Source organism: Lactuca saligna, chromosome 6, assembly GCF_052625555.1.
Source record: "Lactuca saligna cultivar CGN05327 chromosome 6, ASM5262555v1, whole genome shotgun sequence".
Classification (NCBI taxonomy): domain Eukaryota; kingdom Viridiplantae; phylum Streptophyta; class Magnoliopsida; order Asterales; family Asteraceae; genus Lactuca; species Lactuca saligna.
Genome location: NC_136422.1, coordinates 129,651,260 through 129,723,348, shown reverse-complemented (window position 1 = coordinate 129,723,348; position 72,089 = coordinate 129,651,260). Strand labels below are relative to the sequence as shown.

The window sequence follows — 72,089 nt, the reverse complement described above, 5'->3', positions numbered from 1 at the left end:
TATATCACTTATATGTTTATGCACAAGGATGATATGTGGTAGAAATAGGCGGTGAAAAAGTCTTCGGTATTGGACAAAAGGATAGAAGGGATAGGCCATCACCCTAATATGCTAGGCGAGGTACTGGTCGATAGGACCAAACGGGTAGGCCAGCACCTTGATATGCTAGGCAAGTTACTGGTTGAAAGAGACCGAAGGGGTTGCTATTACTCGAATATGTTAGACAGTATGTGTTATGTATGGTATGTGGTATGATGGGGGAACTCACTAATCTTTGTGCTTACGGTTTTCAATTTTGGTTTCAGGTACTTTTTCCGCGAAGGGAAGGGAGTCGGCACGGTAGCAGCGCATCGCACACACGATTTCCGCGTATGAGATTCTTGGGAATTGTACTTCGAAATTGTTACTATTTTATGACATGATTTAGAGATATATGAGTTATGGTTTTTATGATATGAAATAACTTGATGATGTTTTCATAATTTTTTTTATGAATCGTCATATCAAAAATGAAAATTTTGGTCCGTATTTTTTGGATGTTACAAGTTGGTAGCAGAGCCTTGATTTGAGGGATTCACGCACACCTTTGGGGGTGTCTTGGACTCAAATCGAGGGTTTGAAAGGATTTTTCTACAAGAAAATAGTTTTTCTAAAAATTTAAAATGAAGAGTTTTGAGAAAGAACAAGGTGTGTGGTGCGTGTAATCGGCCGAGCTCAAGTAAGTTTTCCTCAAGATACTCATATGTTATTATATGATATGATTATGAGAATTTCATGCTAGATTAGGGCTAAGGATCTACGAAGGATACCTTATATGACTATTGTATGTGTATGAGAACTACATGTTAGATTAGGGCTAAGGATCTAGGAAGATGCCTGATATGCTTGTTGTATGTACTTATTGAGCTACATGATGGTACTAATTAGTCAGTGACATGATAGCATGGATAGGATATGCTTGGTTATAGTTACTCAATGCATGAATGTTGCTTGCTTTGTGCTATTAAGAGTCTTAGTTATCTTTAGTTAATTAGTAAACGAATATGTTAAGTTATATATTATGAGGACTAAATAATTTCAGAAGGTTAGGTCTAACCCTATTTCACAGCTCTTGTTTGAGTCCAACCGTTATAGGGTAGGACCTCTTATACTAAGAATTATCTGGTCTTAGTGATATGTAATGGTATTCACGAGCTAGTTAGGTAAAGATAGCAGTAGGTTAGAGAGTTACCCTAGGGTAGGCCTAGGATGAGATTAGTGCAACAAGCAGTAGCAGTAAAAAGGGACTTGGTGAAGTCAAAGCAATCCTTAAGGAAAGTACGGATAGATGTGGAAGGTAGTATGGGCCCGTACTACTGAAAGCACAGGATCCGTACTCGAGTCAACGAGGGTTGTGATAGAACCAGGGAACTTGTAGAGTGTGTGAGACCTCTCGAGATTATGTATGACCCTGATGATTATATGTATTGTTTCAAATGGTGGTGACACGACACGGAGTGGGAGGTTCAGGGTCTGGATCAGGATCAAGTTTAGGTTCGGGTGCAGGATCCGAGCCGGTTGATGAAGAAATGCGCGAGTTCATCGCATTAAAGATCACGAGAGGTATCCTTGAGGCGACCCCGATAATTTCGGGTCGATCAAGGGAGGGATCATCGAGCTAATGCAGGAGCGTCTCACGGCATTCAAGAGCGACATGGCATCTATCCATACAGGGACACACACTCTCCTTCAAGGACCTCAGGGGATGTTGTACGCCAGACTTCCACGCGGTGAAGGACCCCATTGTTACCAAGAGGTGGATTGCAGACATTAAATATGCACAGTTGACGAGCTTCTACCCTGAGGGGTCGAAGGTCGTTGCAGGGCGTTTGAGACTGAGCTAGAGATTGGTGGGAGGTCGTTAGTGATTCTTAGGGAGCCTCAGCCATTGAGGCTTTGAATTGGTTGGATATTGTGACCAGGTTTAGGGTTGAGTTTGCACCAGCTGTGGAGATTGAGCAGCTGGACAAGGAGTTTCTTGACATGAGATAGACGACTGAGTCAGTGGTGGAGATTACCACCAAGTTCAAGGAGAGGGCCTTACTGGTGCCTCGGTACGTGGGGGATGAGAAGATGCGGAAGTACTGGTAGTATGACATGTTGAGAGCTGACATCAGGAAAGATTTCAGCTACTTAGCTTGCCCATCTTTGGAGGACATGATGGCCATGGCGAGAGAGAGGAAGATTGATATAGAGAAAATCCAGAAGAGAAAGGCGGAGGCTAGACAGCTTACTGGGGTTTCAAGGAAGAAACCTAAGGGGTCTAGCACTAGGTCGAAGCACCAGCCCACTATGGGAAATGCGATAAGACTCATGAGGGAGTTTGTAGACTGAGATCATCGCGCTGCTATAAGTTCGGCAAGCTTGGGCACTTTGATAGGGATTATACGGCCCCTACCCCCACCCTTCAGACATCAGACCTGATTTGCATCCATTACAATCAGAAGGGCCATAAAAAGGCCAATTGCCCGAGATTGACATCAGGAGTGCCAGTGGCGGCGCTAGCTCCAGCGACCCTGCGGATCAAGGATGGCCAACAGGGCAAGATGGATGCTCCAGAGGTCAGGAGCTAAGCCTTTAAGTAGACCGCTGAGGAGGCGCGTGCCGCATCAGATATGGTGATAGGATCGTTCCATATGAACGACATTCTAGTACACATGTTATTTAACTCGGGGGCTACCCGATCATTTTCTCTCTTTCTCTTAGCAAGGGGTTTTCTGAGTCATCAGGGATGTTGGATTGTCCTCTGAAGGTCGAGATTGCTGACGACCGATCTATCTGGGCATCAGAGGTTTTCAGAGACTGTGTTTTGAGGTTGTATGGCGCACACTACCTAGTGGATTTGGTTCCCATTACATTGCGTGGGAACAAGGTTATCATCGGCATGGATTGACTTAGCCCTAATGGGGGTGGTGATCGACTGTGCGCAACAGGTGGTACATGTCAGGACCCCAAGTGGGGGAGAGTTAGTAATTCAAGACGAGAGGCCGTAATGCAGACCGGATTTGTGTTCAACACCTAGGGCTAGGCGCTACCTTCAGCAGGGTTGCATAGGGTATGTCGCATACATTATGGATACCCCGGAGGCGGGTAAGGAGAATATGAGTGATGTATTAGTGGTCCGAGAGTACATGGACGTATTTACAAAGGAGTACCTGGGATACCTCCGAAGAAACAGGTGGAGTTCCGGATCGACCTAGTCCCTAGCGCGACTCCGATAGCTAAGGCACTATATCGTTTGGCTCCTCCTGAAATGCAAGAGTTGTCTACATAGTTGCAGGAGCTGTTAGACAAAGGATTCATTAGACCGATCAGTTCGCCTTGGGGAGTCCCGAGTCTATTTGTGAAGAAGAAGGAAGGGTCGCATCGGATGTATATAGATTACCGGGAGTTGAACAAGGTAACGGTGAAGAATCGTTACCCACTCCCAAGGATTAATGACCTCTTCGACCAACTATAGGGGGCACCTTGGTTTTCTAAGATATATTTACGTTCGGGCTACCATTAGATGAGGATCAGAGACGAGGATATACAGAAGTCTGCTTTTCGGACTCGCTATGGCGACTACGAGTTTGTGGTGATGCATTTTGGGGTCACCAATGTCCCTAACATGTTCATGGACCTCATGAACCGCATGTGCAGACCGTTGGATCAGTCTGTGATAGTCTTTATTGATGACATCTTGGTTTAATCCAAGACGCAAGAGCAGCATGAGGAGCACTTGCGAGAGGTGTTGGATACCCTGATAAGGGAGAGCTTGTATGACAAGTTCTCCAAGTGTGAGTTCTGGTTGTGCGAGGTGCAGTTTCTTGGGCACATTGTCAACCAGAATGGTATTTTGGTTAACCCGATCAAAGTGGAGGGCGTGATGAGATGGGAGGTTCCAAAGTCTCCATCTGAGATTTGGAGTTTCCTTGGGTTAGTAGGATATTACCAGAGATTCATTAAGGACTTCTCAAAGATAGCAGTACCCTTGACCTGCCCGACGAAGAAGGTCGTTGTCTTTCGTTGGGGGCCTGAGTAGCAGGCAGCGTTTGAGATACTGAGACGGAGGTTGTGCGAGGTGCCTATATTAGCTGTGCCAGAGGGCTTGGAGGATTTTGTAGTATACTGTGATGCGCCCACCTCGGGTTTGGGCGTGGTATGGATGCAGAAGGGGCACATCATCACTTAATCCTCGAGGCAGCTGAAGCCTTATGAGGCGAACTACCTGACACATGATCTGGAGTTGGGGTGATTGTCTTCGCCCTCAAGATTTGGCGGCATTACCTCTATGGGGTCTGTTGTACCATATACACGGACCACAAGAGCTTGAGGTACCTTATGGATCAACTAAATCTGAAAATGAGGCAGCGTCGGTGGCTAGATGTGGTGAAGGATTACGACTGTGAAATCCTCTACCACCCGAGGAAGGCCAACATGGTGGCCGATGTGCTTAGCCGCAAAGTGGCCCCGATCAGAGACATTTGCTTGAGGATGACTGGGGAGACTCCACTTTTGGAGCAGATCCGAGAGGTGCAGGTTGAGGGTGTGAAGGAGGAACGCCAGAAGTGCGAGCGGATCATAGGCTAGGTGGCCTCGTTTGACTATGACAGTCGTAGGCTGCTGATCCTGCATGGGAGGGTTTGAGTTCCGTATTGGGGCGGAGTACGGCAAATTTTGATAGATGAATCCCACAAGTCTAGATTTTCCATCCATCTCGGGGTGACGAAGATGTATAGAGATCTTCGCCCTGACTACTGGTGGCCCTGCATGAAGCGGGATGTAGCCTGCTACGTCGAGAGATGCCTGACCTGCAGGAAGGTCAAGGCAGAGCACTGGAGGCCTCATGGTAAGACGCAACCGTTGGATATCCCTGTGTAGAAGTGGGCGGATATAACTATGTATTTTATTATGAACCTTCACAGGACCGCGTGCGGAGTGGATTCGATTTGCGTCATCGTAGATCGGTTGAACAAGAGTGCCCATTTCATCCCAATCCAAGATAGCATTTCGATTGAGAAGATGGCCGACATCTATATTAGAGAGGTAGTAGCTCGACACGGAGTGCCAGTTTCCGTGATTTCTTACCGAGACGTGCGATTTACTTCCAGATTCTGGAATAAATTTCATGACAAGTTGGATACTTGTCTGCACTTTAGCGTGACTTTTCACCCGCAGACGGATGGTCAGAGCAAGTGGACCATCTATACTCTGGAGGATATGTTGCGGGCATGTATCTTGGACTTCGGTGGTAGCTGGGATACCTACCTTCCCTTGGCAGATTTTTCCTATAATCATAGCTACCATGCGAGTATTGACTATCCTCCTTTGAGATGTTATACAGGAGGAAGTGTAGAACCCCGATATACCGGGGTGAGGTTGGACAGAGGGTCATGGGGAGTACCGAAGTGGTACTCAAGACGACGGAGAGGATACAACAGGTCAGGAGCAGGCTTCAGACTGCTCAGAGTCGGTAGAAGAGCTACGCCAACAGGAGGCAATCAGATCTGGAGTTCTAGGTCGAGGATAGGGTTCTACTGAAGGTGTCACCTTGGAAAGGTGTCATCTGGTTCAGGAAGCGGGGCAAGTTAGGCCCCAGGTACATTGGCCCTTTTAGGGTTGCAGCCCGGGTGGTGTCACTAGAGGATTTTACAGGTGGATGAGCTTAGTCAGATCCACAGTACCTTTCATGTCTCAAAGCTGCAGAAGTGCCTGGTAGATGACTTCGCGGTGATACCTCTAGAGGGTTTTTCAGATGGACGACAGGCTAAACTACATCGAGCTGCCGGTAGCCATCCTCGATACGAAGATGAAGGACCCGATGAATAAGAAGGTTGAGTTGGTGAAGGTGTAATAGCAGCACTGCAAGGGCTCAGAATGGACTTGGGATCCAGAGAACGAGATGTGGGAGTATTACTCCGAGTTATTTCCGGCAGCAACGACAGACTTCGAGGACGAAATCTAATTCAAGACGGGGAGATTTTTAACATTCAGAATTTATAAGGTAGCATTTTATCTATTTATATAAGGTTAATAGTTTTAAAAAGGTTTGGGATTAGACATTTGGGCCCTTGTAATTGGGCTGAGGAAGCACCGTACGCAGAGCGTACCTTGCCATGTATGCTCATCGTACTCAAGAGACTGGAACGCGGAAGCCATGAGCGTACACCCAAAATACTAGGAGTACGCACAACGTGCATATGCAGATTCTAAAACCCTAAAATTTAGGTTTTGATCCCTATATAAAGGACCTTATGCCTTTTGTTTAGCCTCCCTTTCACCCTTATACAGCCACCACGAAAACTCTAAATCATCTTTGTGTGTCCTTATGATTTGGAAGCCACTTGAGAGCAATATAGTGTTGTTTTAGTGTTTAGAGGAGAAAGAAGTTTGAAGAAAGAGCAAGGATTCAAAGGGAGCTTGTAGATCTAGGAGGTTAGCACCATTTCTGACTCATTTGAGGTGCAAGCTTCAAACATGATTATTGCATGTTTAGATTTGATTTTGGAGTGTTTTACGTCACTTTTGGACTCCATTGTTAGGGTTGCTTGAATCTTGATAGTTTCAGAACATAAGACCTGTCCTTTTAGGTTCTTAGAAGCACATAGATTAATAAAAATTAGACCTTGATGGTTAAGCCACAACCATGCAAGTGTTTGAAGGTGACAAAGTTGGGTTAAGGACCAAAATCATGTTTTGACCCCAAGCATGCATGCAAGCACATAAAGTTTGTAACTTTATGGACTAGGATGCCTTAAAGGACCTGAATCTACATTCTGAATGTGAGGACTTAAGGGATTAAGTCGCAAATGAAGCCCCAAGGAAGTTGGCCGGTATACCGTGCGTATACCCCATTACGCAACGAGTACTGGGTCAACTTCCCGTTTTGGTCAAGGTCAACGTACGAGCCAGGTACACTACACGTACGTATGCAGAGTAGAGGACTTGGGATCTTGGTCCATAGAAGTTTGGGCCTGGATAGTTAGGCCTGAAGGCCCACTGTGGAGCAAAGTTTCTGGGCCTAGAACTGAGACTTAGAGTATTGGGCCTTTTGGGCCATATTGGGCCACTCAAATTATTTATTTTGAGCTAAGGATTTATTGGGCTTGTGAAAAGGCCCATTTGAAGAGGTTGGCCTAATTTAGAAAATTGGGCCATTAGTGGGCCTTTAATTGGCCAATAGTGGGTTAGGAAATATAAGATTGAATTGGGCCTTAGGTATGGTCCAAAATTAGACTAAGGGGTTAAATGGTCATTTTACCCTAAGAAGTATTATGGATTTTGACTAAGTGCTGTTATGATAATGATAGTTGGGGATTCATCAGAGTAGCTGTTAGAGATTCCTTCCAGTGATTTTTGACAATTAGCTTTACGAGGTAAGTTACCTTCCAGTAGAATTGGTCGATGTGACAACCCGAAATTTCTTTTGCACGAACCATTTAAAATAAATCAATTTGGATTTATTTTTGTTCTCGTTAGTATTATTTTGTGCCTAACTGAATATTCTAAGTTTAGTTAAATCAAGGTTTGGGTCCAGGAACGAGTTTTTCCGAGTCATATCGTAGCATTCAGGCCGAGCACCCCTTCAAGAGGAGTGTATGACCGCAAACTCGAGTTTACGGCCATACACCCCACCCCACCCCCTTGGCCGAAAACTCACCCCTATATAAGGGATGAGTGGCCTTCATTTCACTCTTTACACACTCCTAGGGCTACCTCTCTGTACTCTCTCTCTAGCTTCATCGAAAACTCTTCATGATCTTCAAGATGTAAGTGTTTTCCCACGATTGATTGTTGCTACATTCCTTATTCTAGTGATGAATCCATGTTTCATCTCATGAACTTCATATTTTTGTAGATTTTCTCTCTCACCAAGAACACCAAGAATACACACTAGTTCTTGGTCGTGAAAAACCCCATTTCAAGCTTCCTAATAGTAAGTAGCTACTCCTTATACTTGATATCTACTAGAAAACTTTGATTATCACCTAGAAATCGGCCTAAAATGCATGAACACAGAGGGTTTACGACCGTAAACCATGTGTACGGCCATACACTCTTCATTGGCTGAGAACTCCAGTTTTGGTCAATTATTGGTCTTAAACCCTTCCTTAAGCCATGCATGGGACTTAGAACACTTCTAAGAGGCTAGAAACGCCCTGAATCACACTTTTCCTCGAGTGTTTACGACCGTAAACTCATGGGCTAAAAACCCATAGGCTGTAAACTCATGGGCCGAAAACCCATAGGCCGTAAACCCATGGGCCATAAACCCATGGACCATAAACCTTGTTAGGCTGCAAACCCCTGATCGTACACTCCTTTTATGGCCGCAAACTCCCCATTTTCAAATCATATGCAATTCTAACACTTACTTTTAAGTATTTCCTGGACCCTAAGGTGATTTCTTTCCGTAACTAATAAGTGTTATACCCTCACCTAATACATGTATATGCTACTATATGTTAAATAGGATCCGTTTGTGCCGGAGGTTTCTTTTGGCACTCAGCATTCCTACCGACTTACCTTCGAATCCCACGCCAAACTATGAGTTCATAACCCTATGTTTTTTCTGAGTTTTTCATGTTTTTCAAGGGGGAATACAAGCAAAAGTACAAGGATACTTGTGCACAAAATATAATATTTTGCTTAAGATAGTTATATTTTCAGAATTCTTTTAACATGGAAAACAGTTTTACCAAACGATAACCAAGTCAACTCGTAGAAGCAATTTCTAAAACTAGAGTAATGAACTTATGAATCATGTAGAAAAATGTATTTTTTTTATAAAGGATTCATGTTAATCACAAAAGGGTTTTCTATACTATTACTTGTAAATTTTCTAGTTTATGTTGGAGACACGTCCTTGGTAACACTCCCACTGTATTTTGAGAGTGTAGGATCACCTCTTCTAACCAGAATCTCTTGGAGGGAAGGCTTGACTGTTGTGTATAGATCTATACGGGACTGACTATCCCGACCTGAACTGCTAGCTACAGTTAGAGAGACATACATGGGGTGACAAAAGTCATAAGATAATGGCCCCGTTACTTGCCATTTCAAGTTATTGTATGGTTATAATACTCACAACCTAGATAGCAGAGATTTACTTTTGTAATAATGAATCAAGTGAACTAACCTCAAAGTAATAAACGATTTTATTACTAGAGGGTATTAATAGTACCTTCAGGATTTAGCTCAATACATTTTCTTTTATTAGTTTTATCTATATAATAAGGCTAACATACCTCACTGGGGGTAACCAGGGTTTTTAAAAGAAAACTACGTTTATCGATATAAGTATGGGAGATACTTGTACACCTCGATTTAGAACGGATAACCAACCATAAACTTTTAGGGAAAATATAGGATTTTCTCGGGATAAATCGGTTTTTCATAAACAGATTGTTTTTACATGTAACTAACAAACTTTCATTATTGATCGCATTATTCCTTAGTTTATACATTTGAGTCATGTATGAAGAATACCTGATAGACCGTGGAATGCATGGTTTCTGCCTTATTCCCTATTCCTTGTTGGCTTGTGGGTAAAAGGGCAGATCCACACAGTTACCTGTCTATCCGACATTGGTTTATACATAACTAGTATAAACCAAGAAATCATGGAGTGAATGGGTTTTTCAAACACACTTTTCATAAGAAAATATAGGATTTTATTGAGGAACACTTTTCAAAGGATCAAAGAAACATTTTTCCACCAAAACTATATGCTTATGAACTCACCATCTTTATGCTGATATTCTTTCAAAACTTCTTGTATTCTCAGGGAATTAGTAGACAGGGACTTCCAGGTCTTTTGGAGAAGTCGGCGCGTAGAGTCACGTCTTTCTATTTTACTTTTACTAAGAAACAAAACATTATACTAAGATAATGTAAATATTTTTCATATATGTATTCAATGTTTGGTTATGTTTACTATGATTACTATGATACAACTGTTGTGATACTACACATGACATCAACCACCCCCGAACGTTTCCACTATTTCGGTTTGGGGGTGTGACAGTCGAAGGCACCAATGTCGACCCACTAGTAAGAGCTATAGTAGAGATGAATGTCTTTTTGATAATTATCTGATATGTCGCTATCTATTATGCTTATGTGCTAGTATGTTATGATGTTATGTGATAGTGGTAGGAGGGGTAGGATAGACCCCAATACTGGTCGATAGGGAAGAGGGGGTATGCTAGCAACCAGATAAGCTAGGTAGTATATCACTAATATGTTTATGCACTAGGATGCTATGTGACAGAAATACGGGGTGCAAAAGTTCTCGATACCGGTCGAAAGAACCAAATGGGTAGGGAAGCACCCTGATATGCTAGGCAAAGTACCGTTCGACAGGACCGAAGGGGTAGGCCAGCACCCTGATATGCTAGGCAAGTTATCGGTTGAAAGAGACCAAATGGGTAGCTAGTACTCGAATATGTTAGACAATATGCATTATGTATGGTATGTGGTATGATGGGGTAACTCACTAAACTTTGTGCTTACGGTTTTCAATTTTGGTTTCAGGTACTTCTTCCGCGAAGGGAAAGAGCTGGCATGGTAGCAGCGCATCGCACACACGATTTCCACATATGAGATTCTTGGAATATTTACTCTGACATTGTTACAATTTTATGACATGATTTAGAGACATATGAGTTATAGTTTTTATGATATGAAATAACTTGATGATGTTTTCTTAAATATTATTTTATGAATCGTCATATCAAAAATGAAATTTTTGGTCCGTATTTTTGGGATGTTACATCTTATAAGAGTTGAAGTGTCACCCTTGCTCCTATTACAATACAAATAAAAAGTTTTTCAAATTATACAATGCCAAAGGTGACAATTCCATAACCTAAATACATAAATTAACTATCAAACGAAATTCCCAATTTTAGACCTAAAACAACAAGTTGCTTAGGGTTGTTTTAGCATTACTGAGACTTGTAGAGTTTACAATTTTATTTAATATTCAAATAGATTAGAATTTTATATTTTCAGAAAGTTCTTGCACATTTCCATGTGATATTTTTAGAATTATATATGATTTTTACAAAACTGTACATCTGTGCAGCTAATTTATGACCAGTCGGTGAAAAAGACGATTTTCACCTTGGTTAGAGACAATATCAGGTCCTGGAAAAAAATCATGGACAAACTAGACTTAGAACTAAAACTTTAAGAGTTTACAGAACCCGATCTTTCTCATGATGATTTTTCTAGATTTTTTCAAAATAGGGACAAAATGGGAGTTTTCTAGAATTTCCCAGCATTGAATTTTAAGGGTTAATTGACAACTAAACCCATTAAGATATAACCAAATCTAAATATGAAGATGGAAATTGAGTTCTTATACGTAGAAACATGTCATGAAGTTAAAATAACAATTTCAACCTCAAACCATGAATCAAAGTACACGGCTTTTGTGGGAAAAACAAAGTTCATCGCTAAAAAAGAAACACCACTAGGACTTGAGTTTCCTCCCCCATTAAGCTGTTGGGTTTTAGTATACTACAACTTCCTATGGTGCAAATGCAACACTAAAAGCTTTGGATCTATGTTTTCGCTAATTATACATGCAATATTGTTTCCAAACCTTTAAGCTTACAACTAACATACAATTGATATAAACAACATAGAATTGAGTTATAGAGTTAGCTATTTGTTGTAGCTAGTAGTTTTTTTGATTTCTAAGAACATAGTGCCCCAAATGTTGCACCTCAAACGGTTCACAATACATCTAGGACAAAGGAGAACTTGAGAGAGAGGATACTTGCACACAAAAACGGCTACCACTCTTCTTGGAATGCATGGGGGCCGATTTTTGTGACTAATGGGTTCCTTTTAAAGTGTGGGAAGGTCTAGGGTTACATTCATGCAAACCCTAATGCCCATGACCTTTCATATTACTTAGGTTCCATGGGTTAAACCTCCATTGATTACCATATTGGTTTAGCCCATCCTAAAAAACCATTAGCCCACACTATAAGAATCATTGATTTACCAAATCAATCCCCATATATTTAATTAGTCTCTTTTGATCACAAAATTAATTCCAAATTAATTCTTGATCAATACTAATTAAATAATATTATTTCATATTATTAGAACTTATAATATATTAAAAAAAATCATAAGTAACCTCTTATTCAAGTATCCATCCTATAAAATTGTACTGATGATATGCACCCCGAATGGACCATGCTACTCTCGGGTTAAGTACATACCAATTATAGTTATGGTATTAGACACCTAATCCAATATAAGCCTCATATTAAGACCTTAAGGACTGTTTTGTAGACCTTTTCGATGAATGAAAACATTGTATTTTTACAGAAAATTATCATCTTGAATCAAGATGGCAACAACATCAATTTTAACAATCAACAAAGAAGACAATGTCCCCAAAACTTGGAGTAATTCAAGGACATAAAGAATAAAAGTATTGAGGGTATTTACAAAATTTTTTGACATAAATTAGACATAAAAATACACCCAATAAGCTATAAATTAACCATATGAACATTGAGGGTTTTTTAGGGGAAAGAAGATATTAAAATCAACACCCAATAAGAGGAAATTTGACACAACTCACATAATTGACAAACAATTAAGATGTAAACTTGACAAGAAAAAGAAGTCGAGAATTTTACCAACAACTAATTTTCATAGCTTCTAAACCTTGTAGGATCAACAAGAGCAGTGTCTTCTTTCCCCCCTTTACTTCTCAGTTTGATGGCTTCCTTCTTCGGTCCAATCGATCGCCTTTTTTTTATTTTAAGCCTTTGATCAAGCGACGCTCAAGGAACAAATAAGAAATCAATTTCCTTTTTTTCTCCACATTGATCGACACAAATAGTAGCATCCCAAGGGATCAAATTCAGCAGCCTCTTGATGTGTACATTCTAGCCAAGTAAGAAACAGACTAAAGTAAGATCGTTCCATATTGCCATGTAGGTTATAATCCGTTTTCCACTAATTGATACCTCTAATTTCGACTTTAAAACCTTTCCATCCTAACCCTAGATAACTTGAAAATTTAAGCTTATTTTTAATGACAATTTAACCCCTACATGTCATCTTAAACTTTTTACTGAATTATAATTACAATATTTGCCTCAAATTAATTTAATTAAATTTTATGCCCCTCAACTATGATTATTTTTTAATTAATGTAACAACCCAAATTTTCAAAAGAAAATTTCATTTTAACTAATCAAACTACATTTCCATAACAATCTAGATACAACTATTTTCAAACCCATATCAATAATAACTTTATTTTAAAATATCAGAGTGTCCCATGAAATATCCGAGAGAGTGCACGCCGCATCATCAAGCCTTGACCTAGCTCTTGGGCTCCGATGTACCTAAAACAAAACAACAAACTGTAAGCTAATGCTTAGTGAGTTCCCCAAAGCATACCATACACATAATCAAAATACACACATACCATATCAACTATAAAGCCACGTATACCATATAAGTCATACATGTAACATATAAGGATGTCATGGGCTTGTTCCTAGGGTATTATCACAGGATGCCATGGGCTCCCCACATGGTCTTACACCTAAGTTCCTTTGGCTCTCCCATGGTCTTTTATAGGAAAGCCATGGGCTCTCCACATGGTCTTACATCCTATTGCCATGGGCTCTCTACATGGTCTTTATTAGGAATGTCATGGGCTCTCCACATGGTCTTACATGTAGGTGCCACGGGCTCTCCCATGGTCTTCCATATAAACGTAAAACTAGCATAAAACCCTAGCATCCAACCAACTATCATGTTTCATAATATGACTTCAGCCAAAGTGTTACATAACATAAATGGGACGGCCTTGGTGCCTTCGACCCATTGGTATGGTGAGGACACTCACCTCTCACAAATGCTGAACATACAAGCTAGAATCAGATATGTGCCACGTTTCGCTCCAACTCAACTACCACATTCTACAAAGTGGTGAAGTTCAAGAATGAAGGCTTGGTTTGTTGGATCTTCTCTTCTTCTCACTATCTCCTTCTTCTTAAACTTCACAAGACACTCTGAAACAGATGTTACAAATCTCCCCTACTTGAACTAGAATTCGTCCTCGAAGTCTGCTTGCCCAAATAAATCTGGGTAGTGCTCCCGCATCTCATCCTTTGATTCGCAAGTCCACTCCGAGCCTTTGCGGTGCTTGCATTGTACCTTCACCAACTTCACTTCTTTGTTCTGAAGAACTTTGCTCCTCCTATCTAGGATCGCAACAAGACTATCCATGTAATTCAAGCTCTCATTCACATGAATGTCGACTAGCGAAACGACTGCAGACTCATCAGTGACACACTTCTGAAGCTGTGATCTATGGAAGGTGTTATAAATCTGGCTAAGCTCATCTGGTAGGTCTAATAGATATGTTACTTTTCCCACCTGGGCTGAAATCCTGAACGGACCAATATATCGGTGTCCCAACTTGCCCCTCTTATGCAATCTGATGACCCCCTTCCATGGTGACACTTTCAGTAGTACAAAGTCCTCCTCCTGGAATTCGAGATTCGATCGCCATCGGTCTGCATAACTCTTCTGTTGGCTCTGTGCGACCCCAAGTCGGTCGTGCAGCTGCTGAATCAGTCTGGTGGTCTTGAGCTCTACTTCGGTGCTCCCATTACCCGGTGTCCAACCTCACCCCAACAGACCGGGTTTTGTACCTACGTCCATCTAACATCTCAAATACAGACCGATCGATACTGGCATAATAACTGTTATCATATGAAAACTCTGCCAGCGGGAGGTATGTATCCCAACTACCCCCGAAGTCCAATACACAAGCTCGTAGCATATCCTCCGGTGTCTAGATTGTCCTCTCGCTTTGGCCATCTATCTAGGGGTGGTATGCCGTACTAAAATACAACCGAGTTCCCAGTTCTTCATCGAACTTCTTCTAGAACCTAGATGTAAACCGAATGTCTACCGATACTGGCACTCCATGTCTAGTCACCACCTCTCGCACAAAAATGTCCACCGACTTTTCAATGGATATACTCTCTGAGATTGGAATAAAGTGGGCACTCTTCATTAGTCTGTCTACGATCACCCATATGTTATCCACACCCTTCGCCGTCCTTGGTAACTTGATAATGAAGTCCATAGTAATCTCTTCCCACTTCTACATGGGAATGGGTAACGGCTGAACCTTGCCATGAGCCGTTGATGCTCATCCTTGACCTTCCTATAGGTCAAGCACCACCTCACCAACCAGGCAATCTCCCGCTTCATGCAGGGTCACCAGTAACTCAGCCTCAAATCTCTATACATATTTGTAGCCCCTGGATTTATAGAGAATTTGGACTTATGTGCTTTCTCTAATAGTTTCTACCTCACTCCCCCAATCACTGGTACCCATTCCCGGCCACACTGTATCAAAAGGCCACGACTATCCCTAACAAATAAAGGATACTGCCCCCGAATCCATTCTATCTTCCAATTTTCCTTTTTCACTCCCTTGACCTAAGCCTCCTTGATCATATCCAATAATGGAGAGATCACAGTCATCCTCAAATAAACATTCCCAATTAGGGAACCCGACGCCTTACGGCTCAAAGCATCGACCAACACGTTGGCTTTCCCGGTATGGTATAAAATCTCACAATCATAGTCCTTTAGTACATCCAACCACCTCCTCTGCCGTATATTGAGGTTTTGCTGATCCATCAAATACTTCAAACTTTTGTGATCAGTATAGATGGTACACCGCACCCCATACAAGTAGTGCCTCCAAATCTTGAGGGCATATACCACTGCCCCAAATTCTAGGTTATGGGTAGGGTAATTTGCCTCGTGAAGCTTCAAATGCCTCGAGGTGTACGCTATCACATGCCCCGTCTGCATCAGTACCGCACCCAACCCCGATATCGATGCGTCACAATACACTACCAGATCATCTAACCCCTCGAGTAGTACTAGAATCGGAGCCTTGTATAACCTTCGTCTCAGGGTCTCAAAAGCCAATTGTTGATCCGTACCCCATCGAAAATGTCACGTTCTTCTTGGTCAAGTGGGTCAAGGCACATCATTCGTGGAGAAATCCTGGATGAATCACTGATAGTAGCCAGCTAGACCCAAGAAGCTACGGATCTCGGAAGCATTCTTCGGTATTTCCTTCTGCATCATTGCCTCAACCTTGGCTGGATCCACCGAAATACCCTCCTGGTTGATGATGTGCCCCAAAAACTGTACTTCTCGTAGCCAAAAATCACACTTGGAGAACTTAGCATAAAACCACTCCTCCCTTAGAGTCTCCAATACTTCCCTCAGGTGCTGCTCATGGTTCTCCTCGGTCTTAGAATAGACCAAGATATCATTAATAAAAACTATCACCGACCCATCCGACGATAGTCTATACACTCTGTTCATGAGGACCATGAATGTTGTTGGGGCATTGGTGAGCCCAAATGGCATCACCATTAACTCATAGTGTCCATACCGAGTCCTGAAGGCTGTCTTTGGTATATCCTCTTCTGGAATCCTCATCTGGTGGTACCCCGACCGAAGATCAATCTTGGAAAACCAAGATGCACCTTGTACCTGATCGAGTAAGTCCTTTATCCTCGACAACGGATAACGGTTCTTTACCGTCAGTTTGTTCAGCTCACAGTAATTAATACACATTCTATGTGACCCATCCTTCTTTTTCACAAACATGATCAATGCCCCCCACGTGGAACTACTTGGGCGAATGAGCCCTCGGTCCAGTAGTTCTTGAAGCTACATAGATAGCTCTTGCGTTTCAAGTGGAGCTAGACGGTATGGTGCCTTGGCTATCGGGGTGGCACCCAGAACCAAATCAATACGAAACTCCACCTGCCTCTTCGGAGGCACCCCAGGTAACTCTTCAGGAAATACATCTCGGAACTCCTGTACAATCAGGATGCTACCCGCGTCGCTTGTAGTATCAATGCTCATGTCGGAGATGTAAGCCATAAATACCAAACAACATTGATGAAGTAATCTCCTAGATCGTGCGACTGAACATAGGGTCGGCCCCTGCAAGGCCCTCTCCCCATGAATACCTAGTTCTCCCCCACTTAGGGTTCGAACCCTCACCAGCTGGCACTCACAGTCGATCATGGCCCCATAGGCCCCGCAACAAGTCCATCCCAACAATAACCTTCAGTCCTCGTAGCGGTATCAGGACTAGATCCACATGAAACCTCTCCCCACGAACGTTTAGGGTACAATCCCTATATACCCTCATAGGACTTATAGTGTGGTCATCTGTGATCTCTACCTTGAGCGGGGAATCCAAAGTTCCTGGTGCATCCCGAAACTTCTTTCTAAGCGCAAGAGACACGAATGATCGGGTAGCCCCCGAGTTAAACAATACATGAGCAACCATGCCATTGACCAAAAAGGTCCTTATACATAAGCACAACACACACATAAGTAATACAAATAAATATGGAGCGGGATAATAGAATACTTACTAGCTACAACGTCTGGCACTGTCCGCGCCTCCTCAGTAGTAAACTGAAACGTGCGACTCTTCACTGCTGGAGCCTCCGTGTAGCACCTGGTTCCTGGTACGTGAGTTTTGCCTAATTACTTTGTGTTTTTGGCCGTGAACTCGGCGAGTTGGAGGCCCGACTCGCCGAGTAGAGACGAGACTTTGGGGCGCGGTTAAGATGGCGACTCGACGGGTCCATATTAAGGACTCGGCGAGTCTGCGTTGTCTGATGAAACCCTAATTTCCAAGGGTTTGCACACTATTTAAACAGCCATTTGCGATCCAACTCCGCCCCATTCACCCCCAAAAGCTCTCCATACGTTCTAGTTCTTGTTCTTGTGAGTTTGAGGCATTTTAGTGTGTGTTCTTGAAGATTTTGAGAAGGAAATGGAGTAGATCAAGAGGAAGGGAAGGACGCCAAGCATCTTAGTGTTCTCTCAGTGATTTCTTTGAGGTAAAACTCGTTTTCCCCTATCTCTATGCTTATAACTCCATTAAAGTCTTCCTTGAGCCCTTCCCCAAGCTTGTATGTGCATTATATTTCGTAATAAGTTGATTGGCCTCTAGATCTAGGCATGGTTGAGCTCCAGGAGCTCAGATCTACTACCTTTATGGACCCATGTTGCATGAAGACCTTAGATCTACTCTTTTGGTGCATTTTGAACCCTAAAACCCTCATGGATGAATATTTACACGTAAAGTTGGAAACTTTACGTGTTATTCATGCTCTAGGAACCCAGATCAATGAATGGTATGAACTATATTCGAGCAAAATCGTGTATATGGCTCTTGCATGAAGCAGACTCGGTGAGTCGCTCATCTGACTCGGTGAGTCTAGTCGCGAGTCTCTGAGATTGTCCCCTTTTAGCTGTGTCGAGTTGTGTAGTGAGTCTAGGGTGGACTCGGTGAGTTGGAAGCCAAAACTCACCCATAATGGAACTCGGCGAGTCGATGCCCAGACTCGGCGAGTTCAAGGCAATCTCCTTAGATCAAGATCAGACTCGGCGAGTTGTTCATACAACTCGGCGAGTCGCAGCATAAGTGTTAATCGGATTCAGATGAACTCACCGAGTTGTTCATACAATTCGGCGAGTAGGATGGACTTGAACATCAGTTTGGATGGAGAACTCGTCGATTCAATGCCTAACTCGACGAGTAGAAACAGAATCCAGGTCAGTCGATTGGATAGGGACTCGGCGAGTCGGGTCAACTGAAAGTTGACTCTGACTTTGACTTAGGGCATGATCAGGGGTAAAATGGTCTCTTTACCCAAAGGACAGTTATCAGTATTTGATTGAGTAAGTCGTGGGAATTACAGCCAGAGGATTTCCGGAGCAGCAGCAGCAGTAGACAGTCAGTTCCTGATCAGATCAGCAGCTACTCCGAGGTGAGTTGCCTTCCAGTAGCGGTGGATCTAAGGCCGCAATGCCGGCCCACCAGTAGGAAATGTATGACAGATGATTGTCTTTGTGATATCATCTAGGTTGCTACTACTTGATATGTTATATGCTAGCATGATATGTTGTATGTGATAGTAGTAGAGTTCGGTTGTTAGGACCGAAGGGTAGTCAGACACCCCAGATTTGTCTGATATTATGTTTGTGTTATGATATATGTGATGGTAGTAGTAGGGGGTGAAATAGTCCCTGAGGTTCGCTTGTTAGGATCGAAGGGTAGTCAGCACCCTAGAATAGCTCGACATGGGTACGTCAACGCCCCAGAATGGCTTGACACGGGTAGGACGGCACCCCAGAATGGCCGCACGGGTAGTCGGCACCCCAGAATAGCCGTACCGGGTAGTCAGGCACCCCAGAATAGCCTGGCAGTATGTATGTTATGTATTGTATGGTATGTGGTATGATAGGGGAACTCACTAAGCTTTGTGCTTACAGTTTATAGTTTTGGTTTCAGGTACCTCTTCATCAAATGGGAAGGAACTGGCACGGTAGCGGCACATCATGTACACACACTGGTTTCCACATCTATTAGATTTCTCTGGGATTTATACTCTAATATTTCGATTGGTTGTATGATTCGGTTTTTAGACATGGTTTACATTGTGATGTAGTTTGATCAAACAATGTTTTCAATTATTAACGTTTTCTAAAGTAATGTTTTTAAAAAAACGAAATTTTTGGACGTGAAAATTGGGTCGTTACAAGTTGGTATCAGAGCCTTGGTTTGAGGGATTCAGACACACCTTCGGGGGTGTTTGAACTCAAATTGAGGGGATTAAAAGATTTTGGAAAGAGAAAATGTTTTCTAAAAGGCGAAGTAAAGGGGTTTTAAGAAAGAACAAAGTGTGTGATGTGCGCGACCGGCCGAGCTCAAGTAAGTATTCCCCAATGTACCCATACAAGTTTATTTATGTTTATCAGCATATGTAGTACAACATGCTAGAATAGGACTAAGGATCTAGGAGTGATGCCTTATGTGCCTGCTTTATGTGCTTCAGTATATGAAAGAGTTGCATGCCAGAATTGAGTGGACAGCAGTAGGGTAGCCTGTTTAGGTTATTCTTGATAGTACGGGTTTAGCATTGTATGCTAGTTCAGTTCTCTCTACGAGGATAGAGTTGCTTGAGATTGTTTTCCTTATGTCCAAATGTTGTTTGCTTTGTGCTATGTGGGGTTTGAAGTGATGGGAGTTAACTGTTAGGTGAATACGTTAAAGTTACATGTGATCAGGGTTGAATAATCTCAGAGTGTTGGACTTGACTCTATTGCGTAGCTCTTGTTTGAGTCCTAACCGTGGTAGAGATGAGTCCCATACTCAAAGGATTATCCGAGCCTCATCACATGTGATTGTATTCAGGTAATAGTTAATTGGCATCACCAAGAGGCCTGCATCAGCTGAGGACTGGATAGAGTAGAGTCAGAGATTTCCCTAGGGCAAGCCTAGGATGAGTATAATAGTGTTCAACCATAGTAAAAGGGATCTGGTGGAGTCGAGGCAGTCCTTGAAGAAGGTACGAATAAATGTGGAAGGTAGTATGGGCCCGTACTACTGGAAGCAGAGGATCCGTACCCGAACCAAGGGAGGCCAAGATGAGACCAGGGAACCCTGGGGTAGATGTGATCCCTCAGGAAGTAGTAGTGTCACTAACAGTTATTATTTCTATATTGCAGAATGGTGGTACTACGATCGAGGCCAGCAGTGGGCAGTTCAGGTTCCGGATTGGGTTTCGAGCCGGTAGATAAGGGGCTACGTGAGTTCATCACGTCAGAGATTACTAGAGGCATCCTTAAGTCGACCCCCATTATCTTTGGGTCGATCAAGGAAGGGATAATCGAGTTGATGGAGGATCGCCTCAAGGCGTTCAGGAGCGACATGGCATCTGGCCAGTCGGGATCTCGCACGCTGTCCTTCAAGGACATCAGGGGCAGTGGTGCGCCGGATTTCCACGGGGTGAAGGACCCCATTGTTGCCAGGCGATGGATTGCATACATCGAGTCTGCACAATTGACTAGCTTCTGCCCCGAGGGGTCGAAGGTGAGGTATGCAGCAGGGTGTTTACGAGACCGAGCTCGAAATTGGTGGGAGTCAGTGGTGACTCTTTGGGAGCCTCAGCTATCGAGGCTATGACCTGGTTGGACTTTGTGATGAGGTTTAGGGCAGAGTTTGCACCGGCTGTCGAGCTTCAGCAGCTGGCCAGGGAGTTTTTGGACATGAGACAGACAACGGAGACCGTGGCGGAGATCACCGCCATGTTCCGGGAGAGGGCACTGTTGGTGCACCAGTATGCGGGCGATGAAGACACGAGGAGGACCCGCTACCATGACATGCTTCGGGCAGATATCCGGGAGCACGTTAGTTTTTCAACCTGCCCCACCCTGGACTCCATGATTGCCAGGGCGAGGGAGAGGGAGATAGATTTGGAGCATATCCGGAAACGGAAGTCAGAGTAGGGACAGACAGGAGGGGCTTCGGGGAAGAAGCCCAAGGGATCAGATGGTAGGCCGAAAGGCCAGTCAGGACCGAGCCGCTGCAGGAAATGCGGCAGGTCGCACAAGGGGGCGTACAGGATGGGATCATCAGGCAACTACAAGTGCGGCAAGACTGGGCATTATAGCAGGGATTGCACTGCTCCGGCAGCAGTTATTCAGACATCGGAGTTGTTGTGTTTCCACTGCAACCAGAGAGGCCACAAGAAGGCCAATTGTCCCCAGTTGACAGCTACAGCGCCGGTGAAGGTGCCAGCTCCAGCAACCCTGCGGATCATAGATGGCCAGCAGGGCAAGGCAGAGGCTCCAGTGGTGAGGATCCGGACATTTCAGCTGACCACCGAGGAGGCACGCGTAGCACCAAATGTGGTGACGGGTATGATTCTTTCCCTATTGTTTATTTATATGATGTTATGATATTGATATGTTCTCGGTATATGTATATGTGTTAGGATCGTTCCATGTGAATGGTATCCCAGTTCAGGTGTTGTTCGACTCGGGTGCATCCCGATTGTTTGTGTCCCTTGTGCTTAGCAAGAAGTTTCCTGAGTCTTCGGGTATGTTGGATTGCCCTTTGGAGGTAGAAATTGCCGATGATCGATCGGTGCGAGCATCGATGGTGTTTCAGGATTGCGTATTGCGTTTGTTCGAGGAGCGCTACTTGGTAGACTTGGTTCCTATTCCATTGCGTGAGAACAAGGTGATTACAAGCATGGATTGGTTGAGCCCTAATGGGGCAGTGATAGATTGCGCACAACAGCTAGTGCGAGTTCGGACCCAGGTGGGGGAGAGTTAGTGATTCATGGCGAGAGGCGATAGTGTGGACCCTCAGTCTGTTCAACAACGAGGGCTAGACGATACCTTCAGCAGGGATGCGCAGGTTATGTTGCGTACGTGATGGATACCCGGGAGGTGGGTAAGGCGACAGTGAGCGAGGTTCCGGTGGTGCGAGATTTCGCAGATGTTTTCTTAGAGGAGCTTCCTGGGATACCTCCGAAGTGACAGGTGGAGTTCAAGATTGACCTCATTCCTGGTGCGGCTCTGATAGCCAAGGCACCATATCGGCTGGCTCCTCCTGAGATGCAGGAGTTGTCTACACAGCTGCAGGAGCTGCTAGACAAGGGATTCATTAGACCGAGCAGTTCACCCTGGGGAGCCCCGATTCTGTTTGTGAAGAAGAAGGACGGGTCGCACCGAATGTGTATAGATTACCAGGAGTTGAACAAGGTAACGGTGAAGAACCGTTACCCACTCCCGAGGATTTATGATCTCTTTGACCAGCTTCAGGGAGCATCTTGGTTCTCCAAGATTGATTTGCGTTCGGGTTATCATCAGATGAGGGTCAGGGAGGAGGATACGCAGAAGACCGCGTTTCGGACGCGCTATGGCCACTATGAGTTCGTGGTGATGCCGTTTGGGCTCACTAATGCTCCTGCCACGTTCATGGACCTCATGAACCGCGTATGCAGACCGATGCTGTATCGGTCTGTGATAGTCTTTATCGATGACATCTTGGTTTATTCCAAGACACAGGAAGAGCATGAGGAGCATCTGAGAGAGGTTTTGGAGACCCTGAGGAGGGAGAGCTTGTATGCCAAGTTCTCCAAGTATGAGTTTTGGTTGCGTGAGGTGCAATTTCTCGGACACCTTGTTAACCAGAACGGGATTCTGGTCGATCCGGCCAAGGTCGAGGCCGCGATGAGATGGAAGGTTCCGAAGTCTCCATCTGAGATTTGGAGTTTCCTAGGATTGGCAGGCTATTATCGGAGGTTCATTCAGGATTTCTCCAAGATAGTCGTACGCCTGACACGACTGACGAAGAAAGCCATAGTCTTTCGGTGGGGACCCGAGCAGCAGGCATCGTTTGAGACATTGAGACAAAGATTGTGCGAGGCGCCAATCTTAACCCTGCCAAAGGGCGTAGAGGATTTTGTGGTTTATTGTGACGTGTTTATTTTAGGGTTGGGTGCGGTACTGATGCAGAGGGGGGCATGTCATTGCCTACGCTTCAAGGCAGCTCAAGCCTCACGAGGCGAACTACCCGGCGCATGATTTGGAGTTGGGGGCGGTGGTTTTCGCTCTCAGGATTTGGCGGCATTACCTCTACGGGGTGCAGTGTACCATTTACACGGACCACAAGAGTTTGAGGTACCTCATGGATCAGCCGAATCTGAACATGAGGCAGCGTCGGTGGTTGGACGTGGTGAAAGATTATGATTGCGAGATCCTCTACCACCCGGGAAAGGCCAATGTGGTGGCCGATGCACTTAGCCACAAGGCGGAGTCGATCAGGTATGTTTGCTTGACGATGACCGTAGTGACTCCCCTGTTGGAGCAAATTCGGGAGGCTCAACAGGAGGCTATCAAGGAGGAACATCGGAAGAGCGAGCGTGTGGTGGGTCAGGTTTCCTCATTCAATTATGATAGCCGAGGACTATTGACACTACACCACAGGGTGTGGGTGCCGTATCACGGAGGCGTGCGCCGGATCTTGATGGAGGAGGCGCGCAAGTCCCGATTCTCTATTCATCCTGGGGCGACGAAGATGTATAGGGATCTTCGTCTAGATTATTGGTGGCCCTGCATGAAGCAGGATGTGGCATGGTACGTCGAGCGGTGCTTGACCTGCAGGAAGGTCAAGGCTGAACGTCAGAGACCGCATGGGAAGATGCAGCCGTTGGACATCCCGTTGTAGAAATGGGAAGACATCGCGATGGATTTTATCAAAAAGCTTCCCAAGACTGCGCGTGGAGTAGATTCGATTTGGGTCATCATGGATCGATTGACCAAGAGCGCCCATTTTATTCTGATCCAGGAGAGCATCTCGGCCGAAAAGTTAGCCGATATCTACATCAGGGAGATAGTAGCACAGCACGGGGTGCCAGTGTCAGTGATATCAGACCGAGATGTGCAATTCACTTCCAGATTTTGGAAGAAGTTTAATGACGAGTTGGGCACTCGTTTGCATTTTAGCACCGCCTTTCACCCGAAGACGGATGGTCAGAGCGAGCGGACCATCCAGAGTTTGGAGGATATGTTGCGGGCATGTGTGTTAGATTTCGGTGGTAGCTGGGATACCTATCTTCCCTTGGCTGAGTTCTCATACAACAACAGCTACCACACGAGTATTGACCGTCCCCCATTCGATATGTTGTACGGACGGAGGTGCAGGACCCCGATATGATGGGTTGAAGTTGGCCAGAGGGTCATGGGGAGCACCAAGGTGGTGCTCGAGACGACCGAAAGGATCCAGCAGGCTTCAGACTGCTCAGAGTCGGCAGAAAAGTTATGCCAACAAGCGTCGATCCGATTTAGAGTTCCAAGTCGGGGATATGGTTCTCCTGAAGGTGTCGCCTTAGAAAGGCGTCATTCGATTCAGGAAGCGAGGCAAGTTGGGCCCGAGATTTATCGGACCGTTCAGGGTTTTAGCCCGAGTGGGCAAGGTGGCGTATAGATTGGATCTGTTGGTCAAGCTCAGCCAGATCCACAACACTTTCCATGTCTTTCAGCTGCGGAAGTGCTTAGTAGATGATTCAACAATAGTGCCATTGGAGGATATTCAGGTTGATGACAGCCTGAATTACATTGAGCGCCCAGTCGCAATCCTCGACAGGAAGTCGAAGGATTTGAGGAACAAGAGGGTGGAACTAGTGAAGGTGCAATGGCAGCACCGCAAGGATTCAGAGTGGACTTGGGAACCGATAGAAGAGATGATGGAGCATTACCCCGAGCTGTTTCAGGAGCGAATGGAAGACTTCGAGGATGAAGCCTAAAATAAGTGGGGGAGATTTGTAGCACCTGGTTCCTGGTACGTGACTTTTTCCTAAGTACTTTGTGTTTTTTGCCATGGACTCGGCGAGTTGGAGGCCCGACTCGCCAAGTAGAGACGAGACTTTGGGGCGCGGTTAAGATGGCGACTCGACGAGTCTGCGCTGTCTGATGAAACCCTAATTTCCAAGGGTTTGCACCCTATTTAAACAGCCATTTGCGCCCCAACTCCGCCCCATTCACCCCCAGAAGCTCTCCATACGTTCTAGTTTTTGTTCTTGTGAGTTTGAGGCATTTCAGTGTGTGTTCGTGAAGATTTTGAGAAGGAAGTGGAGTAGATCAAGAGGAAGGGAAGGAAGCCAAGCATCTTAGTGTTCTCTCAGTGATTTCTTTGAGGTAAAACTCGTTTTCCCCCTGTCCCTATGCTTATAACTCCATTAAAGTCTTCCTTAAGCCCTTCCCCAAGCTTGTATGTGCATTATATTTTGTAATAAGTTGATTGGACTCTAGATATAGGCATGGTTGAGCTCCAGGAGCTCAGATCTACTACCTTTATGGACCCATGTTGCATGAAGACCTTAGATCTACTCTTTTGGTGCATTTTGAACCCTAAAACCCTCATGGATGAATATTTACACGTAAAGTTGGAAACTTTACGTGTTATTCATGCTTTAGGAACCCAGATCTATGAATGGAATGGACTAGATTCGAGAAAAATAGCGTATATGGCTCTTGCATGAAGCAGACTCGGCGAGTCGCTCATCTGACTCGGTGAGTCTAGTCGTGAGTCTCCGAGATTGTCCCCTTTTAGCTGTGTCGAGTTGTGTAGTGAGTCCAGGGTGGACTCGGTGAGTTGGAAGCCAAAACTCACCCATAATGGAACTTGGCGAGTCGATGCACAGACTCGGCGAGTTCAAGGCAATCTCCTTAGATCAAAATCACACTCGGCGAGTTGTTCATACAACTCGGCGAGTCGCAGCATAGGTGTTCATCGGATGAAGATGAACTCGTCGAGTTGTTCATACAACTCGGCGAGTAGGATGAAGGACTTGAACATCAGTTTGGATGGAGAACTCGTCGAGTCAGCGCTTAACTCGACGATTAGAAATAGAATCTAGGTCATTCGATTGGACAGGGACTCAGCGAGTTGGCGAGCCAACTCGGCGAGTCGGGTCAACTGAAAGTTGACTCTGACTTTGACTTACGACATGATCAGGGGTAAAATGGTCTTTTTACCAAAAGGACAGTTAGCAGTATTTGATTGAGTAAGTTGTGGGAATTACAACCGGAGGATTTCCGGAGCGGCAGCAATAGTAGACAGTCAGTTCCCGATCAGATCGGCAGCTGCTCCGAGGTGAGTTGCCTTCCAGTAGTGGTGGGTCTAAGGCCACAATGCCGGCCCACCAGTAGGAAATGTATGATAGATGATTGTCTTTGTGATATCATCTAGGTTGCTACTACTTGATATGTTATATGCTAGCATGATATGTTGTATGTGATAATAGTAGAATTCGGTTGTTAGGACCGAAGGGTAGTCAGACACCCTAGATATGTCTGATATTATGTTTGTGTTATGATATATGTGATGGTATTAGTAGGGGTGAAATAGTCCCCGAGGTTCGGTTTTTAGGACCGAAGGGTAGTCAGCACCCCAGATAGCTCGACATGGGTAGGTCAGCACCCCAGAATGGCTTGACACTGGTAGGACGGCACCCCAGAATGGCCGCACGGGTAGTCGGCACCCCAGAATGGCCGTACCGGGTAGTCAGGCACCCCAGAATAGCCTGGAAGTATGTATGTTATGTATTGTATGGTGTGTGGTACGATGGGGGAACTCACTAAGCTTTGTGTTTACAGTTTACAGTTTTGGTTTCAGGTACCTCTTCATCAAAGGGGAAGGAGCTGACACGGTAGCGGCACATCATGCACACACACTGGTTTGCGCATCTATTAGATTTCTCTGGGATTTATACTCTGATATTTAGATTGGTTGTATGATTCGGCTTTTAGACATGGTTTACGTTGTGATGTAGTTTGGTCAAACAATGTTTTCAATTATTAACGTTTTCTAAAGTAATGTTTTAAAAAAAAAAAACGAAATTTTTAGACGTGAAAATTGGGTCGTTACACTCCGCCTTAGCAGGGCAGCCATCTGTGATCCTTAGTGTGGCGGGCGTAGACACCACCACTTCTCCTCCTCCTCCATGCAACCTCAGACAACCAGCCTACTTATGACCAGTCTGGTTGTAGTGAAAACATATCAAGCGCTTCTTGGGGAAATCCCTGATCACATGGCCTGTCTGGCCAAACCCGTAGCATCCCGAATAGACTGTCCGACAAGCTCAGTGTACGGATTTCCACACTTGGCACACCGACCTTGGCCCTGCTGGCCCCTACTAGGTGAACCTGAGGTCTTAGGAATTTTATTCTAACCTACTTCTATCTAAGCCTAATCAGGCTTCTACTTGGTGCAGAATTCCAACTCTATCTCCCGCTCATGGGCCTTCTCCACCATATTATTCAGGGTTTTGCACCCTGTGAAGCTCACAAATTCACGAATGTCATCCCTCAGCATAGAATGGTATTGTGTCCTCATCATGTCCTCATCGGTAGCATACTGTGGAATCAACAATGCTCCTTCTCGAAACTTGGTGGTGATCTCCGCCATAGTCTTGGTGGCCCGCCATAGGTCATGAAGCTATCTCACCAGTCATTGCACCTCGATCAGTGGTGCAAACTCCAGATCAAATCGCCGAACGAACTCGACCCATGTCATCTCAGCCGACTGACTGCTCCCATTTGGCTAGTCACCTTCCCCACCAGTCTCATGCTTTATCTCTCATCATACACGAAGCAAAACCCACATTTGCTGCCTTAGGGCAAGAACTCGTGCATTGGGTGTTTTCGATATTTGCCACCTAGCATCGGCTAATAATGGGGTCCATGACCCCGAAGAACCTCGGCGCCCCACATGCCTTGAACTACCAAAATGAGTGAGTTCGGGTCCCAACCTGGCCCGTAGTAATCTCGGCTCTAAATGCCCTGAGCCTCTCCTCCATGATCTCCATCATACCCTCCTTGACCGTACCAAAGATAACTAGGGTAGCGTCAAGGATGCCCCTCGTAACCTCAGTTGCGATGAGCTCTCACAACCTCTCGTCAATGGGCTCAGTAGTGTCACCCTACCCAGTCCTCGATCCTGATCCTCCTCCAAATCGTGTAACGACCATGTTGTATTTCAATATCACAAATATAATGATCAGGATATCAATAGAGGGGATCTTCCCACACTGGTTCTCCTTAGAGCTTCCAGGTCTAACCACAGTTTGGGTACAGGTCCTGTGCTTTCAGTAATACGGGACCAATACTACCTTCCAAACCTACCTATACCTTTCCCCGAGGGTATACCTGATAACTCTAATTCATGCCAACACAAACCATATCTCATAGGCTACCGCATAGCTCAAATCCTAGGATACCCTAAGATTTTCTCTACTCATACCAATCAATCATAATAGGTTGCCTTATGAATGCAAATTATGCACAGAAAATGATCAAATAGACTTTCAAATAATAGATTCTACCTTAGGACCACAACTAAACAAGGGACATGAAATAAGGCCAAATCAATCATTCTAAGGCTATAAGCTCCTAACCGTATACAATTTTAAAAGCATATACATAGCAAGTTTCATACAATTATCACAACTCAATATCAGTATAACATGGCTAACGTATTGGGGAACACTTACTTGGTTCGGCTGATCGCACGCATTGCACTCCCCTCTTTTCCATACTTTAAAAGTTCTAAATTTTATTTATTATTTTAAAAACAGGTTTTTACCATTTCCTCAGTTTGAGTTCTGACACACCTGAGGGTGAGCCCGAATCCTTTAAACCAAGGCTCTGATACCATCTTGTAACGACCCAAATTTTCAAAAGAAAGTTTTCATTTTAATTAATCAAATTACATTTCCATACACCACAAAATCCAGATACAATTATTTTCAAACACATATCAATTATAAAATTATTTTAAAACATCAAAGTGTCCCATTAAATATTTAAGAGAGTGCACATCGCCCCATCAAGCATTGCCCTTGCCCTTGGGCTCAAATATACCTTAAACAAAACCACAAACTGTAAGCTAATGATTAGTGAGTTCCCTAGAGCATACTGTTGGATTAGTGTCTAAGTCCATAACTATTTTGGTATGTACTTGACCCGATGGTGCATGGTCCTTTTGGGTTGCCTTCACCAAAGCAACTTGATTGGAGAAATAAATAAAGAGAGAGAGGTTATTATGATTTATTAATATGTTATAAGAATAATATATTAAAGGAGAAATCATATTTGTTTAATTAATATTGGTCAATAATTAATTGGGAATTAATTTTGTGATCAAGTGTAATTAATTAAACTAGAGGGGCTGATTTGTAATTATGTGATAGTTACAAAATAAGGTAAGGATTATCTTAAATATAGGGTGAACGAATTTGAGGTGATAAGGCCTTAGAATTCGACTATGATAAGGATTCAAGGATTATCTTATGGGTTGCTTTGTGGATAAGCAACTAGATAAGGATAATGACTGAAACCCTATCTCTACACCTATATAAACACCCCTTGGCTCATGAATTCGTGTAAGCCTTCCCAAGAAGTCCTAAGGACGAATTTTAACCTCTCTCCTATCTCTTTATACCTTCTCCATTTGCTCTTGGTGTTTGTAAGCCATTAGAGGAGTGACACTTGTGACTCTAAGCATTCCAAAGTCAATTCAAGGTGGAATTAGGATTGTTATTGCTACATAACAATCAAGGTATGATCTTAAACCTAATTACATATTAATATGATTACTTGAATGCTAGAATTAGGGTTTATAGTCTTGGATTCAAAGCATGTACAATAGAGAAACCTAGATCCAAGCATTAGGGTTTGTATGAGCACATAGGATGTCTTATGACCAAAAACCCATCAGTGGTATCAGAGCCATTGGTTTGGTTTCAATTGTATGAACTTGATATATTAGGGTTTATTGCCAATAAACCCTAAGAGGCTAGGGTTTTTCGAGATTAGGGTTTGCAAACCCTAATTTGCAAGAGTTTGAATAAGATCTTCAAATCCTTTCCTTAAACCCTTAAATTTCGAAATCTAGGGTTTGTTATAATCCCTTGTTTTTTGAAATTTGCCTCCTCCCCAAGATAAGATCCTAATTTTTAGGGATTTGGATTATCCCATATCTTGTAATTATCCTTTAATTGTTATATATGGTAATTTCAAGATCTTGCATTATCCATCCATATTTTCGAAATCTATATAGATATTCAAGGGATTAGGATAACTTAAATGTATAAATGGTAATTATCCTCATTATTTAGATAATCCGTTATGATTTAATAATTAAATTAATAGTCTAATTCAAGATAATTATTAAATCAAGAGTTTTAATATTTAAAATTTTAATTTAAATGTCATAAATTCGAAATTTTAAGATAGATTAAAACTAAATTGTTTTGAAATGTTTCAAAACTTGGCCTCAAGTTTTGGAATTTAAAAGTTGATTAAAAAGGTTTAATTAGGAGTGTAAGATTCTAAAACCCTAGTATTGTTTTGAAAAGTTCAAATACACCCTTATGGTTTTATTAATTAATTAAGGAGTATAATTAAAAGAGATTTAATAAATCCATAAAAGTTTAGGTTAACCATTTAATTGAATTAAAAGTGTAATTGTTAAAGTTAACCACATAGTATTTTAAAAGTATAAAATGCACACTATACTATATATAACATTAAAAGTCTAACATTATATATATGTGTGAGTAAAAGTCAGTCTTACCGTTAGTAGGCCTCATTCACAAAGCTGGTCTATAAGGGGTGTTTAAGGAAATTGCCTGTAAAATGGCGATTGAATGGGTATCCACTCTTACCCACCGCACTCTTGACTAGTGGATGATCGTTAGCCGAACGGGTAGGATAGGACGAAACCTTCCATTATAAGTATAATGAATTTCTAAAGTAACTAAATGTTTTTCTAATTCCCAATCTTAGTTACTTAGGCAAAAGTGAATTGATGCAATTCCATGAAATTACACTTTGTGCCCTTGCGAAGACATTAGTGGAGCGTGTGTGGTTTACCGACACACTAAATGGTTCTAAGAAAAGGTAGTAAAGGGTGACTCAATGTTTGTCATAGTTCGGTGGAGCGTGTGTGGTTTACCGGCACATCGAATAGGTGATTGTAACATGTGAGGGCACCATGTAAGTTTGCATGGTTATTCACACCCGCTTTGTGATCCTCGGCATCCCAGTCATAAACAAGAGGGGCATATCGAGATTTAAACATGCCATTGAAAGTTCAATGAATCTCAAAGGATCTAGGAGTTTTCATAGATTTAAAAACTTAAATTTCTTTTTCGTTTTTCGTGGTGGAAATTAGTGAATCGTCATTCACTTACCTTCAAATATTCTGCAATTAGGGTTACGGCATCCCTCTCCCGAGTTGTAGAATATTGTGTTGGGTCCTAGCCTTAGTATTTCATTTGGGTGATTTACTAAGGAATCAATCTATCAACTAACTTGAATTCGTTTTTCTCCCGGTTTGTAGATGTCAAAGTTCGACAACTATGGTCTTCCCAAATCCCGTGGAACAAGCATTCCACATGAAGATGAAATTCCACGATTCGATCGAGGAACAAGAAATCATGCTTCACTTCCTCTTCTAATTATTCTCCCTAACCCACAAGATTGTAAAATTGAAAAGTTCAATATCACTCAAGCCCTTTTGGCAAGTAAACATAAAGAAGGAAAGTCGGTGTGTGCACATCTCTTAGGGATGAAGTCACACATTAATAGGTTAAGAATGATGGGATTTGTTGTAAGTGAAGAGATGGATGTTGATTGGGTTCTTCAGTCACTTCCTAACTCATATAGTGAGTTCGCAAGAGAGTACTATATGATAAACCACAACGTGACCCTTATAGATCTCACCTATATGCTTATTGCTTCTGAATCAGCAATGGTTTGGCGCAATAGAAAAGCAAAGTTGATTGGTGAATCTGCCTTCAAGACCTCTATGGATATAGACAATGGCAATGAAAGACATGCAATGATCGAAAAGTTTGATCACAAGAGAAAGGCGATGTCTGAAGTAGTTCCATGTGTTGTTCCAAAAGAGTCAATTTGCTTTTATTGCCAAGAGAAGGGGCATTGGAGACGAAGTTACCCTATTTACCTAAGAGATCTAAGAGATGGGAGAGTCAAAAGTATGACTACGCTTTAGGTAAAATCCACTATCTAACTCCGTTAAGTTCCTATTCATTGATTCTTAATACATGATATGATAAGATTGCATTTGAATGTTTTGAAGGATCGGTGAAAAGAAAGGAAGCTTGATAAGAGAGCAAGATGAATCTAATCACAAGAGATGGATCTTGATTGCATGGACTTGAAGATTGGATTTTGAGCTTAGATAGTTATGATAGAGTTGTTAGAAATCTTCTTGTTCATAGTTTTCAATAGATTTTGCATTGTAAGGACAAATGTTTTTCCGCTGCTTTTATAAATAAAATAAATTTTGTTTGACTTATTTATTTGTTTACTTCCTTGCAATGAAATCGTTATGAAAATTGATGTTTGCATATTTCTACAACGAATGGATATGATTCTTAGTTATGTTATTTATGGAAATGTCGAGAATTTACCAAATAGGGAGAGTTTCTCATCGCCCAAAGTTTCAATTGGACTGAAATTTGGAATCACGCAACTTGGTTGGATGATGAATGAGAAATTTCATATTTGTAAATTAGACAAATTCATTGACAAAGTGGTAAGTGAAGGACTAGGAGATCGAGTACACAAAGTTGTGTGTTGATCAAGTTCACCATAAGAGTAACAAAGATATTCGTCATGATTTACTAAAGGCTTAGTAAATATGATTATACTTACAAGATTAAGTATAATTCGGAATTGATTAAAAGGGTTTAAATCAATAGCAAAACGAATAAGAAGAATCAAGTAGGCAGAAAGATAAAAGTTTCCCAATTCTAAGAAGAAGAGAGAGTACCTTTTATGCTTTATGATAGGTCTTTATAATTAAGAACTATATCTCAATTGATCCTCTAAGTAAGTCTTAGTACAATTTCATGTCTAAGTAGAGGAATCAAGAATTGAAGAAATGGTTAAATCAAAAGTCAATCATAATTCGTTCCAATAACTAGTCTTAAAGTTAAGATTGTGACAATGAGTGAAAAGTATTAAAGGTTTATAACATTCATCAAATGTGGAAAGTTGTGATGTCTTGGATAAGACAAAGGCCAACTAGGACCAATTTATGAAGTGTTTTGATAAAAGCTACACTAACTCTTGAATATTTGGTTGTCAACAAATGTTTATTGACAAGAGAATCTTATATGTCAAGGAGTCAGTGGGAGTCTTACTGGTCTTCAAAGGTTTCATGAGCAAATCAAATAAACCTTATCGATCATCACTAGCACACGAGTTGAGGTTTACAACCTATCGTGTTAACATTATTTTGTTTCTGTGCTGTTTCCAATTGAGTTAATTATGCATGCGAGTTCTTTGAGTTCTCATTTTGAACGCGTAAAAGGCAAGGCACCTTGATTAATGAAAGGTACATTGATAAGAAAAGGTGAGTTGCTTAACTACTTGGAAGACGTGGTGGGCAGCTGTGCTACCATAAGGCAAGAAATCAAGATTAAGAAAGTTCGGTCCATATGAGTTTGAATTTGTCGTAAACTTTGGTTTTAACAAATTCACATGGATAGGAACAAATACACCATTTAAATCTAAGTGTCATAAGATTTCCTCCTTGATGAAAATGATTGTGAGGAAATGCTTTCACTAAGAAAGATTTTAAGAAGATAGTGATTGTAAAATTGCATTCTCAAATTCGATCATGGTTACGGTATCCCTTTCCATAATTTGAATTGTGAGGTTTGGCAGTTAGTCTTAATTGTTAAGACACACATATGAACTATCTAAGGAAAAGGTGTATAAGTTAAAGAAGCCTTGATAAAAGATTATCAAAGCACTAAGTATTAGAAACATGGACTTAAAAATTCAATAGGTATTGTCTTTCTGAAAGTTAAGATTTTTATGAATACACGTCGAAGCTAGTGGGAGCATAAGTGTTATGTTTTATAGTAATCATCATGATAGTGGGAGCATAAAAGTTATGATTGTATGATTATTATGGAAAGTTTTGCAAGTTGGCAATATTAATGATAGAAAACAAGAGTTATACCTTGCAAAGTCGTAAGGGTTGTATAGTTGTTTTGCTATAATTAAGGAAGAGAATATTATGCTTCATTTCAAATCTAAAGGATTAGGTTGTGAAACGTTAATAGATTTAGTCAAAGGTACATAGTGTGTTCTTAAAATTTTGATTATGATTACGGCATTCCTCTTCACAATTCGAATTTTGAGAACATAGCAAATAAAACATTATGCGTCGTGTCCCTTACGCTTCGGGTATAGGATCGATTGCAAATGCTTTAATGGTTGACCATTCTTAAATTTTCCAAATGTCTAGCGCATTTAGAGGGAAAAGGGACTAGAATCGGTTTTGACTAAAATAATTAAACAACTATCAAAGGACAATCCAAAGTTCGACGATGATTGGTTGCTTGTGAGTAGTTGGAAGTATAGTATTGGAAAATATGGAAATGTTTCCATATTGGATGTACCATATCGACATCATTACAAATAGAAAAGATTCTATTAAGAATGAGTTGTCATATGGACAATATGGAAGCGTGTCCATATTAGGAATTGAATATTGAAAATCTATGTCTAGATTAGAAACTTTTATGCAAAAGGATGTTCAAAGAATGTACTTTGAGTGAGAGACATCATATCTAAGGAATTGTATTGTAACAATCTCCGATAAAAGACTTTGTAATTTCATTGGCAATAGTCTTTGTGACTTTGGTTAGTGATATTACGAAAGAATCATTGCATAGAATGTTAGAATCTAGCATATTCTATAAGTAGCAAGAATTTGATATTCTTTCACTTATGAAAAAGGATTTGGAGTTGCAAAATGAGAATGATTGGAAATGTGTTCAATTTGTCTATTTCACAAAAGTAAGAACCATAGGTAAACATTGTGTGCATGCTAGGAGCTTGAGACAAGTGTTGGAATTCAAGTAAGAAGTTGATTACCCGAAACGACAAATAATGATTAATCGATATGGTGATAAATAAAAGGTGTTTTATTTATGCTCAAAGGGTTGAGGCCATATGGGATTAGTATTATTCTTGTGTTTCACCTTGCATGTTTTGACTTCCAGAATAATTGAATTTATTAAGAATAATCGAATTATTCGAACGGGCCACAGTCGTTCATATGTTGGAAGTAGATATGAATGAAGACTGTCATGAATTGGTGTGTGGATTGTCTAAGAAGAGTATTAGACATAAGCAAATGTTTGCTGCAACGTTCATGAGTGCTTATGAATATGATTTGAGCATTGGATTAAACCCACGCTCACTTGGATCACTCCATGAATTGTATCACCAGTGATTGGTGAGACGATAACATCTTATATTCTTGAAACCGAGATGTGTGAGTTGTATCTTGCTAATCGGTTGCACATTGATAATATGAAAACGCACTAGTAACTTGGTGTTATAAAACATATTGTTGTGTGTGATTTGGTTAGTGAGTGAAAGCAAGCATTGTATCAAAGTTTATCCGTTCCTTTTATCCAAAGAAGGATAAAAGCGATATCTTTGGGCCCCTCGATGGTTTAGTGATGACAAACGTAAATGCTCGGCCGGGCTAGGGTTAATTTGATTTGTTCAATTAGCCAGTCGTCATAAATCAGAAATCGAGAAGTAGTACAAAGATAATGATTAGAAATCATATCTCATATGATATCTAGAATGGAGGAATATATGATCCCTTATCTAAGGACATGCGTATTTGATATGATCAGAGTTGACAGCGTCTTTGGAAAGCTACGATTACAGATCAGGATCTGAAGTCATACGCAAAATAGTTGTTAGACTTATCCAAGTGGGAGACTGTTGGATTGGTGTCTAAGTCCATAACTATTTTGGTATGTACTTGACCCGATGGTGCATGGTCCTTTTGGGTTGCCTTCACCAAAGCAACTTGATTGGAGAAATAAATAAAGAGAGAGAGGTTATTATGATTTATTAATATGTTATAAGAATAATATATTAAAGGAGAAATCATATTTGTTTAATTAATATTGGTCAATAATTAATTGGGAATTAATTTTGTGATCAAGTGTAATTAATTAAACTAGAGGGGCTGATTTGTAATTATGTGATAGTTACAAAATAAGGTAAGGATTATCTTAAATATAGGGTGAACGAATTTGAGGTGATAAGGCCTTAGAATTCGATTATGATAAGGATTCAAGGATTATCTTATGGGTTGCTTTGTGGATAAGCAACTAGATAAGGATAATGACTGAAACCCTATCTCTACACCTATATAAACACCCCTTGGCTCATGAATTCGTGTAAGCCTTCCCAAGAAGTCCTAAGGACGAATTTTAACCTCTCTCCTCTCTCTTTATACCTTCTCCATTTGCTCTTGGTGTTTGTAAGCCATTAGAGGAGTGACACTTGTGACTCTAAGCATTCCAAAGTCAATTCAAGGTGGAATTAGGATTGTTATTGCTACATAACAATCAAGGTATGATCTTAAACCTAATTACATATTAATATGATTACTTGAATGCTAGAATTAGGGTTTATAGTCTTGGATTCAAAGCATGTACAATAGAGAAACCTAGATCCAAGCATTAGGGTTTGTATGAGCACATAGGATGTCTTATGACCAAAAACCCATCACATACAACATAGATAATCCACATACACACATATCATATCAGCTATAAAGCCACGTATACCATATAAGTCATGCATGTAACATATAGGGATGTCGTGAGCTCGTCCCCAGGGTCTTACTCCAGGATGTTATGGGCTGCCCATATGGTCTTACACCTAAGTGTCATGGGCTCTCCCATGGTCTTTTATAGGAATGCCATGTGCTCTCCACATTGTCTTACATCCTGTTGCCATGAGCTCTCCACATGGTCTCTAGTAGGAATGTCATGGGCGCTCCACATGGTCTTACATCCAGGTGTCATGGGCTCTCCCATGGTCTTCCATACAAACATACAACTAGCATAAAACCCTAGCATGCAACCAACTATCATGTCTCGTAATATGACTTCAACTAAAGTATTACATTATATAATTGAGCCGACCTTGGTGCCTTCGACCCATTAGTATGGTGAGGAGACATACCTCTCACGAATGATGAACTGACAAGCTAGAATCAGATATGTGCCACGTGTCTCTCCAACTCAACTACCATAATCTACAAAGTGGTGAAGTTCAAGAATGAGGGCTTGGTTTTCTTGATGTTCTTCTTCTTCTCAATATCTCATTCTTCTTAAACTTCACAAGACAATTTGAAACATATGTTACAATTAAAAACAACTAACATTGTTTTATTTAATTTATTGTATCTAATATCACAAAGAAATAGGTCGGTTGGCAGAAACCACCGCCGTCAATTGAATGATTTTCGAGTCGTTCCCCTCCTTAAAATGATTTTTTCAGATTAATCAGATACTATTGCAAACAACATAGGGTAACAAACCTGCATGTCTTTTTCAACCACCTAGGTCACTTATGACTCATACCCATCCTTTCAATGGACTTCAATGATCTTGAATCATTTTATATATCTTTGCTTGGTCTTTCTCTAGCCAATATATCTACCAACTCTCCCTTCTTGTATATCGAATAGACGACTCACAACTTCTCTAGTAGCAAGACCTCCGGATCCCAACTTGACCTGATTGACAAAAAAAAAAAAAAAATTTCATCCATGGTGAGCCAGTACCACCCTTCGGCGGTCTACAGTGGAAAATCTTTGACCACCTGTACAAAAAGGTTGTCACTGCTTACCTTGAGCCCTCCACTACATAATTCATGGGATCCTCACACCTCCGCGCTAGACACTTGCTCATCACAAAGTAAAATTGATGGAAACATACCCTAGAGTTCTCTTCTCACAAAATAGACATACCCCCACACGAAATGAGGATGGATCGAATTAAGGTTTCAAGGAGTCAAAAGGTTGGATTTTGGAAGAAAATGTGTCTCACGATGTGAGAGATAAAGGCTTATGACGTGATATGGGTTTATATGGAACTTTTGTTTGGGACTGGTCTCACGACGTGAGATAAAGAGGCTCACAATGTGAGAACTGATGCAACCCAAGCCCATGATATTTTAGGTTTTCCATCGCACTTAAGCACCTCTAAACCCATTTTAGGGTTCATTATTAGCCTCCAAACCTAATTTCACCTTAGAAAACACTAGCGTTCATCCTTTGTATGATTATTGGCAATTTTGGAGCAATTCTTAGTTTGAAAAAGAAGAGAAGAAAATCTTTTGTAGAGGCTTGTAAGGAACCATCATCACCATCACCTTACATTGTCTCTGGATCCTTCTAAGTGTCAAAGCTTCCTCCTTTATTGTTATTTAAGGCTAGATCTAAGTTTTATCCCACTTCCCTCCTTGGTTAAGCAAGTTAAAATGAATGGAAACCATAAAGTTGGTAACTTTATGGGTTATAAGGGCCGTAAGAGTGTTATGGAGTTTAAATATAGTGAATGGTTAGGTTTTGGAACCTTAGCATGAAATTTGGGTATATTTTTCTTCAACTTTTGACCCAAATGAGTTCTAGAAATGTATTAGACACACATGTCTTCAAAGCATCCACTTTCAAGTGTATTAAGGAGTTATAAGACCTTCTGGAAAGTTATAGTTTAAGGCTTAATGGACCAAGGACTTGAAAGTTGGATTTTTGGCCTTAGAATGTTCTTACGACATGATACATAAGGTCTCATGATGTGAGGAGTGGTTGATCCCGTTTCTGATGATCTTCGTGGGGCTCACGACGTGTGGAAAGGCTACTCATGTCGTGAGGTCATCTTAGGTGTCATTTCTTGATTGAGTTGGCTAGATTGAGTCGTGATGAGTTGGAATCGAACCAAGTGAGCTCTGACGACGTGACCAAGGGATGGCCATGACGTAAGGATGGATAGTTGACATTATGGGCTATTGACTTTGACTTTAACCGTTGACTTTTGGGTTGGGTTGACTTTTAATCAAATTCTATTTTTGCAAGGTATACTTAGGGTTTACTTTACCTTCTTATTTCAAAATTCTCAAATTAAAGTTCATTAGTTTATTTTGTTTACTAGTTTATAACCTGTGGGAACCACGGGTTACAAAATTAAAAAAAAAAAAAAAAAAAAAAACTTTCATAATAAAAATTTATAATTATTAATTAATTATTTTAAATAAATTATTAATTAAGAGATATATCAAAATTTTAAAGTTATTATAACTTCAAATTTAACATATAACTACAAAATATAAATTTGAATTTTAAATTGATTTTTCTAATATATTTACATGACATGACATAATATTAATGAAAAATTATATTAAAGTGACACTTGATAAAAAGAGACTAAACTATTTATTTTTTAGAATAAGGATTTTTTTAAATTTAAAAGATAAAAAAAAAAAATCAATTATAGTAATTCATTGTTTTTCTTATTTTCTTATAAATTTAAAGTTATTAAATAAATATTTATATTTAATTTTTTTAATTAATCCATATAATATATAAGTTTTACACCTAATTTTATTAATAACTATTGTTTATTATTTATGGATAAGATCAACTACACCAACAAATCTAATCACTATCATACAGTAGCCATCAATGCAATGCTTATCCTAGTTATTGACGAATTCAACCATGTAACCTATGTAACATAGGACTATACATATAAAAATGTACTTTTAAATACACATATGGTGGGACCCAATACATATGTACCTTTAATGGAGTTCATTTGGTACAACCTTTACGAAATATGTGTAAAATGACAAAAAGATTATGTACAACGACTTTCCTTCAAATCTTACAAAATGATTAGCCTGAAAAGAGCATGCAAATCCATGACCAAAATCCTTTGCGCTTTCTCTTTATTTCGTGAGGCGTGACATTTCTCTTGGCAACTAAATCAGCCATGTATTCGACAACCACCTGAAAGTAATTAAACAATGTCAACTAAGTGTTTGCATACATGCGTAATGGAAACTTTACATAAGAAGAAACATGTTACACCCATCTTACCTGAGCCCCTAACTTGGTGATTTCCCTTGGAGGAACCTCAAGAGGTGTCTCATCAGCTCGGAATATTTTCAACTTCGACAACAACCCGAAAGATTCGGGTAAAAATCTTATCTGATCATCACTTATATCAAGAACTTGAAGATTTTCAAGATTACCAATCGATCTTGGTAAAGTTGTCATGTCAGCAAAATTTTTACCAATGATAAGTTTCTCCAAACTGGTCGCGAAACAAAGACTTTCGGGTATCCCTTCGAGTTCATTGAAACTTGCATCAAGCTCCTTTAATCTAGTGAGATTCGCCATTGTTGTAGGAAGCTTTCGAATCCGGTTATAATGCAAAGAAAGAATCTCCAAGCACTCTAGCTTTCCAATTGCTTCAGGAAGCCCTTTTAGCTGATTAAAGTCTAGTTTCAGCACCACGAGCGAAGAACATGATCCGATTGTGTAAGGAAGTTCTTCAAGATCATTTGTTTCAGCAATCAAGATTTGCAAAGAGTTTAACTCCCCTATGAGGTCTGGCAAATGGGTGAAATGGTTTGAGCTTAAATCAAGATTAATCAAGCTTGACAGATTACCGAATGATTCTGGGAGAGATTTCAATCGGTTTGCATGGAGATCAAGATCGAGCAAGTTGACAAGTCCACCAAACGAATCGGGAAGGTTGATGAGTTGGTTTGAGTGAACATCAAGCCTTGTTAGGGATGTAAGATTGGTGATGGATTGTGGGAGAGCCATGATTTTGTTGTCTGATAGATTAAGTTCAGTGATGTTTGATAGTTTTCCAAGAGATACAGGAAGCCATTCGATGTTTTCCATCAATTTGGATTGAAGATCAAGAACTTTTCCATCTTGTTTGGCTATCGTTTCAATCAAGGCTGCTACTTTCATCATGCTAAGTTTTTCAGATTCTTCTACTCCTATCAATTCAAAACAATAAATCATTGTTCAAGATTACACACACACACACAGGGAAAACTCATCTCCGAACACTCAAATCAACACCATGTAAGATTATGTGTTCATAATTTACATAGAACAAGAAATTGACAAACCTGAGGGTAAATTGGTGGCTTTTGTTGAAGAACTCATGACTAAACCCTTAAAACTTTCGACTTTACTGATCTTGTTGGAAATCAACAAACTTTCATCACTTATCGGTGGTTGTTTTTGAAAATTACCAATTGGGTATTTCAAATCATCGTCTTTATCCAACTGGGTATCTCCCAAAACACACTTGGAAGCTTTCTGTATCAACTCGTCAAAGGTTTGATAAGTCTGATCAACGTTAAGAATATGCAGAGCTTCTTTCCTCTGTTCGTGGCTCTGAAACAAGACCATGGTTTGTCGGATCTCTTGGAGGACAGAGAAGAGCTGTGGTGAGACATCTTGTGGGCAGATTTGTATGGAAATTTGATCAAGTTTCTGTTTTTCTTCGGTGTTGACTGTTTTGATGACAGATATGGCTGCTTCAAGCTCTTCAATGGCAGGTCTTGGTGGAAGTGATTTGTATGTTGCCATGATTTCTTGTATGGTTTCTGTGTTGGAATTTGATGAAGCCATGGATGTTTTTCGTGTGTAGAAATGAAGTTGGAATGGTTTGTTTAAGCTTTGACTGTCCTAGACAAGTGATGGGTTTGTAGATATATACAAGAGAGAAGAGAATTTGGATAAACATTTACATTTATTATTCCAAACATTGTACAGGTATATAAAACAAGTTAGCAGTATATTAGATTTGATTAGAAATAACATGTTCTCTTCTTTGATTATAAGGTTGAAAAAGATATCTAAATGTTAGTTTGAATAATATATTTAAATAGAATCGACGGAGTTAAATGTCTTTGCACATGCAACTAGACAATATGTTATTGAAGTAGATAATATTCAAGAATAGCAACATGTATCTATTTCATTTTAAATTATAAAGATATAACAGTGACATGTTAATTTTTTAATAACATATATTATTTATCTAATATAACATGTTTGATTATTAGAACATTATATAATAGAATAATTAATATTGAAACAGATTAATTATTAATGTACTAAATATAGTATATTGTTGCTTAAATATACTATGTTTTACGATTTTTTTTAATTATAAAATCACGGGTTAAACCGCACCGGGACAAAAAATATAATCATCATTTCTTGACCTGTGCAAGTTATACGAGTATGGCGAAAATCCAAGAGAAAATGGATAAATTTAGGCAAATATGTTTTGCCAGAAAAATACTATGTGTATTTTAATCATACCTAAATGCTCATAGCTTTCGGTTAGATGCTAAAAAATAATCTTAAAATGAAATATAATTATGTACGACTTTCATTTTTATGAAATTTTGAAATATTCAATTTGATAAATGAGGCTTCAGAATTAACAATCCAACCCGAATTAATATCAACATGTGTTGATATGTGTAGATTGCCCTGAACTGGTTCTAATTAGTTCTACTTTTGTACTTTGTCTATATATGCAACGGTTGATTATGATTCTATCGTTTTCAAACTCGTGAATAAAAATACTTTTTCATGCGATGTGGACATATGTCACATCGACTAAACCACGTTAAGTAGTGTGTCTTTATGTACATGTGTGCTATTTTCTCGATTATTCAAGACAAGTTGTATAATAGTTGTGGTTTTGTTTTGTTGATTGAAGAGATTACGTCTCACAAATTCAAAATAGATAACTTCAATGGCTTGAATGATTTCACGTTATGGAAGGTGAAGATGAGAGATCTTCTGGTTCAATAGGGTTGTTTGAAAGATTTAGATGAATAAGAGAAACTACCAAAATATATGGCTAAAATGATGAAAAATGATATTTTGGAAAAAACACATATTACTATTATGGTAAGCATAATTGGCGAGGTGGTACGGTAGGTAGTGGATCAAAAGACCAATAATGGGCTTTATGATAAAGTATGTGGCGAGTACCAAAATAAATCTCCCACAAATTGGTTGTATCCGAAGCAATGCTTGTGTACCCTTTTTAGGAATAATCGAGAAAATAGCATACACCAAACAATTCTCTCATGAATCATTTGTATCAAACCCTTATTTTGTTGTGATATATACCAAATTCATATGAGAATTTAGTTGATGCTATGTTGTATGGTTAAATAGGGATCATTGTCAATGACATGAATGATTACTTATTATCCAAGGAACTGAAACGTAGAGTTTCTGGTAATGAAGAAGGTTTTGTTTCAAGTTTATTTGTTAAAATAGGTAGAACACACGAAAGGGAAGGTGGAAACATGGGAAAATTGTTGGGTTTTATTCAAAAACTAGTTTCAAAAACAATGGAAGACTTGATGATTTGAATAACATAAAAGAAGTTTATAACCCACCAAGGATCTTCTTGCAAAGTTTGGAAAGAAAAACACCAACCAAAGAAGAAGATGGAGAAATTACAACCTTTGTAGTTCTTTGAATCCTCTTGGGAGGCTTGGAAGTTGATGAAGAATAATGAACTTTAGAAACACCATCAAGTTGTCAACATGATTTAAGTTGCTTGTCTTGTAAGAAAAACTCTTATTCCCTTAAGCTTGAAGTTCAAAACCAATATGAACTTGAACAAAGCATAAAAGAGATGCAAGTAAACTCTCAAGTAAACTCGTCTAGAGAGAAAGTGAGGGAGTGGAGGGAGGATACGGTTTTCAAGAGGCATCCAAGACAAGAGTTCATGCAAGCCCTTTTTTACATATAATCTTTGTCCATAAGGTCTTCACCTTTTTTACATATAATCTTTGTCCACGCCTCACGCGTGGCGAGCGTTCTGAAACACCGATTTGTTAGAATATGGGTGACGTGGCAGAACGAGAGGATGACACGTGGTAGCGCCCCCTGATGGAACCACACACATGTACCGCGATGCATGACACGCTCTTCAAAACTTCCTATAAATAGGGAGGTGCGGCAGCTTAGTTCTACACACCTTATTCACACATTCTCTTTTGAATTTCGAGCCTTCTTATCTCCCAAGCGGTTCCCGAACTCCCAAAGATCCGACACCACGCCCCGGGTATATATAGCATGCTTCAAAGGTGAGTTTACGGCCCCACTTTTACAACTTTGTAATGTTTTCAGGGGGAATATATGTTATAATAGTACATTATTAATTTGAAAATTATTGCTAAGTATATATGGTATTAGTGGTTTAATTACATCTAGAATCGTTAAGATTACACTATGCCTAGTAGATACCCTGTCAAACTCTTAAGGATAATATTATACCTAGTCGTTACCCTGACCAATTTTTAGAACTACATCGTACCTAGTCGTTACCATGACCAACTTTTTTGATATAACCTTGTACATAGTCCTTACCCTGACCAACTTTTGATAGAACATCGTACCTAATTGTTTCCATGGTGAACTTTTGATACAACATCGTACCTAGTCATTATGTTGGCAACTCTTTAGGAAATACATTATACCTAGTCGTTACCCTGGCCAACGTTTGGGGTAGCGTTGTTATTATGTCTGAATATCCTATTGGAATAAACAACATTATCACAATTATATATATATATATATATATATATATATATATATATATATATATATATATATATATATATATATATATATATATATATATATATATAAGGTTTCAATTGAGAAAAAAAAGGTTGAGAATGTGGGAATCATTCTCAGTTACTCATTTATTTTTGCCGCAAAAACCTCCGTCGTATCAGTAGAAATGGGAAAGGAATAGACATGTGTTTTCCAACAAAACATGTTTCCTTAAACTATGCTAATCATTACCTTAATATATACAAAAACATAGTTTTTTCGTTTTTATTTTTATTTTTAAGAAGCTATTTTTATCGAAAAATGAATTTAAATATACCAAAATTCATGATTTTTTATTCTCTACAGATAGACATCCATATTTATATAGTTTTAAGATAAAATAATTTTTTTTTATATTTTCAGCTATCGTTATTCATAAGTGAATAAAAATGAATCAGGTTTTTACTATAGTACATTCGTTATTCGGTTATGAATAAAAACTATGATTATTATTTTTTTTTTTTTACAATTTAAGTATCATTCATATATGAATATAGCATATAATAAACATAGTATATTCATATTTAAATATTAGACGATGCATTCACTTATGAATATTACATAGTATATTCATTTGTGAATATTAGATGGTATATTCACTTATGAATATTAGATAATATTTTCATATCTAAATATTACATAGTATATTCATTTGTGAATATTAGATGATATATTCACTTATGAATATTACACAGTATATTCACATATTTAGAAAGTATTTTCACAAATATATATAATTTTTATATGTTATTCACATATAAATAACATACAGACTTGTATATTTGATTTTTTTTTAATAATCATATACTGAGAAAACATATTCATATATGAATATAATGTGGTAATTTAGTTTATGCATTTCATCAAACAGTTGGAGTGCATACAATTTAACTTTTTTAAAAATGTTAAAAAATGATATTTTGACTATTTAAATCTTACCAAAAGAGTAGATTGATAGAGAATTATATGAATTTTTTCAAAAAAAAAAAAAAAACGATTTGATTTTTTTCTAACCTCAATTTTGAAGTTTTATTTGATAATCGATGTTGAATGAATGATATGAAGTGGATTTTTGTTGATTATCGATGATGTTGATATAATAACGCTGGGAGTATAATTAACCATAGAGGTTGAAGATCTGATCGTATTCAAGCACAATTGAAGGTTGAATTAAAAGAACCAAAAACGAACTTTTGTTGTTAATTGTTGAATCGTGTTGATAAACATGTTATTGACGAATATCGATGATTGATTAGCACTGTATGATGTTGATGATGGTTTAATTGAAGAAATCTGGATGATTGTTGAAAGTTGGAGAAGAAATTTGGATGATGAACGATGAATGGGTTTGAACTGTAATCTAATTATCTACAGATACGTATTTAAGATTGAAGGTTGTTATCATATTTACAAGTTTGCCACTGTATCTTTTTATGCTTAGATAAAATGAGTGGCTGAGAATGATTCGCCCATTCTCAACCTTTTTTATTTTCTCAATTATATATATATATATATATATATATATATATATATATATATATATATATATATATATATATATATATATATATATATATATATATATATTATAAACATAACTAACGTACCAAGAGAAAGCAAAGTACCGAACACGACTACACATAAACAGTTGTTAAATGAGACATTATTCATTCTTTAGCCAAATAACCTTTAGCTAACCCCGACCTATTATTTTTAAGTCTTATGTGAGCGGGAGAGGTATGTATAGATCTATATAGGACTGATACCCTCACATGGAGTTGCTAGCTACAACCTTGAAGGTCGAGTCATAGTAGGCATAACTTTCTAAACTTTGGTGACGACTGATGAAAATTCGTCTCAGGGATGTAAACCATTCATAAGCTCCATTATAGGAACTTATTGAACAATACATAGCTACTTAAAAGGAAAAACCTAATAAGTAGTCACACTAACTCGAGGAAGCGAGTCAAGGAAAATATTATTATTTATAAACTATTAAATTGTCAAAAGTACACAAAACATTTTCTAAAGTATAAAAACATGTGAACTCACCAACATTATGTTGATCTTTCAAAACAAGATGTATTCTCTGGAGAATGAGTAACGGAAATGGCAAGTGTTTTTGGGAAATCATTAAGACTGAAGTTGGAAGCATTTGTTCTCTGATTATTTACTTTGTATTCTTATTGTGTTGGTACTTAAGACAATTATGTAGCCTCTATTATATAAAAAATAAAAAGTAGTGTTTTATAATAAAACTTTGTGTATTGTTCAATATATTCAATAACGGTGTACCAAATTTGTAACATCGCAAAAATTAGAGTGAAATTTTCATTTTTCCAAAACAATCCCAGAATCCAATAACATAAAATCCGAAGGGTGTGTACGATCACGCCTTCGCCTTGCCATGATGATCTGAAGTACCTGACACAATAACTGAAATTGTAAGCACAAAGCTTACTGAGTTTCCCTAAAGTACCAATACATACAACATATACCAGCATATGTTGGCTCGACAGTTAAAAGACTAGATTACCCCTAAGCCCACAATAGGAGTCTGGATTGCTTATTTGGCCCACAAATCATATATGGCTTGCTCCCGACCCCACAACATAAGTCTGGCTTGCCCTTAGGGCGCACAGCTTATGACTGGCTTCCTCTCGAGCCCACAACATAAGTCTCGCTTGCCCTCGAGGCCCACAACTTATGTCTGGCTTGCTCTCGGGTTTGTTGGCTACCGCACAAAGCAGTACAACCTGAACCCAACCATACAATGTCGACATATACATAATATAATACATATATCTAGTAATGGATAAACATATAACCAGTCATCAGGAAAACAGGCAAATCTACATACCACTACCGCATACTACATCCTATTTACCATGATATCGATCTAGCTGATCACTATTGGATATCAACATCCTCTATACCAAGATACGAAATCTAGTACCCTGACATTTGTGCCTTTAAACCACAAGTACAGTAAGGAAAACTCACCTCTCAGTCTAAACAAATAGCTAAATAAATCTATGCTCCGAATACTGGCTCTACTCATTCACCTATTATTCAAATCATTGTCCAACTTAACTTAGTATCATACCAAAAGTACCCTTTGGTGAAAATTGGTCAAATCCTGGTCAATGTCCAAAAAGTCAAAAAGTCACCGATTCAACTCAGCTGAGTACACCCAGCGTACTCAACTTGTACGCTTAGTGTACTCAAGGTCCAAAATTGGGCCTCTCATTGTGTATACACGACGTACGCTCATGTATGCCCAACATTGTTGGCTGAATGAAATCCTTCCATTTAAGGGCTTATTCCATTAAGTCTTTTTGTCCAAATACAGAACTAGCCCCCAAATATCATCTTAAGTCATAAAGTTTCCAACTTTATGACTTTGCATGGATAGGAAGTGCTCAAAACTAAAAGCGCTAACTTTTTGACCCATTAAGAGATTATAACCCATGCATGAAAGGAAACTAATGACCAATATTACATTTTTATGGTTCCTAAATACACCATAATGGATAATGTGTCCAACTTTATCCAGTAGAATGACCCATGCAACCAAGATCTAGTCTTTTAAGTTCCAAAGGGACCAAAGGTGCATCTTTCTTACTTCATTCATTAATTCTAAGTTTCCAATATTTAGATCTGAATCAAAATGATAATTAGATGTATAAAGTTTCCAACTTTATCCATAACAATGTCACAAACTTTCAAGATCTACACTTTATGCACTAAAGTGACCAAAAGCTCATAACACCCAAAACTAGTTAGATCTAACAAATGCATCATCAAGATTCAAACTTTATACCTCCAAAAGAAATATCAAGGTGAACAAGGTCTAGATCTACAAGCTCCAATGCAACCAACACTTCTCCAACATGATCATTCTTCTCCAAGATGCACCAAGAACACTCCAAAGCACTCAAAAACACCTTCTTTTGCTCAAAAGGCTCAAACTAGGGTTCGTGTTTGAAAGGAGGATGTTGAAGGGGTGGATGCTAAGAATGGAACGGGTTTAGGGAGTTAAGGAGCTTTAATAGGGCTCAAAACCCTCAAATTAGGTTTTGGCATCTGATCGTGTACGCCTAGCGTACGCTTCTGAATACACGACATCACCGTGTTGGTACGCCCAGTGTACCAACCTCCTTCCCAACTTCAACACATTTTAAAATTATCACAACTTCTTCGAAAGGAAAATTGCGTCCTTATGGACCAAAGCCTTTACACAGTTGACTTTCGGCCCATGGCCTTGAAAAAAGAAATTATTGGAAATAGGATGTTCTAATCCCCCCCCCCCCCCCATTTAAATTAGATTTCATCCTTGAAATTAGGTCTCCCTTCCGCTTCATGATGCAACCCCTCACAACGAACAAGTTGTCCAAAAACCAAGAGACTTGATCATCATAAAACCTTCTTAGCCAAACATCGTCATGCTGATCCACACATAAGTGCACCATCACAATGAAAAAATAACTTATCACATACTAAACTAGACCACACTCCTACTTGGCTATGACAGCCCAACTCAGCTATTCATAAATAATCCTCAAACTCACCCTGATCCATTAAATTGCATCAAATCCCTTGGCCGTCTAAGGTAACATGGTGATGAAATCCATGGTAACAAAGTGTATAAGGGTGGTCAATCCAAGGATTATCATGTTGCATCAAAATTCCTCATCGGCTCAGGTGTGTACATCCACCTAAAAAAAATACTCGAGATATCTACTACGAACTTCATGACTCAAGATTCTATAACCGATACCTAATCTTGGTAACCAAACTCCTAATAAATAGCCCGTAAGAAAATGGGGTTCGTAATGCAAACACTTCACAAGGGACGTCTGATGCACAACTATTACTCCCAACAACCATTAACTACCTACATGATCCAAATCAGTTGGTCAGTGAATCTCCTGACTTCCAACAATACACTAACACCAAAAGTACCACACACAGAAAATAAACAATCATGATCACTAGGCCTACAACCTATGTCTGGAATACCCCTATAAGGTCCTCAACATAAGTATGGATTGCCTCTGAGCCCACTACATGAGTTTAGAATTCCCTTCCCATCCCTCAACCCATGTCTGGAATGCTCCCAGTATCACATCGATCTTGTCGCCATTCCATCACCCACTTGAAAACTCACGAAGACTACTACAGGGGACTAATGATACTCAAACTCATTCTACCACCTTGTAGGAACCCAATCAACATGCCTCTCAATGCTAACCAAACATAACACTGCCATATTCTTTTACCACACATAATTCCTTTCATAGTATAGGATGCTACTAATGCAAAATTCAAAAAAAAAAACATGGTCACACACGACCTGAGAATGAGATAGTCATCCGCACGAACATCAACTTCTTGCCTTTAAAAAAAATGACGAACATCAATCATTAATAGAAAACATCCTCATGAATGATCGAAACAAGATCCCATACCTTGATTGAGACTGAACAGACCCTATCAATATGTAACTATCTCGATTAAACTTTTAAAGTTATCCAGTAATGTTGCTAAACCCAGTTCGGTTCCAGCCAATTATCAACCCTTCCAACACAACATGCCAAAATTAGATTCTTCGCATACCCAATGTCCCGTCTGGAAAACTGAATAACACTGTCCCAAATTCTAGACTCCTAACAACCAAGGATATCCTCTAAACTCGAGCCGAACTTGATGATAGGTTGATGAATCCATTGAAATTTAAAGATATAGCTCAAAACTTTCGAAGGACCTCCAATTTGATGATAAACAAAATGACCAATGATTGAGAATGCATTGATTCCTAATCCAATGAACCAAAACCCACGAGGAGCTAAACACACCAATATTTAAAATTGATTAACCAATCGAAAACTGCGTAATCTAGACTATAAATATAAATCCATACAACAAGTAGACAAATCCCTCAACATTCGATGCTCAAACTGAGCAAACCAGACATCTCTTGGCCTATTCCTCGACGTTCTCGAAAGGAACCACTAGCCACAACGAGCTCCTTGATCAACAACTTCTTGCCTTTAAAACAATGCTTGCATTCTTGAATACATACACTTGATGACAACTTGATCTGCAATTCCTATGTTATCCCAAATCTAGAATCAAATTTTTGCATACCCGAACCGCAAACCCCTATGTACCATTCATCCGACACCATAGACTCGAACATATCAATGCTCCTCCAAGAAAAATACCCAGTTCTCCCCCACTTAGGGTTCGAACAACCATCAACTGGTATTGCAACCAACCCATATCCCAAACCACCTTAACCAGGTACACGAAATCTCTGAATATTTGAAGGTATAACACAATGAAAGATGATCTTCCATATAAAGACTAAGCAACTCAACGAGATTCGAAATCTCAAATGGAGACCTCAGAAACTTCCAATTATAACAATTTATAATCATTAAGAACCCCATGTTGATGCACAAGCAATAATTCTGATAGTCCATCCATAACAACAACTTCTAATCAAGAAAAAATGGGTTCTCACACTCCTCGCCTACAAATCCCCAATTTTTATTTCATCGCGAGAACCATTCATGAATACAAAAGGCATCTTTCTCATAGTCGGGATACACCAGAGATAACATAAGTTGTTGCTTCCTCCTCATTCCCATCAACCAACACCTAACTAGCCTATATCCAAAGAAAGCTGGTCCTAGATCTCATCTCAAGGCATCCATAACATAGGAATCCTCTTGTGCATTTCCACATTGCCATACTGCCGCTAAAAAAACACAGACAACTAGTCTTGTGCTGGGTTTACATCCGAACTCTGAAAGTCACATGTTTGCTCACACCTTCCTCCACAGTCGGAAAAATGGAAGGACATAACCCTCACCGTAGATAGACACATTCCAATCCATCTGCCAATCATTCATCCTTCAGCCAAAATCCTCAATCCGATCACGACAACCGCTTCCTTATTGAGTTTCGCGACGGAACTGGCACTAACTTAAGCAAAGCTCTCGGGACCTCAAAATCAACTAACTCACCTAGGTCTGCACCATTCAAACTAAAACTGATATAGCCACTAAAACCCAAACAATCACCAGACTCATCCTCAACCTAAACAACCATAACCAAAAGGTTGACAGACATAGAAACACTGCCACGAGTCATGGTTATCCAACCATGCTATTTACCCTCAACCAGCTCCTTAGAATCCTCGTGACTTACTTGATTCGAGTATGGATCCTATGCTTCTACTTGTACGGACCGAATACTACCATCCACACCTATCCATAATTTCCTCAAGAATCATCCCAAATCTTCTAAATCATCTACACATATAGCTTCTCAACATCGTAATACCCGCACTAAAGAACTTCCTAGGCTCTCTTAGGATTCTCCACCTTCCCTACCATCAACTACTGAAGATCCCCTAATAATTTCAACTAAACACTTAATGAATACAATTACATACAACAAAGCTTAAATAATCTTTCGACTAAAAGACTCATCCCCATAACAGTTAGACTCAAACGAGAGTTGTGCAGTATGACCAAATCCTTCACTCTTAGATTAGTTAACATTTGTAGCATGTAATTTAACGTATTCATTTGATAGTTAGCTCACATCAATATGAGTCCCACAAAGCACAAAGCAGGCAACATTCGAGCATTGGAGTTGAGTGGCACTAAGATATAATAAGATTAGGTAGATCCTCATACGAAATTCCCTACTTCTAGGCCCAAGCATCTAGGATACACCTTCATTTTGTACTCACTCTATCCAGAGTAAATAATCATTCCTTACACTGACCTGCTAGGAACTGCACCCACTCATGAAACTTCTACCATCCATGCATCCACTCATGCATGATCATCATAGATAACACTGGATCCCACAAACAGTCGAATACTTAACTCTACCACGTGGATTATTGGACCTACTCGACAAGTCTGAGGACCCTAACTCGACGAGTAAGAGCTGGAGAATGAAACCCTAATTTCTAGGGTTCTACACCCTATTTAAACGGTCATTAGCCTCCACAAGGCTCCCTTACCGTCCCCCTTGATCTCAGAAAACCCTAATCATGATTTTACTCCATCTTTATGTGTTATGAAGCTTGGAAAGTGGTGCTTGTGAGAAGGCTTGAAGTCTAAGGAGCTTGGAGCAAAGAAAAGATTGTGGATATGACTCTATTTCATCTTGGCATCATTTTGAAGGTAACAAGTCATTACCTTGACTTTTCTCTAAGCTAGATCTCTTCAGGATAGCTTTAGGGCTATTTCTAGGTTATTATGGAGTGATTTCGTGTATTGGCCATGATCTGAAGTTGTAACTTCAGATCTATACTCCTCAAGGTCCCAGATTCATAAAGGAATCAACATTACATTGTATTGACCTCTCACCATGTCCTAAACCTCATTATACGCTTGATTTTGGTGTTATAAGCCTTTATGACCTTGCATACACGTAAATTTTGCAGCTTTACATGGAATATGTGCCTAAGGAAGCTAGATCTACGATTTGGAGCTTTAGGGTAACTTAAAAACATCTGAATGGGAAATAGACTGAAGGGACTCGACTAGTTGCATGGTAAACTCGGTGAGTCCGATGAAGATTGGCCATTGTTGGTTTCTGCATGAACTCGGTGAGTCAAAAAGATGACTTGACGAATTAGTTAGGGTTTTCCCAATTTATGGACGTGCATGGACTCGACGAGTTGTCTGGAAACTCGGTGAATCAACTATGATTTTCACGATTTTTCAAGTTCTAGAACGACTCGACGAGTCGGTAAATTGCACTCGATGAGTTAGGTCAACACAGATAGTCGAACTTGACTGTTGACTTTGACTTTAAGCAAGGGTTGACTAGTTTGACTACTGGGGGTGTTTAGTAAACTTGGAATTTATGAAATTGGTCCTTTGATGAATATAGGTGGTGAAGTTTGTGACTGTGATTCGAGAGTTTGATCTTATCACTATAGTTCGACATTTGTGAGGTGAGTTTTTCTCACTATATAAACCGGGTCTAAGGCCATTGTTGGCTCTTTTCGGATTTGTTTCTGGGTTTATTGCATGATATGCATATTGATTTGCATCTTGGTAGTTAGGATGGTCATATGCTTAGTGACATTGTTAGGTTGGTATCTTGGTATATAGGATAACGCTATGTTAGTGACATGTTAGGTCGGTATCCTGGTTGTAGGATGTTGCTATGCTTAGTGATCTGTTAGATCAGTTTTACTATTATATACATGCTATCGTATGATATTTATGTGCACATGATTGTTTGATTGGGGTTTGGGTTGAGGTGGTCCTGCTTTGTGCTAAAGGCCAACATCCACAGGGTAGACCTGATAGACTACTAGCCCGAGAGGGCGTACTAGTCATACCGAAGGCCCAATGAGCGGTCCGGATAGGCTGAAGGCCCTGCGAGGCGGTCCAAACGTGTTGAAGGCTCGAAGAGCAATTCAGATCGGCTGAAGGCTTTGCGAGGCTGTCCAGTCAGGCTGAAGGCTCATTATGTATGTTGTTTGTTTATATGTTATTGATATGGTTGTCTAGAGTTGGTATTTTTGGGGAACTCACTAAGCTTCGGGATTACAGTTGTTGATTTTCTCTCAGGTACTTATGATGATCGTGGGAAGGCGAAGACGTCATTGTACACCTCTATATGTTTTTTACGATTTGATTATGGGATACTCTGACACTATACTATTTTGAAAAAAGTTTTGTAATAATTATTGGTTTTGAAATGTTTTTAAAAGTTTAAATTTGGCCTGATTTTTATGGATGTTACAAGTTGGTATCAGAGCCTTGGTTTGAGTGGATTGGAGAAAACACTCATCTGTCTCCAGTCTAAAACTAAGGACATGGATTTTAAAATGGTTTTCAAAATAATAAAGGAGGATGCAAGTATACGATCAGTCGGAGCCAATAAGTAGACCCCAAATTACCTTACAGATTATTTGATTTTGTGATATGTTAGAACAGCATGCTAGTACTAGGTTAGGGATCTTCAGGAATTGCATGATAGAATTTCTTGATTATATGATGCCTAGTAGCCTAGGGGTTTCCGTATATGAAATTGACATCATTACTGTAGTTGCTTAGTGTATGCATCATGGTTGTACATAATTAAGATCTGATAGCTGAAAATGTTTGGTTTGGCCTTATTTCATGTTCTTGTTTGATGAAGGGCTTAGGGTAGGATCATGTATTCGAAAGTCAATACGGTCCAACGTTATGTATGGCTAGCTTACACGAGTGTTTCAGGGTTGGTGGAAGTTTCATGGGTGGTTTGTGCGAGGTTGGTAGGCCAGTATAAGATAGATAGCATTCCGCTAGGAGTAAGGATTGAGCACTCGCTACGTTTATGTATATTGTTAGGGAGTTGTGATGATACTTGAGACAAATATTGGTAGGTGTGGAAGGTAGTATGGGCCCGTACTATTGAAAGCACAGGACCCATACACGTAGCAAGGAAGTCATAACCCCTAGGGTTCAGTTGGGAATTGGTTCCCCGTTATTTATACGGATTATCTGATATTTTTCCTGGTGTATTTCAGTGTGGTGGTTACGAGATGCTTTGTGATAGGAAATGGGTCAAGATCAGGAGATGGCAGTCAGGAGGGGCCGGCAGTGCACGAGGTTGTAGATCAGATGAGGTTGGATGAGCTGGACGCCAAGATTCGAGAGATCTCGCATGATGAGGTTGCTACCCTGTTCCGGACACAGTTGTTGGAGATGTTTGGGTCTATTAAGACCGTCATGGTTGAGTATTTCAACGAGCGCTATGTAGCCCTTGCTGAGACGGCTGCCGCAACAGCTACAAGGGCTGTAACGACAGTAAGGGGAGGATCTAGTCGGGCTTTTCAGTACTGGGACTTCGATAACACGAGACCCCGAATTTTGATGGGATATAGGACCCGATTGTAGCCTTGAGGTGGTTGTCTGACGTGGAGGGTTGTTTCTGTTGGATTAGGTATCTATGCCATTAACTATAATTGGTATGTAGTTGACCCGCTAGTAGCATGGTCCTTTTGGGTTGCCTTCACCGGAGCAACTTGACAAGGTGGATATTTGAGAAAGAGGTTATTTGTGATTATTAATATATTATATAAATAATATATTAATTGAGAAATCATATTATTTGATTAGTATTGATCAAGAATTAATTTGGAAGTAATTTAATGATAAGAAGAGACTGATTAAATTTGCAGGAACCGATTAAGTAAATCAGTAATACTTATAGTTTGGGCTAATGATCCATGTTGATTAGGGATGGGCTAAACCTATATGAGAGTCCATGAATGTTTAATCCAAAGGGCCTAAGAAATATGAAGAGTCATGGTGAATTAGGGTTTGCATGGAAGAAACCCTAGCAATGTCACACTATAAAAGTAACCCCTTAACACCTAAAATAGGCTAAGCATCCTAAAGGAGAACCATAACCGATTTTGTGGTTCCTAGCCTCTCTCTCATAAACCTCCTCTTGCTTTTGGTTTTTGTGACACATTAGAGGCATCACATTTGAGTTGCTAAGCTTTTGAACAACCAAGAACTAAAAGCTACAAATAAGAGGTATTCTCCTAACTAGTTTTTCATGTTGTACATCTCCAATTGCATGCTAGTTAGGGTATATGCTTTGGAAAATGAAACTGCATGTCTAATTAGAGAAAACTTAGATCCAAAGAATCTAGGATTATATGTGCACCGTAGGAGTGTTATAGTACTTAAAAGCCAACATTGGTATCAGAGACTAGGATGTTATCTGTTATATTGATGCATTGGTTGATTTTCAAAGCTGAAAAAGTCTCGTTTCTGGCCTCTAAATGTTGGACTCAACGAGTCCAATTATCTGACTCGACAAGTTCACTGACTGACTGACAACTCAACAAGTTCAGTTCATGCACTCAATGAGTAGGATCTTCTGCTTGCAGATTTTCGAGTTTTTTTGGCCAAAATTTAATTAGGATCATTACCACAAAATGTTTTGCATCATAAAGTTCATTTTTTTAATATGGTGATGATTATCCTCATCCAATTAAAAGAAAATTATCAAATTTTAAGATAATAAGTTGATTATTTGTATTATTTGATTTGAAGCCTTGCTATAAGAGTTAAATTATGTCAATTTGGTAAACAATAAATATGAGAATTTTATTAGTTAAATTTGATCTAAATATTTCTTAAAGAGTTTCATAACTTGTCCTCAAGTTATCGAATATGAAAAGTCTCATTCGTGAAATATTAACTCCTTAAGTTATGGAATTCAAGAGTTTTGAAGAGTTTCAAAACATGCCCTTAAGTTTTGGAATTGGAAAAATCTTATTTATGAAACATTAAAATTCCAAAAGCTAGAATTTTAAAATTTTAAAATTCAACCCTGTACTATTATAATATTAAATGTTTAATATATATATATATATATATATATATATATATATATATATATATATATATATATATATATATATATATATATATATATATATATATATATATATATATATATAAGACAAGTTAGTCTTACCGTTAGTAGCCTTCATTCATTAAGCCGATTTATAAGGGGGGTATAAGAAAACTGCCTATAAAATGGTGTTTGAATGGGTGTCCACTCTCACCCACCACTTCCTTGATTGTTGGATGGTCGTTAGCCAAAAAGGTAGGATAGGACATTAATTCTCTTTAAAAAAGTATAATGATAATTATAAAGTAACTAAATGTCTTATAAATTTCCAATCTTACTTACTTTAGGAAAAATGTGAAAATGATGCTATTCCATGAAATTGCACTTTGCACCTTGCCAATTCGCTAGTGGAGCGTGTGTGGTTAACTGACACACTAATTTGAAACTAGCAAAGGATGCAAAGGGTAGCTTGATTTTTGTCATAGATCAATGAAGTGTGTGTGGTTAATCGGCACATTGATTAGGTGATAAATGACATCAAGAGTACCAAGCACACTTGCATGGTTATTCACACCTTGTTTGTGATCCTCGGTATCCCAGTCACAAACTTGAAGAGCATAATCCAGATTTAAACATGCCATTGAAAAGTTCAATGAATCTCAAAAGAATCTAGGAATTTCAATTCATTTAAAACTTAATACTCTTTTTTGCTTTTCATGGTGCAAATTGGTAAATTTTCATTTACCTACCTTCAAATATTTTGCAATATGATTACAACATCCCTCTTCCTAATTGTAAAATATTGTCTTGGGTCCTAGCCTTAATATTTCATTTGGGTGTTATGTTAAGGATTCTTATCTAATCTAAACTTTGTCTTTCTTTTTAGATGTCTTCCAACACCGCTTCTGGCTTAAACCTTTCTAGCTCTTTATCCCTCATGAACTTGTGTGGGAGGGTCATTTTTGATGGTTCAAATTTCAATGAATGGATTTGAAACATTCGGATGGTCACTCGTTACGAGGATAAGGAACAAAGGTGTCGTGTGTCATGCTTGCCACCATGCCAGCTGAACTCCAAAATTTCTATGAGGACTACTATCCTTTTGAGATGCACCAAGACTTGATGGAAAGGTACCATCAAAGTGCTCGGCAAGAAAGGTATGAAATCATCTCCTCCATAATAACTACAAAAATGAAGGATGGAGAGTCTATCACGGCCCACTTGCAAAAGGTGCAAAGGTTTATGGACCGCTTGCTAAAGTTGAATGTCAACTTCGATGAAGAGTTGGCCATTGACATTATCGTACACTCTTTGCCTTCTTGTTAGAATCAGTTACGTATGACTTATCATATGAATAAGGAGGAACTCACTCTTAGCAAGCTTCAATGCCTACTGAGAACTGCTGAAAGTAATTTGAAAGGAAAATCTGTTGTTCCCACTCCTACCACTACTGCCCCAGTCCTTGCAATTGGACGTGGTAAAGGGAATAAAAAGAAAGCTCCTTCAAAGAATCAAAAGGGAAAGTCTCCTGATGGATCCTATTCTAGTGAGTCCAAAGGTGGTACTGCTGCTTCCTCTTCCAATCCAAAAGAAGCAAAGTTCTTCTACTATCATGACATAGGGCACTGGAAACGAAGCTTCCCCAAATACTTGCATGACATCGTGGATGGGAAGATAAAGCCCACCTTCATAATAACTCATTGCATGCTAATTATTGGGTCCGAGATACATGATGTGGTTTTCACATATGTTCGGATTTGCAGGGACTAAAAAGAATAGGGATGTGGAGCACGGAAAGATGAACTTGATTATGGGCAGGGTTGTAAAAAACGCTGGATGTTAGCTAGTCGGTGGACTAGTGTTAAGGGATTAATCGGCTAGGTGGGGATTAATCGCGGACCATTAATTGCTAATTGGTTGAATTTTAAAAAATTATATATGACTAATATCATATCAAAGTTCGTAAATAAGACTAATATCATAATAAAATAAGTTAATATGATTAATACAACAATAATCATTCGTCAAATAGTTTCTATTGAGTTAGAACTTATTCAAACTGTTAAAATTTCACCGTTTACTACTACTTCACATATTTTGTAGGTACAGATAAATCGCTAGGCGCCCTCTAATCGGTCAGGTAGCGCCTAGGGATTAATCGGAGATTAATCGGGACCTAGTCGGGGTTTTTACAACAGTGATCTTGGGGAATAGGAAAGTGTCGCATGTTACCAAGATTGGAGTTTATTCTTTATTGCTTAGTAGTGGGTTATAATTAGATTTGAATAATTGCTGCTACTCGTCCGATATGGCGAGAAACATTATTTCCATTCATGGTTTGTATAAACAAGGTTTTAGATTATCATTTAATAATGAAATAGGTTCTATAAATGCTTTTTATAATGGTATTTTTATTTTTGAAGCATTTCCTTGTAATGGAATATATGAAACAATGATGGTTGTAGAGAACTTAGAAAATAATGTATTTCATATTGATTCATCCAAAGGTTTTGAAAAGCATGCTTGTGGCATTTTCATCTTGGACATGTCGACAAGAAGCGCATAGCCAAATCCAAAAGTATGGAGTGTTGGAGTCATTTGACCTAAAGTCAGATGACACATGTGAATCTTGTTTGCTTGTAAAGATGACCAAGTCACTCTTCACTGGTACATGTGAAAGGGGTGAGGATTTGTTGGCTTTCTTACACACCGATGTGTGTTGTGACAACCCGAAACTTTTATCTTGTACACTTAGCCAATTCTATCAATGTTAAACTCATTTTAGCTATCTTTAAGCATTGTTTTAAGCCTGTTTGGATGATCTAACGCCTTGTACAACCAAAGTTTGAATTAGGGATGGGTTGATTTAATATTAGGGTTGCAAAAAGGCCAAACACTCCATCAAAAGGAGTGTGTGGCCGCACACATCAGTGTTTGGCCGCGTACCTGAGTGTATGGCCGCACACATGATTGTGTGGCCGCACACCCGAGTGTATGGCCACACACATGAGTGTGTGGCCGCACACCCATTATCTATACATAGATGATGCTCATTTTCACTTCATTTCCCCTCTCCTCAACCACACACAACATCATTTCTCTCAAGCTTCTTCAACCACAAACACCCCCACCACCCCACAGCTTCAAAAACGTGACTAATCCATCCCTTAGCTTGTTGTGCTCGAAGAACCACTTAATATAAGCCTAGAATCATTGATTCCTTTCATGTTCTTTATCTCTTTGAAGGAGTGCGGACACACACCCACACTAGGTGGCCTCACACTCCTAAAAGACCCTCGAAAGTGAGAATTGGACTTCCGTATTCGAGTTGGACCTAGAACACTTCATGGATGGAAGTATGGACCTTGAAAACACTGAAAAAGTACCTTCCATCATGAGTGTACGGCCGCACACCCATGGCTGTACACACCTTTAAGGTGGCCATACACCTCCCTCATACAATCCTTTAAGGTTTTAGCAGTTAGTGTAAGTAGTCCTAAGTTCTTTGAGTGGTTCTCCATCACATTTAGTAGATAAATACCTTCATTTGACTCCTTTATGTGTGATTACATGTTATTTAGGATCCAATCATGTTCAACGCATCACTTAAACATCCGACATTCCGTATCGATCTTCCATTCAAATCGCCTGAGGTGAGTTCATACCCCTACGTTTTTCCGATTTTTTCATGTTTTCAGGGGGAATACAAGCAAAAGTACAAGGAAACTTGTGCTCAAAGTATATTATTTTGTTTAAGATAATTATATTTTCAGTATGCTTTTAACACGGAATACGGTTTTACAAGAGGATAAACAAACAAACTCGTAGAAACAGTTTTAAAACTAGAACAATGAACTTATGAATCATGTATCAAAATGTATCGTTTTATAAAGGATTCATGTTAATCACAAAAGGAATTTCTATATTATTATTTGTAAATTTGTGAGTCTAAGTTAGACACACGTCCTTGCTGACACTCACGAAAAGAAACAGTGTGTAGGACTAGCACTTGTGACCAGAGTCTCTTGTAGGGAGAGCGTGACTGTTGTGTGTAGATCTATACAACACTGACAATCCCGCACCTTGCTGCTAGTTATAGTCGGACCGGTAGGTCTACGGGTGACTAAGTCATAAAGGACATGGATGAAGCAACTACTACTTCTGAAGAAATTGCTGAATATAGGGATCATGAGAAGGAAGTGACAAAGGTGTCGTGTCTCATGCTTTCGACTATGACAGCTGAACTCCAAAATTCCTATAAGGACTACTATCCTTTCGAGATGCACCAAGACTTGATGGAAAGGTACCATCAAAGTTCTCGACAAGAAAAGTATGAAATCATCTCCTCCATGATAACTACAAAAATGAAGGATGGAGAGTCTATCACGACCGACTTGCAAAAGATGCAAAGGTTTATGGACCGCTTGCTGAAGTTGAATGCCGACTTCGATGAAGAGTTGTCCATTGACATTATCCTACACTCTTTTCCTTCTTTTTATAATCAGTTCCGTATGACTTATCATATAACAAGGAGGAAGTCACTCTTAGCAAGCTTCAATGCCTATTGAGAACTACTGAAAGTAGTTTGAAAGGAAAATCTGTTGTTCCCACTCCTACCACTACTGCCCTAGTCCTGGCAATTAGACGTGGTTAAGGGAAGAAAAGGAAAGCTCCTTCAAAGAATCACAAGGGAAAGTCTCGTGATAGGTCCTCTTGTAGTGAGTCCAAAGGTGGTTCTGTTGCTTCCTCTTCCAATCCAAAAGAAGCAAAGTGCTTCTACTGTCATGACAAAGGGCACTGGAAACGAAGCTTCCCCAAATACTTGCAGGACATCGTGGATGGGAAGATAAAGCCCACCTTTATAGGTATTTATACTCTTCATTCTAATAACTCACTGTATGCTAATACTTGGGTCCGAGATACGTGATGTGGTTTTCACATTTGTTCTGATTTGCAGGGACTAAAAAGAAGTATGGATGTGGAGCACAGAAAGATGAACTTGATCATGGGGAATAGGAAAGTGTCGCATGTCACCAAGATTGGAGTTTATTCCTTATTTCTTAGTAGTGGGTTAGAATTAGATTTGAATAATTGTTGTTACCTGTCCGATATGGCGAGAATCATTTTTTTTCCTTTCATGGTTTGTATAAACTAGGTTTTAGATTTTCATTTAATAATGAAATTGGTTCTATAAAAGCTTTTTATAATGGTATTTTTATTTTTGAAGCATTGCCTTGTAATTTTATATATGAAATTGTGATGGTTGTAGACAACTTAGGAAATAATTTATTGCATATTGATTCGTCCAAGTGTTTGGACAAAGCATGCTTGTGGCATTATCGTCTTGGACATGTCAACAAGAAGCGCATAGCCAAATCCAAAAGGATGGAGTGTTGGAGTCATTTGACCTAAAGTCAGATGACACATGTGAATCTTGTTTGCTTGTAAAGATGACCAAGTCACTCTTCACTGGTACATGTGAAAGGGGTGAGGATTTGTTGGCTTTCTTACACACCGATGTGTGTTGTGACAACCTGAAACTTTTATCTTGTACACTTAGCCAATTCTATCAATGTTAAACTCATTTTAGCTATCTTTAAGCATTGTTTTAAGCCTGTTTGGATGATCTAACGCCTTGTACAACCAAAGTTTGAATTAGGGATGGGTTGATTTAAGATTAAGGTTGCAAAAAGGCCAAACACTCCATCAAAAGGAGTTTGTGGCCACACACCTGAGTGTATGGCCACACACATGATTGTGTGGTAGCACACCCGAGTGTATGGCTGCACCTATGAGTGTGTGGCCACACACCCATTATCTATATATAGATGAGGCTCATTTTCACTTCATTTTCCCTCTCCTCAACTGCACAGAACACCATTTCTCTCAAGCTTCTTCAACCACAAAGCCCCCAAAGCTTCAAAAACATGAGTAATCCATCCCTTAGCTTGTTGTCTTGAAGAACCACTTAATCTAAGCCTAGAATCATTGAGTCCAGTCATGTTCTTCATCATTTTGATGGAGTGCGGCCGCACACCCACACAAGGTGGCCTCACACTCCTAAAAGACCTTCCAAAGTGAGAATTAGGCTTCCATATTCGAGTTGGACCTAGAACATTTCATGGATGCAAATATGGACCTTGAAAACACCGCAAAATTACCTTCCATCATGAGTGTACGGCCGCACACCCATGGTCGTACACACCTTTAAGGTGGCCATACACCTCCCGAGATTCAATCCTTTAAGGTTATAGCACTTAGTGTAGGTAGTCCCAGGTACTTAGAGTGGTTCTATCTCACATTTAGTAGATAAATACCTTCATTTGTCTCCTTTATGCATCATTACATGTTACTTAGGATCCAATCGTGTTGAAGGCTTCACTTGAACATCCGACATTCCGTATCAATCTTTCATTCAAATCGCCCAAGGTGAGTTCATACCCCTACGTTTTTCCGAGTTTTTCATGTTTTCAGGGGGGAATACAAGAAAAAGTACATGGAAACTTGTGCTCCAAGTATATTATTTTGTTTAAGATAATTATATTTCCATAATACTTTTAACATGAAAAACAGTTTTACCAAACGATTAACACATCAACTCGTAGAAACATTTTTGAAATCTAGTGCAATGAACTTAGGAATCATGTATCAAAATATATCGTTTTATAAAGGATTCATGCTAATCACAATAGGAATTTCTATATTATTACTTGTAAATTTGTTAGTCTAAGTTGGAGACACGTCCTTGGTAACACTCACCACAAGAAACAGAGTGTAGGATTAGCACTTGTAACTAGAGTCTCTTGTAGGGAGAGCGTGATTGTTTTGTATAGATCTATATGGGACTGGCAATCCTGCACCTTGCTGCTAGGTGCAATCGGACCGTCAGGTCTACGGGTGACAAAGTCATAAAGGATATTAGCCATTGTGGGCCATATCCAGTCAGTTATTGTCATGGCACTCACAACCTAGATAGCAAGGATTTACTTTTGTAATAATGAATCAAGTAAACTAATCTCAAAGTAATAACTGATTTGATTACTGGAGGGTATTAATAGTACCTTCAGGAATTAGTTCAACACGTTTTCTTTTATTAGTTTTATTTATAAAATAGGGCTAATATACCTCACTGGGAGTAACCGGGGTTTTTTTAAGGAAAACTACGTTTACCGATATAAGTATGGTAGATACTTGTACACCTCAGTTTAGAACGGATAATCAACCATCAACTTTTAGGGAAAATATAGGATTTTCCCGGGATAACTCGACTATTCATAAACGGATTGTTTTTACATGTAAGTAACGAATATTCATATTCATTCCACTACTCCTTGGATTCTACATACCTTGTATGAATCTGGATGTCATGGAAGGAATGGTTTTTGAAACACGCTTTTTATAAGAAAATATAGGATTTTCTTGAGGAACACTTTTCAAAAGGATTCAAGGAAACATTTTCCATCAAAACTAAATGCTTATCAACTCACCAGCTTTATGCTGATATTCTTTAAAAATTACTTGTATTCTTAGGGATTTAGTAGACAGGTACTTCCAGGACTTTTGGAGAAGTCGGCGCGTTAGAGTCACGTCTTTCTATTCTACTTTTGATATGAACAAAACTATGTACTGAGACAATGTAAACCTTATTCATATATTTATTCAATGTTTGGTTGTGTTTACTATGCTTGCTATGATACAATTGTTGTGATACTACGCATGACGTCAACCACCCATGAACGTTTCCGTCGTTCCGGTTTGGGGTGTGACAGATTGGTATCAGAGCCCTTGTTTATAGAAAACTAAGTATACCGAACCTTACACAGTATACAACTATAAACCTAAAACGGACTAAGTGCTCTAAACTAAAATCATACTTTCCAAAAATATAAGTATTATTATAACAAAGTATATAAGTATACCCGAGTACTAAAATCCGTGTCATAAAGAGAACAAAACAAAAGTATTTGGATGTTGGATATCGCGGATAAACCTGGGCAGTTATGTAATCATGTCTAGGGTCAATATAGCCTGATCAACTATATTCATTTGAGACATGACCAGCATGTGCCTGGGAGTGATTGTGGTGTTGCAGCAAGCCTAAAACTTACCTAGACACCAGAAGAGTTCTAGAATCAAGCATAAGGGTCAAAATACTATAGTAGTATTTTAAGATGCTATAACGATCAAACCGGAAACTTACCCAAGGATTCGTTCTTCAAGAATCAAGCATGTAGCTATAATACATTGGCAGTATAATTAGATTCGATGCCTATTAACTATCCCTTTTTCCACCATCTCGCGTAGATAGCATGGCCGGACTCTATCTCCCTGGCGAACCGTATTTTCCCAACCAAGGAAATGATGGATGGATCGAACCATCACTAGAAGAGAACCATGAAATTCCCTTGGACGATGACTTCGCAGAACAATTCCCCGAAGAGACCGACTCAGAACCTGAAGTCGAGAACCTACCTCAAGTAGCCCCGATACCAAATCCTAACCCTCGACTTGAATTCGAAGGCCCAACGCCTATGTGGGTTGGAATCCTGGATAGGTGGAGTCACGAGCAAAGCCAACCCCGCCCGTACGATGGGGATCGCCGCTTCTACAAGGTGAACGAGGGAGGTTCCACAAACAGAGCCCTTCTAATCATAGTCGGCTGAGTGGCCCGCAATGTTGAACAAAATGTCGCGGCCATTCAACGAATTGTGGAGCTTGAGGCAGACTTGGATGCCAACACAAACCGCATTCGCAATATCGAAGTTGCTCACGGGAGAACTATGAGAGATAATGAAGCTCTGCAACGAGAGCTAGCTACCACTCGAGTTGAGGTCATAGAGTTCCGAGCACGCCAGTCAGTATACGAGAGTCGCCTGCTTGACATGGAGCACCAGCTGGCTAACATAAGGATCCATCCGAGAAGTGCCCGTCACCATTAGGAAGTACTCTACTCATCCTTCCTTTTTGGTCTAAGGAATAACTCTCATATCTATATTCTGAGTAGTTATTTTCCGTAAACATCTCTGTCTTTCTTGTTGCCAAGATGTCCTCTGTATTAGCATGATTTAGACCTACTTTTAGGTCGAGGTTTCTGAAATATATGTAATCTCAGTTTCAGTATTAGTGGCAACAAGCATTTATCAGTTGAAGACTATCACTGTTTTGTCTTAAAAACATGTATCATAGGATGTACTTAGACAAACATTCCTTTTCCCTATCGATTTCATATCAATCTCCATGAAAAGCTTCGATGTCCTAATCGACACAGGATGGTTAAGCTCCAAATCGTGTTAATATCCTTTTCTTTGAGAAAGCGATTCATCTCAATCTTTCCCTCTGACGAAGCCTTCACTTGTTATAGTGATGAAATTTGTTTCGAACTTCATATCATTTCCTGCGCCAAAACCCAGAACACTACTAGAAAAACAGCCTTTTACGACGCTCATTGCGCGTCGTAAAAGGCTCAGACGACGCGCAAATGCGCGTCAAGGAAGGCCCTGTCATAAAGAGAGACGATGCGCATTTACGTCGCTCATTTACGACACGCAATTACGACGCGCGTTTACGACACGCAATGCGTATCATGGAAGGCCATGTCATAAAGAAAGACGACACGCATTGACGTGTCGTAACCTTACGACGCGCGTGTTAATGACACGCAATGCGTATCAAGAAAGCCCCTGTCAAAAAAGACCATGTCATAAATGAAGATGCACACATTTTTGCGTATCATAATTTTAAATGTTTAAAAAAAATATATTATTTATAGATTTACTAATTTTCAAATTAAATAATACATTATAAATCTCATAATGCAAAATAAAATACCATAAATAACAAATATAATTCGTTTCACTAATATGTCAAATACAAATTATTATTCCAATAGTGAGTAAATGTTATAAAAAAATGAACTCATTTATATACAATTGCATTATCTAGCTTACTAGGTGCCAACAACTCTCTGTGTGTTTACTTTTGCTTGAGTCTCGTTTCCTCCAAAGCTTCTAGCCATGCCAAAATATGATATCTTAAATTCATCAAGTCCTTGGCGTGAAGTCTTAGATAGAAGCTTAACTGCAATCTCCAATCCTTCTAGTAGAACCTAAAGATCATTATTGGCCACGTAGCAGGATCAACCTGCAATCTCTTTTCTGCCTTCTTATTACTTGCAGTATCTTCTGCCTGTTTGACCAAGGTTGTGCCTTCAGCAGCAACATGCTGCATTGCGTCAAAAAGATAAAAACAGATGACACCAAATACAAATAATTACATTCTACTTAAAAAAAATAGAATCCAACTCCTAAATCACAAACCTGTTTAAACATACTAGAGACAGGATCCAATCCATGGGGTATTTTTGGAAAATAGTTCCATCACGGAACAGAAAACATTCCAGAAAGTGAAAATCAGATCTATAGCATAGGGAAAATAAAAGTATACAACATAACATGTTTTTAGCTGATTCGTCCACAGAGACAGTAAAATTCTGTAAATACGTAACACCAAGCGATTAGGTTTAGCACAAAGCATGGTTAGTTCGTGCACATACACTACTAGAAAAACGCTCAGACCATTGTCTGTAATTGTAGAAGATTTGTAACCTGTATTTGGACCCCTTGACTTCAAAGAAGGCTGAGAGGTGAGATTATCCAGCAACTTTTCATCCAACCCCATATCACAACGTTCATCAACTGTAAAAACAACAAAATGTATGCTATGAATTTTGCTATTTAAGTCATTCATGATATGTTGTAGCATTAATTTCACATAATAAACAAATTTAACATAACATTATTTTCACGTGGATTGGAACAGAACAACAACCGATTGAAAGAAGAGTGTCGATTAGCCTATGATAATTTTATAACTGCATAAATATACTATACTAATCTGATATGCTATGGGCCATTACGATGGAAAACAACATTTTTACATTTCTGGATATGCTGTAAAGTCTAATGGAGTCAATGTTACTGAAGTGCTCAATTTCAAGACTTCGTGCACTATAAAACATTATTATGACTATATTTGATCCAACTAAATCAATATCCCAACCATACAAAGGTATAAATATACTAAACTAATGATATGTTATGGGCCTTTAAAAAGTCTCATTACTGCAACTATTGTAGCAAAATTGTCATCAGTCAAAACCACGTCTGAAGGACTCTGATAATAATTATTATTAATTTGCTATATTATAACCATAAAGTCAACATAAGAAAGAGTTGACTAGTCAAAAAGTCATCAAACATACCTTTGCAACTGTTGTGCCTGAGTCCATGGCAATTCCTATATTTGCCTTCTTTAATGCAGGTGCATCTAGAGGCACTACCAGGGACCACAACATTGTTTGAAACTTTAATATACTTGATATACTTGTAACCTGTCATGTTATCACATTCACATTGCAATAAAAAAAATTAATAACACATCATCATAATCATAGATCATGGATCATAGATGTAGTTTAATTTAATAAAAAAAATTGAGGCAGTGTAAGTAACATGCCAGTTGGGGGAACAGGTGGATCATCAACTAAATTTGTTGCTGGAATGGGAATATTATCAAGGCCTCTACTGATGTCATCACATACCATCCTAACATTAAAAACAACAAATTAGCTATGTCAGTCACTAAAGAAGGCTGCCCTTCCATACGCTTGAGAAGAAACTTGTAAACATAGAAACCTGAAACCCCTTTTTCTGCCCAATATTTGACAACCTGAAAAAGAAAAACAAGTATAATTTTAATGTTTATATAAAATTATTACCTATTTATTCTAAAAGAAATCCCAAAGTGTCTATTAGTCTACCTTGTACAATCCATCATATGTGTAATTTTGATTCATTGTTGCTTACCATAATATCAATAAAATTGTCAAACATTATGTATACAGGTGTGACACTTGCTTCTGCAACCTATCATTTTCCTCCATTAAAAGCTATAATTTTCCTCCATTAAAAGCTTTGGATTCAGAAACTAAAGATGGGAAGCCTATTTCCCTTTTTCTCCTTGCATCTGTAAAGATCATTAACAACCGCAAGGTTCAAAGTTAAACCTACACAACCATTTGAAAAGAGATTTGGAAGAAAAAATTGCTATATTCATAATCATACCATTGATCTTGGAACCGAACTTTGATCTGTTTGGGTTCAATATTGGAGAGAACAGGGCATTCATAAATGGGGTGCTAACAGTAAATAGAACTGGGTTTTAGTAAAATCCAGTTCTGAGCTTCTGACTCTGAATCTTTGAAACCCAATAAAAGAATAAGAAAACTTTGAAACCCAATAAAAGAATAAGAAAATAAATCTCTCATCTTACCTAGTTTAACCACATGGCGATTGATGATTATAATTCCCCAATGATTGTTTAGTATAATTACCCAACGATTGTCAAGGGCAAAAATGTAATTAAACCTTTAAAGCTTCACCTGCAATGTATTTTCATACTAGTTAGCAAAGATGGTCCATTCCATCCAACAAGAATCCTATTGTGGGATCATTTGCATTCTACAGATGTTGACAAGTCAGACTTGTTAATTAATGCATAAGAAATATAGGAAAAATAATAAATCATGATTCATGAAGTATACATACGCACAAACAAGAGATTAATAATTATCAAGCTTTCCGATTCCTCTTATTCTAAAAACATTCTGCAATGACCATTATCAAATTATAGTTGAGATCCATTAATGGGATCCCAAATTGAGAATCAACTAGAACATACATAAAGCATTAGGACTATAGAACATTTTCTTCTTCTTGTCCTATTTCAACATTCTATAATTAATCATGTCTCTTAATTACCTTTAGCCATCCGATCATCTCTTTTATAGCAGCAAGATTGCTGATTATCATATAAGAAGAAAAAAATCATACACATTGTCACTAAGGCATATCATCAAACAATTGGTGTGCAATAAAGATCTACTTAAATTAGGATTCCTAAGTTTTTTGATCACGTCTAACTATTAATGAGTAGTAACATGTGGTTTGATTAGGCATCAACAAAGATTTTAGCATGCCAATTGATCAGGCTTAGACAACAAATAGCCAACCTACAAAGTAGTCGGGCTCAAATGAGGGGCATAGCAACACATACACAGGTAAAATGAGGGACATCACAAGATCTTCCAATGCTTTTTGCTGTCAAAAGTCCCATTGTCTTGGCACATCAAAAACAACACTAAGATTTCCCATGCGATATACATCAATGAGGACCCTGATAAATGGTAATAGTTCATCAAAAAGAATGCCAGATGGAAGTACCTCTATGAATTTTTGGAAGACTAACTGTTTTGATATATTGGAAAAACTTCATATTTCCGAAAATGCCCCTGAAAATGCCCCTCTTTAGGCATCTCCTCCATCAGATGGAATAAGTTCCACTGCTGAAATTCCTTCTTTGCCCCCAACATCGCCTCCATAGTATATTCCTCAAGGTAAAACATCAGCCAAAAAATAATAAGAAGAAGAAGGGTAAGGACAGAGCTGTGATAGAATTAAAAAGAGAAGAGGGGGCATACCGGTTAGCAGAAGGCTTATCTGATTGTAAAAACAATATATTCTCTATTTCCATTATTACCAAACACAACCACGTAACCTTAGACCTCAGTTAGTTGCTGAATCACCGAGCACAACACCGAGCACAACCCTAAATCTTCGAGGAGTCACAATCGACGACGAGGTGAGGTGAGACGATGTCACCAACCTATTGTAAAGAGGACTCCTTTGCGTTTTGAATGGTTCTAGAAAAAAACCCTAGAATCGTCCCTTCAATTTTGTGTGTGTGTGTGTGTTTGAGAGAGAGAGATAGAGATAGAGATGTGTGTTTGAGAGAGAGAGAGATGGATAGAGATAGAGATAGTGATAAGTGTGTGCGTGTGAGAGTCAGCATATGTTGAATAGGATTTTTGAAAAAAGAAGTAGAATCGTCCCTTCATGGCGGGCCTTTCAAACTTTTCGGACTTTCATTTCCCCCAAAAGAACTAACCCCGCGTTTCATTAAAAAAATATAAAGCGACATACATAGAGGATGCCCATTTTAAGTTATGTGCCCCCCGTGTTTTTTTTTTTCAATGTGACACTTATTTTAGCACGCGCGAAAATGCGTAACCTAAATCCTTCTAATTTTCCGAGAGTAGACATTATTTATAGGGCACACACTAATGCGTATCATAAAAGAGCGCGTGTCATGGTTCGCGCGTCATAAAAGGCTGTTTTTCTAGTAGTGAAAGTATCTGCGAAAGGGATGTCATGCATTCCTAGTTAATGTTGTCGATAAGACGCAAAAGTTAAAGGCCCAGAGAGCATCTCCGAAGTATGCAACTTTCCTAATGTCTTCCCCAAAGACATTCCAGGGATTTCTTCCGCGTTTCAAGTGAATCTCGTATCAACTTGATCCCCGGAACTACCCTTATAGCTAAATCTCCATATCGTCTAGAGCCGACGAAAATGTGAGAGTTATCCAGCCAGCGCAATGAGCTGAACAACAAGGAGTTCGTAAGTTTATTGTATGTGAAATTTAATGTGTTCAAATCTTTTTCTATTCTTGCTAGGACCACATCATGGGGATGTGGGTCGAATCAATGAGAGTCGGATAGTAAAATGGGAAATCCCAATGTATAGAT

General features: G+C 39.4%; 1 protein-coding gene across 1 annotated transcript; it reads right to left on the bottom strand.

Moving 5' to 3' along the window:
- Positions 1-40,039: 40,039 nt before the first annotated feature.
- LOC145001872 (plant intracellular Ras-group-related LRR protein 5-like) lies at positions 40,040-42,135 on the bottom strand. The gene is made up of 3 exons (XM_078961205.1): positions 41,512-42,135; positions 40,460-41,376; positions 40,040-40,369 (listed from the first exon to the last, which is right to left on the bottom strand). Exons 1-3 carry the CDS (start codon positions 42,017-42,019, stop codon positions 40,256-40,258), a joined length of 1,539 nt encoding a protein of 512 aa, XP_078817331.1. The 5' UTR covers positions 42,020-42,135; the 3' UTR covers positions 40,040-40,255.
- Positions 42,136-72,089: the final 29,954 nt, after the last annotated feature.

What these genes read in the sequence shown, in the direction of transcription:
- LOC145001872 (XM_078961205.1), bottom strand. Translation starts at nt 42,019, where the DNA reads ATGGCTTCATCAAATTCCAACACAGAAACCATACAAGAAATCATGGCA. An exon ending in AGCCACCAATTTACCCTCAG is followed by an intron (nt 41,377 to 41,511) that starts GTTTGTCAATTT and finishes TTGAATTGATAG; the next exon opens with GAGTAGAAGAATCTGAAAAA. An exon ending in TCACCAAGTTAGGGGCTCAG is followed by an intron (nt 40,370 to 40,459) that starts GTAAGATGGGTG and finishes AATTACTTTCAG; the next exon opens with GTGGTTGTCGAATACATGGC.